Below are 72,089 nucleotides of genomic sequence, written 5' to 3' on the forward strand. Positions count from 1 at the left end.
ATTTGTTTTACTCTCCGAGTCGTGGGGCCGATGTTACCTCTTTAAATGGCGACCCTAGACTGACTTTTTATATCGAGCTGTATTGCCATATTTTTTTTACATACCTACCTACTCCTTAATATTAAATTTCTTTGGCTTTCGTCTCTTTTATTCGGCACAATCACATTCTTCCCTGACATACATATTATAATTAGATACAATTCATACGTGCTAAGTACATGTTGAATATTTTGTCAGTTAATCAAGGAATTTTGGAAGTACGTACTCCTATTGTTGACTAGAGGTCAGGTGACATGGTTACACCTAATAATTACGTAATTTGGACTATCGGGAGAGGCCCAATAATCATGGGTGTAAGGCCATCTTCCCACGGCGCAACTGAAATCTGATGGAACTGGTTTGTGAAGGAACCAAAGAGATTGGACTCCTCCCCCAGAGGTAGCACACAAATGTCAGTGTGTACTCGTTTTGTGATAGAAAGCTCTACCTCTCTGAAATTAGGTACACTTTGCTGCAAATGGGCCATACTCGGACATAAAAACGCTCCACTGAGTATTATTTTTTATCAACACAAGCTTACAACCAATTTATGATAAACGTATTTTCATTATAAAAAGTTCTCGCAATAAAAACTTTATTAGGATTCACGGTAAGAAAAAATAATGCAAATGGATGTAAGTATTTTATTTTTAATAACACAAAAAACACAATAATATTATGAAAAATTATACACAAATCAGTTAATAGCAAATGGTTAAATGTTGGAATAAGAAATATGGTCTTGTTTTTACATATTATTCTATATAAAATAACATAGCATTTTTGGTTAGATAAAACGGTTAAATAAAAAACACAAATAATTACAGTTAATTAAAAACAAAAAAAAAGTTTATTATATTACCTACCTATTTACACATGTGTATTTTGAAAATATTTTATGAAATAAAAGTATAACATGGGTTCGTTTTAGACATATTGTGTATAAAATTACTTGGTTATATAAACCTATTAGACACAAAATACAGGTAGGTATGCTGAAAATTTGATTATATAGTTAATTACAATATTTTATCTATTTAACATAATATTATTATCAGAGAAGCCCTGCATTTAAAATATGAATTCATACAAAAAAATCGATTATTTAAAACGAAAATGGTTTTATTTGAAATATAATGTATGAAAGTCAGCATTGAGAAAATAATATTTTGAAAAACTATTGATTCCTATTCCTAATATTTGGATGGCACCCAGCTCTCCCGCCCGACTGCATCAATCCACGATTTCCGAAGAACTTCATTTTTCGGAAATCTGAAATAATTTAATTTATATAACATTATAAAATTGCTACATATAGGTACTCCATTACATACTTCATATAAATACAATTTTTTGTTTGGTATTCTAAAAAATATATTTAACTCTGAAATGAAATATAAAATCTATGTAAATAATGAATGTCATTAACTAGCACTAACAGTTTTTACTTTGAAAAACACATCGTATATTTTTGGTTCAAAAAAATATTATGCATACGGCCCTGGATTTTCGCAATAAACAACCATTTGACGTTTGGTGTAAAAGTGTGAATTGTTATTGTAAAAGATCTTTTAGGAAAAACTATCAATGTATAAATAATTAATAGTATGCACATTGTTCCGAAATACTGTTACTCATTTGTATTCTTCCATTAATAAACATTTTTTTACCGAATAATAACGTATAGTAATACAACACTTATTTGTCAATAAACATAGAGAAAAATGTAATATTATTATTATAAATACATGTGAAAAGATACGCCGGCATTCCTATTGGCTTTGCATCCTATTGCACGGCAAGAGGCCATGGTTTTTTTTACTTAAAATGTCGACGAAAATGTCTTACTGTTTTCAACATCGAGAGAATAACAATATTATATCCGCCATGTTGTTTTACCACACGAACTTGAAGTACTAGCTCCAGAATGCCAACATTACCAACTGTCTTTCTACGATTCGTATTTTTCAGTACATAAATGATGGCGTGTTCCCTCTCCCCAGTCTTTCAATCTCTTTGGAAGGAACTCATAAACTGGCCAATGTGATGCTTCGCACACGGCGCTACTGAAACCAAGTTGAAATAATAATCACATAACCTCAAACTGTCAAACTGGACTATCAGCTGTGTTGTACAAAAACTGACAACACGCGCGCTGCAGCGTTTACATAACGTCGTTGAAACTAGAAAATTGTGTAACTCCAAAAACACTACTTTACAGGAGAGACAAAAAACATTATGGTTTCCTATACAAATGTATGGTTTTGGAGTGAAATCATCCATGATTTAACAATGATACAATTTTTCTGGAATTACAAAATTTGCAAGACGGATAGATATTATCAACGGCCACTAGATGGCATTCAAAGTCAATTTTCGATTAAAACGGAGTTACACAATTTTCTAGTTTCAACGACGATAAGGATATTTTAATTTTCCGATTAATATTTAACCAATTTTGGTAAGAAAATATGATTTTTCACCGAAATCTAATGATGTTGGTACCACTGTTTTACGGTGACTGGAAACTTCAGAGACCGCGCGACTAGCATGTCGCGTCTCTTCGCGACCGTTTTGAAGCTGAGAGATTCCAGTCTCGCCGTCAGCGAGCCGCCATTGAAATACATTAGCTAGATACTGGCTGGCATTTTAGTTTCAGTACCGTCGGACTTCAGTTGCGCCGTGGGAGGATGGCCTAACAGTAAGTTATTAATCTAAAGATGGCGTTGGGTAGGTACATATTGTATGGCAGCAGCTGTACCTGCGTGAACAAGGATTAAATTCATATACCTACACACCTTCCTACTTTAAAGTAAAATTAGTAAGTTTAGATTTTAAGGATTTTTTTGAAAACTTCATTCGCACCGTGTTCATTATGTTTCTATTTAGGTATTATATTTTACGGGACGGTGGTCGTTGTTTTATGTAAGGTTTCTGATATGGGATTGGTGACGTCTCTTCGCGAGGGATTGTATTTGGTATCAATACCTACTCGCAAACATCATTCCCAGTTGGAATAGCATGTCAACATAATACGAATACATATAAATGTAATTAACTGACAATGATCGATATTAAGTTTAAAATAAAAAATATTTCCATTTTGTTTTTATGTTACATATTAATCTATTTAATATTAACTGTCGAGCTAACTTTTCTGCCTTTAAATAATTAATATTTCGTAATTCAAACACTTACTAAATATAAATTCAGGTTTGTGTATTTACTTGTCAGTCTATCAAGTTTTTGTATTTAAGATACGATTTTAAGATGTAATATTTTCATATTTTCTCGGGTATAATACTATTAAAAAATCGTTTAATTAAGTACCTATACCAAATAATAATAATAAAAATAAAGAATTTAAGCAATGACTTTTATTTTTCGAGTACGCCCCTGACATATAAGCTAATTTTTTAGATTTATCAGCCATAATACGATCAATCAAAAAGAAATTGAAGCAAAGAATAAAATACAAAAATTGTAAAGTATCAAAGTACGCCCAATGAGCCAAGTATATCCTATTTTAAAGAATTTCTAAAACAACGTCCACCTAAGCTCACCTGCCGTTGGTGGAATATAATATCAATATCGAAAGCGATTTGGTTGAACATAGTTATTGCCCACCCAATTTGCATTACTGATTGCAGTTCATTTCTGCAACATGGAACAACTGATGTTCCCGATTTATACGATGGTTATCAGGGGCACACAGATCAACACTACCTACAGTGAAGCATTAGAAATAATGTTCAACTAACTTAATTGGCCAATCACCAGATTTACTGTCTGTTTTATTTCATACGACGAAAAATTATATACATTATAAATTAGAATCATCACATTAAAATGGTTCTACACAGGATGGGCAATGTTGCATAAGTCTATAAACAGACTGTCTTAGTAATGTAAGCATCATATTTAAATGGCTTTTGTACCAGAATGTGTCATTCTGTGCAATTTAAATTGTACAAACCGTTTGCATGAGTAATTTCATTTCACACATTTGCGTTTTTTACGATGAGTCATTTTGTGCATTTCCATTTGATAAGATAGTTTGCAGGAGTAACTGCAGTCCACACATTTAAACGGGTTTTCTTCAGAATGGGTCATTTTGTGCAATTTCAATTGACCAAACCGCTCGCATGAGTAATTGCAATCCATACATTTAAACGGTTTTACTACAGAATGAGTCATTTTGTGACGTTTCAATTGAGCTAACTGTTTACATGAGAAATTGCATTCATCACATTTCAGAAGGTTTTCGCCAGAATGAGTCATTTTGTGCATTTTCATATTATTTGACTTGACGCATGAGAAACTGCACGTATCACATTTAAATGACTTTTCTCCAGTATGAGTCATTTTGTGCAACTTCATGAGGTCAAACTGGTGGCACGAGTAATTACATCCATCACATTTAAAGCGTCTTGCAATGGAATTATCAATTGACACGTTATGTGTGTCCTTATGGTGTTTCAATAATTTGAATGATGCAAAAAAATCAGAACAGACACTGCACACAAACTTTTTTTTCAATTTTACAACAGGTACTATTAATTCTGGGTTTGCCATTTTTAATGGAAAAATATCACGTTGAACAGTGCGACAGATGGCGTTCACATCTGTAAACCTTTCAATATAATCCCCAAGTTCTTTCTTGATATCTTGTTCGTCGATCTGTATGTCCTTATGTGTGTTCTTATGATGTTTCAACAAGTTGAACGATGCAAAAAAATCAAAACAGACACCGCACACAAAATATTTTTTATAAAACGATTTTTTTTCCAATTTTATAACAGGGACTAATAATTCTGGGTTTGCCACTTTTGATGAAAAAATATCACGTTGACCAGTGCGACAGATGGCGTTCACACCTGTAAACCTTTCAATATAATCTCCGAGTTCTTTCTTAATATCTTGCTCATCAATCTGTAGGTCCTTGCAAGGCGCTTCTATTTCAGTCACTTCCCACGAAGAATTAGTCATGTTCGCTGTATTTTTATGTAAAGCTTTGTGAAGTTTCAGTAATTCTAACGTTGCAAAAATGTGAAAACAAATACAACAAACAAAATTAACTTTATAAAAGGTTTTTTGCTCCAATTTTATAACAGGCACTAGCAGTGCAGGGTTTGTCACTTTCGATGGAATATCACATTCATTAATGCGATTGATGTTGTTGGCATCGGTAAATCTATCGTAGTATTCCGCAACTTCTTTCTTGATGTCTTGATCGTCAATTTGTATGTTTTCGCCAATAGCCTGTACGTCACCCATCTTCCACGATGATTTGAGTCTCGTAATGTTGGCTGTTACGGCGCTTCCAGGGATAACCTGAAAAAACAACCGTTTAGAAGTATGAATAATAGTAAAATCACCATTTCATATGATTATAATTAAAATATATGGCGCCTTGAAGAATCAAAGTAGGTACCTAGATATGATAGGGCTCCTCAAATACAGTCGAGGAGACGATATTAGTAAAATATATTATATTTTATTACCTATATGAAAAATTGAACCCGAATATTAGACTAGGAAACTTAGACAATAGTATACGAAAAGGCGACGTAACGTTACATTTGACAATAAAGTTACATTTGGTGAAGAGAGCAACGATCGCAGACGGATTAAGTTTCGATCAATTCGTAATGTCGTTGTTCTTGGAGCTTAAAATGTTATCAGACTGATGCTCCCATCTCGTAGCACAATTTGAACATTAAAACGAACATTGTCAGTTGGCAAAATCGGCCGTTATCACTAAAACAACAATGAGGGCACTTCGCATTGAACTGCACTGCATCGGCACCTGTATGATTCAATGAACGACAATTGAACGTTTTTACCATATTCCACATGCCAACACTTTTCGTCTGTCACGTAAAACTGTCAAACTGACGTTCTTTTTTGTTTTTAGCAGTTCGCATTGTGTATTTTCTATAAGAATTTTGTCTATTATCTATGGTGGGTTCTCTTCAAAATATTATCTATGAATGTCATGTCGCACGTTATTTTAACGTACGCACACGTAGAAACTATTTAAATTAATTGAAATTAGCATGAATAATAATTGAAAATACTAATATATTAGAGTTGGCACTCTCCATTATAAAATAATAACACTCATTACAAATAATCGAGGTGGCGATCGTCCAAAATATTCTGCCAAATGATGAAATCATAGACAAAATTTGTCTTTGACGTCACGTGATAGTCAACCACATGCACATCAATGTGGGTCGCCCTTTAAGTGTACGGCCCCAGTAGGCGTTGCGTGCAGCGCGGCGCGCAGCGCAGCGTGCGGCGTTGTCTGCTATGGCCTTAGTGAACAGAGAGCGTTGGGAGCGCGCGAGGTTCGGTTTGAAAAGATATTATGGAGTCGTACGATATTATTGACATGTGTTTAAAAGAAAGTTTGCTTTTTAAAACTGATCTTATGTATAAAAAGAAAGGTCCTAGCGACATTGTGAAACAAAGAGAAATGTTTGGAATTTTATATGCAAAGTGGCGTATATTAGGTAAAGCTATAGAAACGAACGTGGAACATGCTTGTATAATAATAAAAGCTACAAGCATTTTACACAATATAATAAGAGATCTCGAAGGTCATTTTAATATACATAAATAATATTGCTACAGCATCAACCACGAATCAATTATCAGGTAATAGACGAAACAACAGTACCTCCGTTGCAGCGCGAGATGCAAGACGCCAATTTTCAAACTATTTTTGGGAAAACAGAATAACACAGGAATAAATTTGTAATGAAATAATACAACGAACTTTATACTAAAAAAAAAATATTTACCTTCAATTCCGACTTTTACTGCTTATTCCCTCCACAGTTTAGCCTTTATTACTCTATTTTTATAAAGAGGATGAGAATACAGCCATATTTCAGGGATAGATTGTATTTCAGAAATAATTTCTTCGAACGACATTACGAAAATAATTTGCGCGCCGAACTAAACGCTTAAAATTTCAAACTGGTTTGTCATGAGCGCGCGCTCTCGTCAGCGCGCTGTAACAAACACAAACATTCCTGCTGTTTTTCATAGCCAGTAAGGCCACCTGCATTGCGTAACATGTGTTTGTCCTCCACGCTGCACGCTGCGCTGTGCAGAACGCTTGTCACTGAGGCCACACACTAAGGCCCACCCACATTGAGGTGCATGTCGCGGACTATCACGTGAACTCACGGCGATAAAATTGTCTATGGTTTCGTCATTTTGCAGAATATTTGGAACGTGTACCATCTCGTAAATTCACTGAATAATGACACTGATGAAGAGTGCCAACTATAATGTATTAGTAAGTTGATTTATTATTAATTATTCATGCTAATTTCAATTAATGTTAACAGTTTCTACGTGTGCGTACGTTAAAATTCATGCGGCATGACATTCATAGATAATAGAACACAGCCAGCAGATCATAGATAATAGACAAAATTCACATAGAAAATACATAGTGCCAACTGCTAAAAACAAAAAAGAACGTCAGTTTGACATTTGAAAAGTGCAGGCATGTGGAATATGATAAAACCGTTCAAAACGGCATGCAGGTGCAGATGCAGTGAAGTTCAACGTGAAGTGCGTTCATTATTGTGTTAATGATTACGGCAGATTTTGCCAACTGACAATGTTCGTTTAAAGGTTCAAAATGTGCTACGGGATGGGGGCATCGGTCTAATAAGATTTTAAACACCAAGAACAATGACATTACACAGTTTTTTTCCCGTAGCGGCAGCCCGTGACAGCAGGCGACAAGCACCGTGATATGCACCTCAATGTGGGTGGGCCTTAACTGTTTACACGTAAAAGTGCTGACTGTCTCTCCAATCTCATTCTTCAAGAGTAAGCGAGACGAGAGGTTGTCATTTTATACTACTACCTAACAGGTCGTATTGAAAATCGGTTAAGCTCAAAATGAGTACTTAGAGCGCGATGCTCAATCGTCTGTCATAACTAAAATTTCTTTAGCCGAAAACACTATGTAGAAAGCCTTTCAAAGTTATGATCGAGTTGTCTATGGTCTACCGAATCTGAAATAGCTTCGTTTTGTTTTTTTTATTGAAAATAATACCATATATAAAAATTCTCTTTTTCATAATTTAGGTAAATTATTTTGTAATTTTTGACCGATGACAAAAATATGAAAACTATACAAAATAAATTCAATAACTTTACTATAAATATACAATTAATATTTAATTAAAATGTATTTTAATGTCTCCGCAATTAGAGAATAATGTACGTTATTTTTTGAGCCGTGCTTTTTCCAATACGGTAACACTTGACGTTAAAATGTCAGATGATGTCGTTTACAATATTAACAAATGATTATATAGAATGATAATGATTATGTATATGATTAAAACTAATATTACCATGTTCGATTATAGAAAATGTTGGTGTGTAGGTCTAAATCTGAATAAGAAAGGTTAATTCATAATTTATTGACACTGACGTTTCCATTCGATAATCGGTTTTACTAGGTAAATAAGACATGTACAGAATCAACGAAAGTAAAGGAAAGTGTGACGTATTAAATTTCACGGATATTTAATAGTTGTTCAACAGTTTTAATTCGCAATAGGTAATTAAAATATCGTATACCTACCAAGGCACCTAATCTTTTTCAATGGCTTTTTGTCGACATGTTATGAAATTGTACCTACTCATAACATTATAATAATAAAATATACTACCTACCCAATGAGTGATGAATGAGTTAAGGACTGTTGACAATTATTCACAATATAATATTATCGTGAGTATTATATTATTTCAATCGAAAACAAAAGATGTTTGTTCTCTATTTTCGAGATTGTCCATTATCGGCATTTTGCGCAAATTCTAACATGCGTACATCATTGTTCGCAATAACAGCAAACTGTGTACATGCATATTCTGCATGTAGGTCATGGCCCCCACAAGTGGGGGCTGAAAGTGCTCTGGCCTGGGGGCCCGGGCTTAGGAGGAGCCCGGCGTGATGGATCGACCAGATAAGTAAGATAAACGCACATTAAAAATTAGCTCTAATGGTAAAAAAGTCGCCTGCGGCGCTATTTTACTTCAAAGGTATTAACATTTTAAAATATGTGGATATGCGATACAATTTTTGATTATTGTGTGTCAATACTCGATAAGTCCATAATTCAAGTAGGTGTTTTTAAAATAAGAAAATCACTGAATAATTTTACCTAGAATACAATATGGAAAATGCTTATATAGTGTCACACTGATTTTAATATTAGCGATAGGTAGGAGGGACACCAAAGATTCTAGCCTGGGGGCTCGTTTCAAGATGTGGGGGCCATGATGTAGGTACATGCCAAACGAATTAACACTAACAATATCCACATTGAGATTAATTGTTAAATGAATATGAGTGTATGGACTGTTTTATAGACACGCGAATTTATTTTAACAGCAGCTGTCAGTGGTAAATGGTAATACAGAAGGGGACGTGTTCATAACAAAAGTAGTCTATGGTTAAGGATTCCTTAACTCTATGGTCTATAGTTACCAGATGGTTTTTGGTTACTTACCAATTTTTCCGTTAGTACGAATTGAGCATCGGGCTTCTAGTTCGTTTTTTTACAGGCATGTTTGCCCCTATCGCTCTACTGCGCAGGAGATCGAAAATAATCTTACTTGCGCGTAATAAATCATCACAATTCGGAAGCTTCCAAACTTGCACGCAATCTTGCCAACTGCAGGATAATACATGTTTCTCCATACATTTTCTTACTGCGCACAGTATATCTATGGACGTGTAAAAGAGGTATTAGACCAATGAGCAAAGTAAACATTAGGTTCGTATCATTCAACCTGAATTGAACAAATCAAATCGCACCGTTGGATTTGTTGGATTTGGGACCGTTTGGTGGAATGTCCACGGAAACGTTTTTCTGACGTTTGACAGATCGTCATTAATCTATGAACCGTTCGAATTGGTTTGACGTTTCATGTCAAACCATTTCTGATGGTCAGAGAACGGTCTGATTTTCAATGATACACTGAACCAAACGTCAAATCACAAACCATTTCCGGTGTAGTTTCTACTCATACAGTTTGTATGTATATTGTCTATGGTTTAGTTTGATTTGTTTTATTCAGATCGAAAAATGACATTAATATGGACGAAGCACCTGGAAAAAAAATTAAGCTCACTTTTTTGTCCGGTCTGCCGAATGGCATAATCTGTTCTAACGCCATTACAATAAATTCCCGATGATTTTGTTGAACCTGCCGAATGGCATAATTCATATTTTAATATCAATATCGTTCGCACAAATAAACATTGGCACTAGAAACACTGTTCTAACGCCATTACAATAAAGGTGATACTTATTGCTATAAATTTCCAATGCGTGATATCGCATAATGAAATTGCGAAATTTTGTCAAGTGACGTCTACCTATACATGTGCGAATGTCGATATGCGCGAATTTACTCGCTAGCTACCTACTGTACTGGGTGCGTTGTCCATTAATAATGTTATTGAGGTCGAATGATACGGACCTTGTATTGACTGGTAATCATTACAATATAATATAAATCTTTATTGTTATCATAGCGCTTTAAATAGACGTGCCATTTCGACGTGCCATCAAGACGTATAATTTCACATTTGTCATTTCGTCAAAATAAACTAGAAATCATAATAAAAGCAGTTTAAAAAACTAACCTTAAAATTGCAGCCGCCTTCGAGCACATTATTCTCTTGGTTTGCTGGGCAGTTTGAATGTATTATTTGGCCATCAAACGATTGCTGGTCTTTGGCGTTAAACATATTAAAATCATCTGGTTCTCGCTTCACATTAATTGTTTGTATATTAATTGGCAAATAATTTTAATCAATAAACGCTGCAACGCCTGGGCGTCGGTATTGACCAAAGACAATAAACATTCTCGACGGTATTGCCATTACAAATATTTGATTTTTCCGATCGTACCCAATTAACTAATTCATTAATTATTGAAGAAATTATGTGAAACTAAACACAAATATAATAATGTATAAGCATCTTATAGTAAATAAAAAATATATTTATTTATTAATATAATATAGAGAGAAAAATAACTACCTAGTAAAATTCATAATGTTAGGTTCGTTTCTTTCAACCTGAACGAAACAAATCAAATTAAACCATAGACAATAAACATACAAATTGTATGAGTAGAAAGTTGACCGGAAATGGTTTGAGATATTTTGACGTTTGGTTCAGTGTATCACTAAAAATCAAACCGTTCTCGGACCATCAGAAATGGTTTGACATGAAACGTCGAACCGATTCGGACGATCCATAGACTAATATCAATCTGACAAAGTGTTGATAAGCATAATTCGGCATTTATATATCGTGAGGTATTCATATTAAGATGTTAGACATTTACACCATAGAAGTTTACTTGAATTATGTATATTATAGATTAATAATCAATACCTATTATTCATAAGTAACCATACGCGAACAAGACGCCACTTTTGGCCTTATTATCTCAAAATCCAGCCATATTTTCTATGCAAAGAGCTCGATTCAATATCATTAGGTACTATAATTATTATGTCAGACCAAGAATTTATTTTCATTTTATTTATATTTTGTAACGGAGATTCTAAACTACAAACTGTGTTAAATCAATCCGGAATGATCTTTATATTACCTACCTAACGAATTTTATCAATTTAATAATAATAACATATTATGTTCGATTGTCATCTAAGTCACAAAATCATACTGTCGACATGAACAAGTGGTCAATTATTATAAAAAGTTGTCATCAAAAGTAATTTTTAAAAACTAATCATTCCTATAAATCTTATAAATTAACTAAATGGCTATCTATTCACGAAGCATTCTTTATATTTTGTACATTTAAAATGAATGAATACGAATTTGTATTATTGTAGTCGACGATAGGAGGTTAAAATTTCATAACAAGTTGACGTTTCAATAAATATGTTTCTGTTTTAGAGACTAATATGTTATGAATTAACTTTAATTACTGGCAACACTAATTAGTCGTCAGAAAAGCGTTTCCGTGGACATTTACCAAACGGTCCCAAACGAAAATGTCCCATTTCGTTTGTTTGATTCAGGTTGAATGATACAGACTTATAGTACCTAGTGAGATATCCCGGGTCATGTGGCTAGCTCGGGATGTTGGTAGGACCCGGGATTCACAAAAATGAAACTAAATTGGTATAATTCCTGTTTCATGGTAGGATTAAATGAAACTCGTTTTATTTTGGTCGATTTATATTCTTAGATAACTATGTAATGTTAGTTACACTTCCAAATATTGTATGCTCTTAATTTTAGTTTCTAGGGGACACATTCATAGTAAAAGTATATTTAAACCAAAAATTGTAGCCATCTATGGGTAAGTAGTCAAACTAAATGAATGTTTAAGTGTTGAAGCTTCTAATTAAATCAATAGATAGATGATATAATATACCAACCCTGTATTTTTATTATTGGCATTTCATGTCAGACAGTGATGCCATTCGTACTATAATTATAGTACAATACTATAATTTTGATTTTGCAAAAAATGTAAAATACTATAATTTTATGCCAAATATACCGAAATACTAAAATTTTAAAGGATTCAAGACGAAAAATGTTCCTGTACTATATATTTTTCAGAAATACTATAATTTTTACGCCTTTGTACTATAATCAGCATAGAAAAATATGGCAACACTGATGTCAGACCACTAATATACTATTATTAAGCCAACTTTGGCTTGATCTGTCAGAAAGCTGGATGTGTGAAACTAATAATCGTTTTTTTTGTCTGAGGATTGTGTTTTACTCAAGTAAGTATTTTTTATATGATATTAACATGTTTATTACATAACCTTTTATATAAATTTTGTTGAAAATTGCATCTTTTTCACATAAAATCTTGTTTTTCTATCTGTCCTCATAATATCTGCACCAGCATGAATGGTAATAAATGTTCGTTAATGTGCAGAGTGCACATTTGAGGACAGATAGATTTCATATTGGTAAAAATGCTATGAATTTGTGATACAATTATATATATTTTTTAAGTGGACATATTATATGTGAACAATGTTCGTACCTACCTATTATTTAACTCCTTAATTTTGTTGTTACAGGATGAATAACGGCGAACGATATTACATATATAGACCTATAGATATAGACCAGAAGGAGATTGAAGAAATTGTAACTAAGTTTTGTGAGGACTCAAACAAGCCAACTGCATCAGCATTTGGTGCAACTGGAGATGTGATTTTGCGACTGTATGAAGCATTGTACCATAAGAACCATAAACTTTGTTTTGACAATTTCTTCACGTCCCACAGATGAAGCCGATCGATGGAGTAGCAAGGAGAAAAAAATCATCAAGGTTCCACGACCATGTGTAGTTAAAATGTGCCAAAGTATGTGGATAGATTTCCACCATAGGCCATAGGGCATCATTAGAAAAGGGGAAATGGAGTAAGTCTATTCTACTATCACCACGGGATGTGCCCTGGTTTGTAGAGTCTCCTTTGACGAGGAATGAGCTTAAGTTAATACTGAGGCTAAGAACAGGGCACACCATAGGCAAAAGATTTGATGTCCTCGTGGGAAGAAGCGACTCGCAGCTCTGCGATGAATGTTATGTTTTAGAGGACATTGTACATATAGCACTACAATGCCCTAAATATGAACTTCACAGAGTACAGCTGCGAATTGCAGATATCTATGAGAATGTCGACGAATTGAAAGGCGTCCTGGCGGTAGGTAAGACGGAAGAGCTAGGCAAAATTGTAAAGTTATTTAACAGAAAAGGAATGAGGACCTGATCGACGGATCCCCTTCTAGAAAAGAAGAAGCGATATGACAGCGAGTCGCAGTGAAAGCATCGGTAAAATCAAAATATATATATATATATATGGGGTAGACCTGCTTGATTTTTTCATTGCCTTGTACAGACATTCAATAAAAAATAAAAGATGGTACTTGCGCATTTTTTATCACATGTTAAATGCCACCATTGCTAATGCTTGGCTGTTATAGTGCTTAGCATACCCTAACAGTAACAAAGATCTCTTGGAATTCTGAAGTGAAGTAGCGATGTCACTTATTTACCAAGGACAAACAGCTATTCACAGAAAAAATAGGGGACGCCCGTGTTTAACCACTCCACCCAAAAAACGCCAAATATCCATAGCGAGATTTGATTTGAGGTTTGACAATAAAGGGCATTACCCTGGGAAATCCAAGGCAAATTATGCAACAAGATGCCATGAAAAAAATTGCCATAAAGACTAGATATATTTGCAAAAAATGCAATGTGCCTCTTTGCCCGGAATGTACGGAACCATTTCATACAAACTAGATTTTTATTATACCTTCTTAAAACATGTAAAATTGTAATGGTTAACTTGCATGTTCAAAAATAAATAGTATACTCCATATCTCATGAACGTTTTTTTCTATTTTAATTTCAAATGACAAACTTGCATACAAATAAAAAATACAACCTCACATGCACTGAGTCCCCATATGAGGACACATATTTTTCTAGATTATCGAACCAAGCATAAAGAAAAAGTCATGAGAAAAAATTTTCCTAATAGATTTCATAATTTGCCCCTGAAAGGGTTAATAATTATTATCGTTCACAACTGTTCTATGGCCTTTCACTCCGTATCCCATTTTTCACTTCTATCCTCGATTTGTATTTGTTTTACTCTCTGAGTCGTGGGGCCGATGTTCCCTCTTTAAATGGCGACCCTAGACTGACTTTTTATATCGAGCTGTGTTGCCATCTTTTTTTTACATACTTACTCCTTAATATTAAATTTCTTTGGCTTTCGTCTCTTTTATTCGGCACAATCACATTCTTCCCTGACACACTATTATTATAATTAGTTACAATTCTTACGTGCTAAGTACATGTTGATTATTTTGACAGTTAATCAAGAAATTTTGGAAGTACGTACGCCCATTGTTGACTAGAGGTGAGGTGACATGGTTACACCTGATAATTACGTAATTTAGACTATCGGGAGAGGCCCAATAATCATGGGTGTAACAGTAGGTTATTAATCTAAAGATGGCGTTGGGTAGGTACATATTGTATGGCAGCAGCTGTACCTGCATAAACATGGATTAAATTCATATACCTACACACCTTCCTACTTTAAAATAAAATTAGTAAGTTTAGATTTCAAGGACTTTTTTGAAAATCTTCATTCGCACCGTGTTCATTGTGTTTCTATTTAGGTATTCTATTTTACAGGACGGTAGTCGTTGTTTTATGTAAGGTTTATGATATGGGATTGGTAACGTCTCTTCGCGAGGGGTTGTATTTGGTATCAATACCTACTCGCAAACATCATTCCCAGTTGGAATAGCATGTCAACATAATACGAATACATATAAATGTAATCAACTGACAATGATCGATATTAAGTTTAAAATAAAAAATATTTCCATTTTGTTTTTATGTTACATATTAATCTATTTAATATTAACTGTCGAGCTAACATTTCTGCCTTTAAATAATTAATATTACGTAATTCAAACACTTACTAAATATAAATTCAGGTTTGTGTATTTACTTGTCAGTTTATCAAGTTTTTGTATTTAAGATACGATTTTAAAATAAGATAAATGATTGATGTACGAGGGTGGGTCAATAATTCCTTAGAAAAAAGCATTAAAACAGTTTTTATTTTTGTATTTTTTTTTATTTCTCAACATAATCTCCTTGGAGCTCAATACACTTGGTTAGACATTTCTCAATTTTTTTTAAACCGTCAGAAAAATAAGTTTTCGGAAGGTCCTCAAAATAAGCATTTGTCCGATCGATGACTTCTTCATTTGAAAAAAAAACGTTGTCCACTTAGCCATTTTTTTAAGTTTGGGAAAAGGAAAAAGTCACTGGGGGCTAAATCTGGCGAATACGGTGGGTGGTCGACCAATTCGAACTTCAATTCTTCAATTTTAGCCATTGATCGTAAACATGTGTGAACACGGGCATTGTCCTGATGAAAGAGGATTTTTTTCCTGTTTAAATGAGGCCGTTTTTCTTCAATTTTGTTTTTTAGCTGGTCCAATAAAAATGCATAATAATCCCTTGTTATTGTTTTTCCCTTTTCGAAATAGTCAACGAAAATAATTCCACGTGCATCCCAAAATACAGTAGCCATAATCTTACCAGCTGATTTTACGGTTTTAGCCTTCTTTGGACATGGTTCGCCTTTCGCAATCCACTGCTTTGACTGTTCTTTCATCTCGGGAGTATAGTGGTGTATCCATGTTTCATCTACAGTCACAAAGCGACGAAAAATTTCATCCGGATAACGTTGCATGAGCGACACCAGGGCTTTAGAGGCCACCACCCTATTGCGTTTATTGTCGACTGTAAGCAAACGCGGCACCCATCTTGCAGAAACTTTTTTCATGCCCAATTTGTCATGTAAAATAGAAATGACGCTACCTTTTGAGATCCCTGTAACCTCAATTATCTCACTCAACTTTAATCTTCGGTCACTTAACACCATATCGTGGATTTTATTGATCATTTCTGGTGTAGTCACCTCTACAGGACGTCCTGAGCGTGGTTCATCCTTTGTTGATGTACGACCACGTTTAAATTCATTTAACCAGATAAAAATAGTTGCAAGTGAAGGAGCAGATATGCCGTGAACTAAAGCCAACTCATTTTTTATTTCCTTTGCTGTTAACCCTTTTATATTAAAATGTTTAATAACAGCTCTAAACTCAATTTTCTCCATTTTTGTAAACAAGCAATTTTTTTTTTAAATGTACGAAAATAAAAAACAACAATCCGACCAATCTGATTGAAACTTCGCAGCATACTGAATCGGTAGTGCCGCTGCATGAAAACAAACCGCTTACAGTACTAGTCGCGCCACCTGTCGGCTTTTCTAAGGACTTATTGACCCACCCTCGTACCTATGTAATATTTTCATATTTTCTCGGGTACCTACAATACTATTAAAAAACGTTTAATTAAGTACCTATACCAAATATATGAATAAAAATAAAGAATTTAAGCAATGACTATTATTTTTTGAATATGCCCCTGACATATAAGCTAATTTTTTGCTTGCCTCCCCCACCCCCCCCCCCTGGGTGCGCCGCTGGTTATTGCCCACCCAATTTGTATTACTGATGGCAGGTCTTTTCTGCAACATGGAACAACTGATGTTCCCGATTTATAAGATGGTTATCGGGGGCATGCAGGTCAACACTACCTAGAATGGCATAGTTCGCATTTACCCTCCGTCAGAAACAGTATGTACGTAGCCAGATATAAAATAATAATGTCTTCTGACGTTTAGTCTACAGTCTTATAAGAGAAAGTAAGTCGCATAAAGCCACGGAATACATATATCCATACAGCCTCCACTGAAGTAAAGGATCATGATACTTTTGTCTTAAGAGATGATTTTACTACAGGGCTACTATAAACAGATAATACGATAATACGTTATTTTATAACCTTTATCGATAAATAATATATGGATTTCACTTGGGTTACATGATTCTGTATACAAGACAGTTATTTAAATTGCAAATTAAAACATGATATCCGCTGCGCATATACAAAACTGTTGACATTTTTTTAATATTCCATAGGTGTACGGCGGTACGCATACATATTTACACCCGTATAAGCTGGAAAAAGTACGGACCTAAAATGGATCTCTTCTGACTTTAGATACAGTTAAGACGATACATCAGTGAAACGGGACATAATTTTCAACTATAGGCGCGACGAAATTTTGGACTCGCTGGCATTCGGAGAGAGAACGTAAAGCTGGAAACACGTCAATTTGTTTCGTGATGGCGATGGGGGTATTAATTCTTAAATCGTGTAAAGATGACTAAAACCGTAACCCATTTACTTGATAAAGAAAATATGTTAATGAATATATTATTATTATTACTAATAGAACAATAAACAGAACATTAAATGGACGCATGTTGGATTAACATGACAAATTATATTTCGTTCAGCATGCGTCATATGCACCCGCGACCCGCAATCCGCGCATCGTCTTTACTCTATTATCAATAATTCTCTTGTATAATAGTACCAGTGGCGTCCCTAGACAAAATGCCGCCCCTAGGCAGCGCCAAAATTCCGCCTCATTTTTTATTACCCTTTCATTACTCAAAAATCTAAGAAATGTGTTGTATGGATACATTACTTCAAACTATATACCTACCCCTAAAACATAGAAAATTTAATTTATAAATATTTTCCCACCTAAAGTGGGGATTTTTTGACGTTTGCCGTCACCAAAGACATCGAACGTTGAAGGCCAACGGAAGTAAACTAGACATCGGGAATTCAACAGAAAAAATAACAACCCTGTTAAGCCTTTTATGTAAATTAATACATTATGTTTCCAACCAGTAAGCTGATTTTTTAATGGAAAGATATTTCCGTTATTACTAAGTTTATGTAGCTATTTCTCCTCGATTTGCCGCCCTTCGAGTAACTGCCGCTCCCAGCGACGATCAATCCGCCTACCCCCACGGGACTTCACTGCTGCCGAAACAATTAAGGCGAAGACAAGAACTTATTTCATTTACACTAGAAAATTTGCGAATAAGTGTAGTATATATTTTGTTAGTAATGTATCTATACAACACATTTCTTAGATATTGGAGTCATGGACGGTTGATTAAAAAATACTGTATAAAGAATTACGCAGCATTTTGGCGCTGCCTAGGGGCGGCATTATATCTAGGGACGCCACTGCTCGGCAGCAATTTGCAATGCCACCGCGTAATTAATTCGTTAGTAGGTAGTAAGCTTCTCGAATTCATTATGCAACATGCGAAACCATTCAAGAATCAAAATGTCATACGTAGAATCTCAAAATACATCCTCATAAAAACCACATATTAAACCTAAACAAGCTAGTTAAATACCAGTGGCAAAGGGTGGAGGTAGGCTGTTAAGATTATTTATAGATGGTATTAGTTAGTTTTTAAAAATCAATTAAACCCTGCCTAACCAACCCGTAATAGTTTTGATAATATACTTTGGGCTATCTGACAAAATTGTGCACACCTTTTCATTCGTACCTACTATATTTATTTATTTTAGTATTTGTTTTCGTTGATTCAGCAATACATAATATTACTTAATTTGTTTAAATTCATTAAGCCCTGTCTAAACCAAACTATTTGATAAAAAATGTTATTCTATCCATAAAATATCCAAAGTTATAATATAATGAATTAATTGCATAATTTTAGATACTTTATAGATAGACGAGTATTTTTTGACAATTATTTGTTATGACTTGGTTTTCGCGGGGTTTAATGGAATTTTAAAAACTAACCAACACCGTGTGTGAATTGAAACGCCTAGTTTCAAAAGCCTCTAAAACTATTTTAGGTAGTTTTGAAAAAAATGAGATAAAATCATATCTATTAAATCTGTGAACTTTATTTATTAATTCGTTACATTCTAAGTATTTTGGCATTCCATTTAAGGGGTATTTGAAAAGCACACTAAACCATTTTAGCACGTTTTGAATTTTACCCTAATTTTTGATCAAACGTATTGACGGTTTTTGACGTTTTTTAAAGTTCAATCTTTGGCCATCATAATAGGTAACAAAAATATCCATTTAAATACATAATATCTAACTCAAAAATTTTCAAAAACCGTTTTAGGGGCTTTTGAAACTAGGCGCTTCAATTGTAGTCTAAATTCAATGAAAACAAATCATATTATGACTGGCCAAGTATAGTGTGCAATATTTATGGCGGATAATAACAGGCTACCTCCACCCTTCGCCACTGGTAAAATACAAGTTATTTTTAATATTATTATTGTATTATACAATAGCTGATTACTATTACAACACGTCGGTGAAACAGTCAATTAACAATAAAACATAGGTAACATCAAGGATTGTGATTATACATAGGTGACAATGCTTTTCGACATAATATCGTTGATATAGTTTCGACGTACCTACTTATAGGTAATATAAATATCCTAGAAAAATACAAAATAGTAGAGGAAAGAATGAAACAAAATTATTATTACATATTAAATTTTAAAAAAATGTACTTATTCTAAAGAAATTTACCTATTGTGTAAATGCTATGTTTTTAAAACTCTTTCTTTACGTTCGATTGTTGTACCATTAGTAAATTATTATTGCTGTACAGTAAAAGGTTTTAATACATTAATTTACGAATTTCATAGACTCTAAATTTAATATAGAATTCTGATTAAAAAAATGTTATGTCAAAAGTTTGTAACTATAAGTACTTATAAAGTAAGAACACTTAGTGTGTATTATAACTGTACTACCAACGGCCCACAGCAATAACACATTCATTTTCTTCATGGCACCAATAGGAATGCACCAATGAATACCCGTTTCTTAATCAGGGCCGGCGCGTCCATATTGGAGAAATAGGCAACCGCCTAGGGCGCAAAACATAAGGGGGCGCATAAATGGAGAACTAAAATTAATTTCCATATTTTAATAATTTTAAATACCTACATAATACGTTTTATTTTATTTTGATGTTTTAAACTGTTCGTTGTAATTATGTATCATAAGTAGTGATCTGATTCGGAATCTGGTGACATTCCATAGCCAGTTTCAGATAAGTATACAAACGATACAAATCTCGAGGTTTTGTCACACAGCTGTGTATTGTTAAGCCTAATTACCTAAAAACGTTTACAAGGAGGTTCTGGACCTGCCAGCCTCTCACCACGAGATTCGGAAAACATTCCGATCACATATCAAAATTTTTATTTTCTATCGAACGTTTTTGTTAAAACTACGACATTTCCAGTTTGGTGGTCTAAGCTAATCCAAGATAAAAAGAGACCGTATACGTTTTTATCTTATATCAATACACATGCCATCGATAATATTATATAATATTGTAATATTTTGACTTGGTATAAAAAACCTCACACCTGCACGTGTTAGAACTTTCTGCAACTTCCCAAGAAATGGAATCCCTCATAAACTTCTATATTTATTTTCAAACTGATCTGCCTGGAAGTGAAAAGGAATAGGATTCATTTAAATAAGTAGTCAGTCTCTCTACAGTGTTGTAGCAATAGCAAAATCGCAATTAAATTCAAAGTCTTGTTGAAATTTGGTTCCCAAATTTTAAAACCTACTTTGAAGTAATTGTGTAAATGCATTACTGGCGCCGAGCATATAACATTAATGGGGAAGTTGGTGTTTTAACTGTTAGTGAAACTTGATTTAAAAAGGGAAAATTTCTGTTTATATTTTATCTGCTAGTGCGTGTAATAATTATTGTGAACTGCAAATTGTCATATTAACATTATCAACAAATTTTTCACAGGTTATTATTAGGTATTTACTTTATATTATATTATTATCTTGTAAATAATAAATTTTGTTTGATAAAATGAAAAACGATCATCTGGAGCACAAAACAGAAAAAGAAAGGCCGAGAGAACCAAGTTGCTAGAAGAACAAAAGGATTCTCTGTTTAAATATTTTTGCAACAGAAAAACAGTCGGAGAACAAGAAAGGGCACAAAATGTTGGACTTACAACAGATAATCCATGTTGTACCCTAGGTACAAATGATTTCGAACCTATAACACATAATATTACAATTAGATAAAATGAGAATAATAAAAAATAAATAACCAAAAAAGAAGCTATATGTATATTTGAAACGGAAAAATAAAGGGTTTATAATTATTTTCTTATGATTTTTCACATATGTGTGTGTGTGCGTGTTTTATAATAATTTATTTAAGTAAATAAAGTTTTTGGAAGAGACTTAAATTATTTTATTAATAAGTGTCTATTATAATATGTCTCATGATCCCTAAATGTTTTTTTTTTATAATTTTCGAAAAAAATTAAACAATTTGTTAAAAAGGGGACGCGCAAATAAACATTGCCTAGGGCACCAAATATCCTCGCGCCGGCGCTGAGTACCTACCTATATAATAGCATATCTATTTTTAAAAAACCTGAATTTATTCAAACAAGTGTGCTTGAAGTCTGATTTATAGAAAACGTCAAACTTTAAAATGCCAATAACTCCATAGCATACAGACTCGCAGATTGTTGGTAGTGTAGTAGCCATCTAGCAGTAAGTATAGAATTTTAATTGTCTTACGTAATATTGATAAAATAAACATGATAATAATTGACGAATATGTACGTCATTCTTATGCTTCAAATTTATAAAGTACCTTTAATAAAAATATCAACGTGTTTTCTTAAATTTAGTCTGTGATATTTTTACGTAAGCATACCTAATTAAGTCTATTGGTACTACCTACTCACTTAAAAATATTATGATATGTTTTGATATTATCTATCGTTTATTATAATATAATATAGGGAATATAGCCCGATTCCTCAAATTGCTCGGGCCTTCGGGGTTATCCATATTATATACTATATTATACAGTGGCGAAGTGTGGAGGTAGGCTGTAAAGATCCGCCATAAATAGTGCACCCTAAACTTTGTCAGTCATACTTATTTATTTTCATTGAAATAAGACTGTAATTTACAGATGGTGTTGGTTAGTTTTTGAAATTCAATTAAACCCTGCGAAAACCATGCCATAATAGATAATAGTCAAAAAATACTTGTCTATCTATAAAATATCTAAATTTATGCAATTAAATCATACATAACTTTGAATATTTTATAGATAGAATAATATTTTTTTTCCTATTAAAATTGTACACAAATTTGTCGTATCGCCCAAAATATACCAAAACTATTAAGGTTTGGTATAGGCAGGCCTTCATTTATTTTTAAAAACTAACTAATACCATAGGTATGTAAATTGTGGTTTTAGTTCAATAAAAACAAATACGTATGACTAACAAAGTTTAATGTGCACTTCTTATGGCGGATCTCAAAAGCCTACCTCCACCCTTCGCTACTGAATTATTATATAAAGGTTATGAGATTTTCTCTCGGTACCCGTGCAACTAAAAACATAGTATAATTTGTAAGAAATATAAATAATATGTCAGTTATTATTTATTAGCAGAGCCATATGCCTCGCTAGACTTAGCAGGTCGCTTAGCGTCCTAATCTAATGGAAATATGTCTAAGATTTTAATAAAATCATAAAAAATCTAGCCACCATGAGACCCATTGAATTGATATGCTAGTTACTTTATGTAGTAGGTAGTTTGGATAGAGGCATCGTTTTTTCATATGAATGGATTTTAATTGACAGGATAGTCTTATTTTTCATACATTTTAGATTATTGCAGTAAAAATAATACGTTTTGTTTATCTAATTGAGGAATATCCAATTAGGTTTAAAAAGTGACAAATTGTTTCTTGTAAACGGTCTTTTAAGATAATTACCACTCTGAGGAGGTGGGTTCATATGCTTTGCTTAGGAACAAAAATTGTATTTTATTTAAAATTCCAACATGCTTAATTTATTATTTATTATTAATTTTTTGGCGTTTTGCTGATTTGTAAGTCTTTACTGCCAATGTAAATTTGGGGTCATATTATGCGTAGGTAAGAATCTTTTCGGGATTTCAGCAATTAAAAATAAAAATAGTTACTATCAGATTGAGAAGCACTGTGCGATTTTGGACTATAAAAGAACGTTACCTTGGAATAATTTTTCATTATTCTCTAATTTTCTCTTAAAATACATCAATAGTCGACTTAATTGATTAATATAAAAATGAAATTTGTTATAATTGCCTTAGCCTTTGGCTCCATGATTTCAGTTTGCTCCTCCGCCTCCTCGGATCCCTCGGATGCCGAGGATAGTGATTGTTATACGTGTCCACCGGGAATTACGGGTCCCCCGGGTATTGCGGGTGCCCCGGGTCCTGCGGGTGGCAATGGTGGCACTGGTGGCCCTGGGCCCACTGGTGGCCCGGGGCCCACCGGAGGCCCGGGGCCCACAGGTGCCACTGGCGCCCCGGGTGGCACGGGTGCCGCGGGTGCCGCTGGTGCCACGGGTCCTGCGGGTCCCCCAGGTCCCATAGGTAATTATTACAATTATTATTTATTACAGTTCCGTACCTGTTTGACATAAGCAGATTTGTGTAATTTTTTCGCATTTTACAGGAGGTGGTTTTTAAAGTTTAAAGAAGTGCCACAAATCAGGATATGAATAAAATTAAATAATTTAATGCTATTTTTATAAAAAAAATAATGTATTTTAAAAATATTGTATTAAAAAAAAGAAATCAAGTATTAGTTATTGAGCATTTAATGAAATAATATGTGGTTTTGGCATAAAATAATTTAAATAATTTTGACATGAGTATCATTATTTACATTTACAATTATAAATATTTTACTACAGAAAACTTATGAAATTAAAACAAGTGCATGGATATTAAATGAAAGTGATAGTAATAATAATACTGACTGTTAAATAATAGTGGTTTTGGCTTATAAAAAAATATTAACAAGTATTTAAATTTATATAAAATGGATGATAAACCGGATCTATCAATGGCAAATATTGAGGTCATCTTTCTTAGATTGATTGATTGGCAGAGAACTGTTATAATAGCAAATGCGTAATGTTGCCATTGCTTCTTCTTCCTCTTGTCATAATATGGCGTAAGTCAAGCTTCATGGAGTATTTAAATTTTATCAAACCAATCTTTTGATACCTGAACATATCAAATTTTTTTCCAAACAACATTTTTTGCAACTGTAGCAATTTTTCGCTTCGCCAGTTTATTGGAAGAAAGGCTTGATTATAAATTGTAAATCTCATCTTGATACATTTCTTTCAAACGGATACCAATCATGTGAAATATTAATTTGTATGTTAGAAATTTTCTTGACTTTTTTAATACGCGAATGATCAGTGGCACATTGAAGACGCGTATGACATGGCAGCAAAAAATAATTATCATCCATGACCTGGACAGTTGGTGATGTATTTACAAAGTAAGATAGAGCTGCAGTTAAAATGTTAGGTAGGTATGTTTTTATCCCGGACAAGAACAGATAATGCAAAACACTTTGAACAGTTGTTGGAGTTGAGATATTCAAATGATTTCTCACACAGGGCGCATTTTCGTTGGCTTCCCTTGCAGCTATTCCCTTATACCACATTAATTATATCATGAAGTTTTTTTTCGATGTGAAATTTCTTATTATCAAATTAAATATGTACAATTGCCTTTTTTCGTACACTATAGTTGAGTACCTAAAGAGAAAGTATTGGCAAACATCGCTGTAGGTCGAATGAGAGAAAGGCAATTTTACCTCTTTCAAAAGGAATAATATTTGTCTTATCGTTTTCTTAGTAGGTAATTCGTAGTCTTCATCAGCTGTCGTTTGCTGGCGGGCAATCTTGTCAATTTCCAATTTTTTTTTACGAATCTGTAGCATATTTTAGTTGAATATTACAAGTACCTATTATAAGTTTTGCACGTCTTTGCTAGGTACTTTAAATTGATATCCAGCGTTTTTCAAAATCGACACGTATGTACATGCTATACTATACACGCAGAGGTAGTCAATCTGGTCCCTACCGCCCACTAGTGGGCGTCCCAGCTGTCATGGTGGGCGATAGGGGTTTTAAAAATACATTTTGCATGCATTAATTTTATTGTTTCTTATCGCATTTCGCATCTCATACCGTTTAAAAGCTATAATATTGGAGAAACTATAATAATACCCACTATAAAAGAACTTATCTCAACGGTAATGAATCAGGATATACTGTATATAATCGTTTAAAAAAAATAAAAAAAAATTCGGTTAGGTACATGTTCAAACACGCGCGTTAACATAATTTTATTCCCTACTTTAATTATAGTTTGTCAATTTATGGCTACGGCCGTATGTTGTAGCTTAACCACGGGGGAATGACAAAAGAAATGGCGTATTTCAAAAAAACACTAGCTTATTCTTAGGTCAATAATTATTATAAAGCAATCATTATTCATAAGATGTTTATCACACTTGAATGGTCAAAGACTTATCTTATAATAAATATCTTTAGAATCATCTTCAAATTTGTTAATCTTGCCGATTTTTTGAATAATAAAATGCCTAATTCTTGTCAAATTTGGGATCACAGAGATTATCAATATAATTTTTTATCGTGAATATTTTACAAAAATTATCTCTTAATAAATTATGCTAATGGTTTTATAAATGCGTTTAAAAATTAATAAATGTAAAAAATCTTAACACCACTGCACAGTTATGTACCGAAATATGACTATATTCTAAAACATTAGAGCGAGAGGTTTAAAAGAATACTATTTTATGTAACAAAAATACTTTATGCAGTCATCAAATGTTTAAAATAATTATAAAGGATAATAAGGCTTTAAAATTATATAAATAGATTATCTACAACGTTTAAGGAGTGTCCAGGATCATGGTTTGAAAATACAATAAAAACTCAATTTTGACCTTCGACGAGCATGTCCCCCCTTAACAACACCGCGTCATATCTGTTACGCAGTGGGGGTAGGCAGATTGAGCGTCGCTTGGGGCGGCAGTTACTCGAAGGGCGGCAAATCTAGGAGAATCATTTGGAATATATAGAAATAGCAACCTAAACTTAGTAATAACGAAAATATATTTCCATTAAAAAATCAGCTCACTGGTATTATCGAGTTCCCAATATCTAGTTTACTTCCGTTGCCCTTCGACGTCCTTTATGACCCGAAACGACACGTGCAGATTTGAGAATACTTATTAGTCTATTTTGTTAGTAATGTATCCACACAACGCATTTCTTAGATATTGGACTCGTGAAAGGATGATAAAAAATACTGTATAAAAAGGCGGTATTTTGGTGCTGCCTAGGGGCGGCATTTTATCTTGGGTCGTCACTGCTGTTACATCACGCATCGTTAATGATTACTTGATATTTGTTTACCTGCCAACAACAGAAAGTTGTGAAAGAAAAATACGCGTTTAACAGGTTTTCTTTAATTCCTCACCTTGTAGTATAATCATCTGGTAGACCAGGGTTTCCCAAAATTTTTCTGCAATGGAACACTTTGCAAGCCCGGAAATTTTAACGGAACACTTATTTTATTTTTTAGGTTATTTATTAGCGCGGCTAACCATTCTGTCAATTTTGGCAACTGTCGTTAAGGCTATACCTCAGTTGAGGCACGGTCGCACGAGGCACGAGGCATCGTGGCTAGGCGATGCGCGGATTGGGGGTCGCGGGTGCAAATGACGCATGCCAAACGAAATATAATTTGTCACATAAATCCAACATGCATCCATTTAATGTTCTGTTTATTGTTCTATTAGTAACAATAATAATATATTCGTTGACATGTTTTCTTTTTAAAGTAAATTGGTAACGTTTTTAGTCATCTTTACACGATTTAAGAATTAATACCCCCGTCGCCATCCTCCGCCCTATGCCAGCATTTTTGGCAGACCTAGGCCTACCTTTTCGTAATTTGTAATTCGAGAAATTTGCGATTTTGTAGGTAACAATACCATAGCCGCTAGAGTGCTGAATTTCTTCCATCATCTCAGCGTAGGCAGTGAATATGAGCCACGAATAGAGTTGAGTTTCAGGAATTTCCCGACGGGAATTCTCGAGAATTTTTCGAGATTTTCCATCCCAAATCTCGAGAATTGAAATTTTTAACATTTCGGGAAATCCCGGATCTCGAGAATTTTTTCTCAGGGATCTCGGGATTTGTTTATTGTCAAATATTAATTGAAAAAACGATATTCTATAATATGAAAAAAGTGGACAGAAAACACCGTTCAAAGAATGATCGGGGCATTTAACACAACTAAGCCAACGTCGACTCAAAATGAGCGCAATTTTTGCAACATCGGTGAATTTTGTATCTCAAAAGCGTACGCGATTGTCATACGCAGTGATTGACAGTCTGTGTTTTTTTAAATTCTATTTTAATAACTGATGTTTTTAAGTATTTTTGTTTTCCCAGTTCTATTTTGTTTGGCTTCTTACATAAATAGAAAAAAATCATATTTTTTCGGAAGTTGCCTTTTTTTACCCTGATTTTGAGATTTTTACAGGTTTTTTTTAAATTTCCCGAAATCTCGGGAATTTTCGAGAATTCTTTTCTGGAAATCACGAATCTCGAGATACTAAATAATCCAGTTTATCGGCTATTTTCAAAATGCGTTTTCCGCTGTATCCGCTTTAACCGAACAGTACCATTATTTCGTTTGCAGAGAGAAAATAATGGTATGATTAGGTACATCGTATTTTTAAAAATCTCGTTTTATGGTTGGGTTTTGTCAATAAATCACATTAATAATTTAATTTTTTTTACAGCTCTGTTATGCCCACTCAATATCGCTGCAGCGTGTCAAACCCTATGTGGAACCAATACACCAACCTGTGACTCAAGTTTAGCTTGCAAATGCAGTACTCCAGTTGCATGTGTAAAGGCTCCGTGTGACCGTTATTGTGGACAACTCTCCAAAGGTACGAGAGGAGCTTGCATCCAAGACGTCTGTACGTGCCCATAATTATGCCATTGACTCAAAAGTTAATGAAACACTAATTGTACAAACAATAGTTAATCTTGATTCGAGTCAAAACAAAAACAAAAATTTGATAATATGGCTACCTACTGCTTTATAAAATAACATTAAAATTATATCTTTGAACAATACATTTTTATCAAATAAAATAGGTATATCCTGTCCAATTAAAAAGGCTTTTTAATCCATCATATTATAATATATAATTACTTATATTATAGTATTTTGATCTCACCTTATGGCCTACAACAATACAATGTATAATATGTCATGTGCTCAGAATAATTATTATTGCGGGTCATGAAAACATAATGATATGTTAAAAAAGCACGCCGACTGTCCCCAAATATTGGAAGCACGTTATATTCAGTGGTGCATTCAGGATTTAATATTGGAGGGAGCACAAGGAGGAGAATGTAAATTAGTCCTGAAAGTCCAGTCACATCCTGAAACGGGCCCTCAGGCTAGGATATTTGGCGCCCCCCCTACCTACCGCTACGATTAAAGGCGGTGTGAAACACGTTTTTCTAATTGTGTTTTAGATCAAATTAAGGGTAGGTACTTATACAGTGAATTATTGGCGATTTTAAATACATCTACTTTAGTAATGGAGCTGTCGAGTATTGACACACAATAATCAGATAATAATATATTGCACAATTACATAATTTAAAATGTTCATGGCCATGAAGTATAATAGCGCCGCAAGGGACATTTTTTACTATTAAAGCTAATTTATTATGTGTTTATCTCACTTACCTGGTCAACCCGACACGCCGGGCCTCCAGGCTAGAGCCCTGTCAGCCCTTCCCAGCCATGACCTACACCACTCCGGAATACGGGTGGACACCGAGAATTTTTTGACAGTTCCATTAAGGATTGGGTTTTTAAAAAAACCCGACATTAGTGTTTCGAAATTTTTGTTTTGTTCTAACAATTTTTTCTAAAAAGGGTGCTGGAGAATAACAAATCATTTTTTTGCCATGTTTTTATTTGTCTATGCCCAATGTATAGTTTATTGGCTTTCAATTACAATGCTTAAAACCATTCTGATAATTTTCATGTTTGGAGGGTGCCAGGGCCCCTTGGGTGCGCCATTGGTTATATTAACATGACAAATAATATTGTAATGCATTTTATTAATTTTGTCATACAGACGTACATAACAGCTATTGAAAATAACATATTCTTTAACACAATGGTCACGTTTATAATAAGTTATTATTAATCCCATATTTTTTAAGTCAGGACCCCTAGCCTGCTTCATGTAGAGTAAGCCAGTTCTCATTAATTTTGTATTTCCTGATAATGATAACGTAGGTACTACCTACTTAGTTAACTCTTTTTCTTTTTGTGATAATGATAATCAGGGAATTATTATTGATTTATCTAAATTTAATAAATGAAGGCGTCCCCCGAAAAGGGGTCTATATGCAAAAACAAAATTGTCCAGGAGAGGAAAAAAACATTTTATTCGATCATGCGGACTTTTGGAGTACCTATATCTGTGATAATAATAATTATTTATGTTCACGAAAGCACCTTCATCATTGACATTTTTCTTGGATAATAAAATAAATCATAATATTATACCCCTCTTCTACGGTAAGCATTTTAGTATCGCTATCTCAAAAACTGTGGCAGATAAAAGAATAAAACTTTCCAATAACGTGAGCAATGCTATATAGACCCTTTTTAGTACTTAAATAAAATCACTTTTTGACATGATGTATTATATAGACCCCTTTACGAGGGACGCCTTCAAACTATAATGGCACTCTAGGTTTATATTATATATATTAAATCCAGTATTGTAATGTAAAAATGTAAATGTAACAAAGACGAAAGTCATGTTCAACTGCTTTGCAGGCCAAAAAGAGATCCTCATCAAATGGCACTCAGCTCGTACAATCTATCTGGGACAAGTGCCTATAGTTGAATGTATATTTGATGAAATTGTTCGCAGAGTAAAGCTAGGCTGGAGTGCTTTTGGCCGTCTGAATAATGTCTTCAAAAGTGACCTTCCACTGTGCCTAAAGCGCAAAGTGTTCAACCCGTGTGTGCTTCCCGTGATCACAATATATGCGTGTGAAACATGGACCCTAAGTAAAAGAGAGATCCAGAAACTAAGAGTAGCACAACGTGGTATGGAGAGGTGCATGCTGGGCATAACGCGAAAGAACAAAAAGGGGAATGAGTGGATAAGGAAGCAGGCAAGGGTTTGCGATGTAAAAGAGTTTATTAAAATCCTTAAATAGAGATGGGCTGGACACATAGCTCGCAGAAGAGACAATCGTTGGACCAATCTAGTCATCCAGTGGTATCCAAGAAGTACAAAACGTCCGAAAAGTAGACCTAGAGGCCGCTGGATCGATGAAATGATATATTTCTGCGGAAGTACGCGGCAACCCAATGCACAGGACCAAGAGAAGTGGAAGCAGCTTGAAGAGGCCTTCATCCAGCAGTGGATAGATTCAGGCTGATGATGATGAAATCCAGTACACTTTCAACAGACGACAAGGCGTAGGTACCTACTACAATTTTTGCGGAAATACTAAAATCAATGCTTGTACAGCGTACCTACTTTTGGTGACAAAAATATGACAGCACTGGTACGAAGGCATCGCTCGTTGTCATTGACGTCCTATTGGGGTAGGCAGAATAAGCGCCGCTTGGGGTGGCAGTTACTCGAATGGCGGCAAATCGAGGATAATCATTTGATATATATAGAAATAGCTACCTACTTAAGCTAAGTAATAACGAAAATATCTTTCCATTAAAAATTCAGCTCACTGGTTGGAAACAAAATGTATTTTAACATAAAAGGTTTAACAGGACTGTATTTTTTGTTGGGTTCGCGACGTCTAGTTTACTTGCCCTTTGACGTACTCGGTGACCAGAAACGACACGTTCGTGGACGATGAAAAATACTGTATACAAAAATGTGGCGGTATTTTGGCTCTGTCCACGGGCGGCATTTTGTCTAGGGACGTCACTGCTCGTTGTGGACCAATCGAAATTGCCTCCTGTCTTTGAGGCTTGTGGCAAGGAAGTGATAGGTACTTTCATTCAAATAATTGCAGGTAAGACATCGACAACGAGGCAGGGTAAATATACTTTGAAGCGCCTAGTTTCAAAAGCCCCTAAAACGGTTTTTGAAAATTTTTGAGTCAGATATGTAGTTAGATGGATATTTTTGTGAGCTATATGATGGCCTACGATTGAACTTTAAAATACGCCAAAATTCGTCAATACGTATGATCAAAAATTAGGGTAAATTTCAAAACTCGCTAAAATGGTTGAGTGTGTTTTTCAAATACCGCTAAAATGGAAAGCCAAAATACTCTTTAGAATGTATCAAATTAAAAAATAAATACATAAAGTTCGCAGATTTAATAGATATGATTTTTTCTCATTTTTCTCAAAACTACCTAAAATCGTTTTAGGGGCTTTTGAACCTAGGCGCTTCATTTCATTCTTACTCCCGTATATTCCTCTGCTCCAGGTATAAACTGCTACAGAGAAGTGAGATTTAATAACAGTGGACAGCCAATGGGATTAATGAACAATATCATAGTTTTAATGAAAGCTCACTTTAGCTTAGTCAGTATCCTCTGAACCTACTGATGATTAAAATTATTGTTATTGAAGTTATACTTCTTTTGGCGTGTTCGGGAAATCAGATCAGAGTGTATTTTTGGCGTGTGACCTGTAACACATAATTTATTTTTTCACATGAAAAAAACGTACTCGATTGGATTCGAACCACCGATCGTTCGGTTATCAGCCGAACGCACTACCTTTGCGCCACAGTATGATACTGCAATCGTGACGACGTACAGTATAATTTTACAGTTTGAAATTATTCCGTTGCTTAGGCAGCGAATTTATTATTGTCGGCCATTTGCAATTCCTTACGTAAACAAACGACTATGAGCGTTTGAAATTTGGAATGGTCATATTTTCAATATAAAAAGCCATGTAGATAGAACTCCGGCATACTGCTAATTCCCATATTTGACATTAGATGACTCTGAAATGAACGTATATGATAGAATATGGCTAATGGAACCTTTTCACACCAAAAAGTCATTTTAGGCCAAAATGTCAGTTAGAACCTTTTCAAAGTAAGATTTGGTACTTAAAAAATAAACTAAAAATAAAAACAACGAGATACTATTATGTAATTTAGTAATATAAGTTAAAGTGTATAGAAATAAACCAACGGCGTTCCGATAAGCGATTCTTTTTCTTGAGTGTGTAATTTAACAAGATAATTAAGAGGTAATTAAATAATCTAGTTTATCACAAGTATGGTTTTTGTTTTGTTACGCCAAAGAAGTATACCTTCTAACGCGCGTACATAAGTAAGTACACACGGATTTTTTTTATTTCTCTATTTTTTACATTATCTCTATTGAGTTTTTTATTTCTCTAATTAAACAATTTTTATTTAAAACACTAATTTTAATGCAATGTAGGTACCTAAAATGTATATGAAAAAGGTTAATTTTTCCTATAAAAACTTTGAAGCCGCATCTGCAAGTCTGTTGGAAGCTTATGCGTTCATTTTCAAACTATATGGCCTATACTAACTGCAAAAGTCTATAATATACGTACCTAATTAAAAAAAAAACATTTAACCATTTAGGATTAAATACACAAAACAAAACAATACAAACGGTAGGTACAAATTTTAGCAGTCCACTGCAATTAATTAAATTATTAAAATGGTACTGAAGATCATGTCATTTGCAGTTACTAACTACCCTATAGTTCTCAGTGTTCGATATGGACTTCTTGTATAATTATTGAAATTAGTACGAAACATACCACCGCCTTCTTCCGCCTGAGCATAACTTTTTGCACAAGCAACGAGTGGTTCACTTTTCAGCTGTCAAAATCAGATCCCAGATTGCTTGACATATTGATTCGCCATTTCTCGTTTCAAATATTGAACTATAAAAAATGCTCAAATCAAATATATTAACTATCAGTGTAATTTATAAATATTATACATTCCAGTTATTCATCAGCTGTCAAAGTCAGACTAGTCCTTAACAGAAAAACCGGTGGTAATGTCGATTTCCTAAAAATATGTGACATTGATCTATGCAATACATTTGTAGGTGTATTAATGCTAGTGTATTATTTATCATTTAACTCGTCTATCCAAATCAAACCATTCCCTGTATCAAGACAGCTGGAAATATCGATTTGTAATAGCATAATACTTCCAATTATTAATAACACAAAACCACTAAATCAGATGAACTGCAAGGTCTCCAAGCTACGTTAAAATAATCTGAAACTAAGAATACCTACTCCGACAAGTGAATACGACAGACGCGTCAATATGAGCACTCTATATATATTGACAGGTCATCCATAGACAACAAGAGGGGCGGAAAGGTAGGACCAGTCGTGAATGTATCGGCTTTCTCTTCAGTCGGCAATGAATATACGCATTTTGACTCGCTGCCTCAATACGAGGGTAACACTACCTAATTGACCAAATGTCAGTTTTGACTTATGAATTACAAAATATGGAGAATTAGTTGAAGTTTCTGGGCAAGGCTGCACTATATATTTGTAGAAATATATTTTAATATTTCAAATAAATTTGACAGAGTATAATTATTAAGTAGATAAATAATACATTGTTTTAGTGCAATACTACACGGTATCACATAAATTGATTTAATTTAAATATGGGAGTGAATTTAGGGTGGTTTAGATTTAAATGTTCACTTTTTACGATATTTACATAATAATAATTTATAAATAGGTAGGTAGGTACTTTATTATCTATTACTCTCTTATTGGTATTCAAAAACTTTGACAACCATTATCTCCAAACAGGTTTATGTCAAGAAGGGCATAGTTTCAAATCCCCCTAAAACGGTTTTCGAAAAATTTTGAGTTAGATATTATATGTTTTTAGATGGATATTTTTGATATCTACCTATATAATAGTCAAAGTTGAACGGTAAAAAACGCCAAAAACCATCAATACGTATGTAGGGAGTAAAATGATATTGACGCGCGTGTTTGAACATGTACCGTTTAAAAAAATAAAAAAAAATTCGGTTAGGTACATGTTCAAACACGCGCGTTAACATCATTTTACTCCCTAATTCAATTTTAGTTTGTCAATTTATGGCTACGGCCATATGTTGTAGCTTAGCCACTGGGGAATGCCAAAAGAAATGGCGTATTTCAAAAAAACACTACCTTATTCTTAGGTCAATAATTATTATAAAGCAATCATTATTCGTAAGATGTTTACCACACTTGAATGGTCAAAGACATAGCTTATAATTAGTATCTTTAGAATTATCTTCAAATGTGTTAATCTTGCTCATTTTTTGAATAATAAAATGCCTAATTCTTGTCAAATTTGAGATCACAGAGATTATCAATATAATTTTCTATCGTAAATATTTTACTAAAATTATCTCGTCATAAATTATACTAATGGTTTTATAAATGCGTTTAAAAATTAATAAATGTAAAAAATCATAACACCACTGCACATTCATGTACCGAAGTATGACTTTATTCTAAAACATTAAAGCGAGAGGTTTAAAAGAATACTATTTTATGTTATAAAAATACTTTATGCAGTCATCAAATGTTTAAAGTAAATATAAAGGATAATAAGGCTTCAAAATTATATAAATAGATTATATACAACGTTTAAGGAATGTCCAGGATCATGGTTTGAAAATGCAATAAAAGCTCAATTTTGACCTACACCGAGCACATCTCCCCTTAAGAAGGTTTTCAGACGGTAAAGTTTGAAATAAGGAACATTTTGGTACTAACTCAATGTCATTTTTTCGAATTAGTGTCTTCTGCCAGAACAGTGACGGTATGAATTAAATAATAAATACATTCAGTTCACAGATTTAGTAGATGAGGTTTTCTTATTTTTCTCAAAACTACCTACTTAGCCGTTTAGGGGGTTTTGAAACTAAGCACTTCATTAACAGTGTACCTACCTATGTACTGAGGTATAACGTTTGAGTCTGAACGTTTAACGTTTTGAAAATTGAGCGTAACGCTTATAATGAGTAAATTCAGTCGGTCCTATCTTCCTCGTATTAACCAATGTCGACTGTAATAATAATAATATGTAAGTGGGTAGATGGCGGTATATCGACTACTAATAGATCCCCGTAGGGTAGATGGTATAAAATTGATATATGCGGGTCAAACAAAAAACAAATAACATTATTGACGTGGGTGTGAAATTATTTAGCGGATACGTGCACAATATTATAACTATCGCCTAAGATAGAATGAAAAAAGTTAAAATAAAGAGGCAATAATTTAACTTAAATGAAAAAAACAATTTTTCAACGGGTCTGTTGGTTGTGTTTGGGGGGTAGTCGGCTCTGCAGGGTTGTTTGAAGTCGGGACGGTGTCAGTTTCTGGTATCTCTTCTGCTGGGGGATCTGTGGGAAGCGCCTTAGACATCATATTATTGTGTTTAAACATAGTCGGTCGTCCTTTATAGTCTATCCAAAACGTGCCGGCATCAGCCTGCAATAGTATCTTATATGCATTAGCCTCTCGACCATCCGGCTACACCGACCCTTTGAGCCTATTATGGCACACTACCCGGTTTGCCATAGATTCTCTCATGAACTCGAGTTCTCCTGAGGCCTCGGGGTTGAGTCGAGCATGCAACTCGCTAGGTGGAGAGATCTCGTTTCCCAGTAAGGCCAGGCTGGGTGTCATATCAGTGACAGCGTTCCGTCGTTCACTCAGGGCGTATCTACCAATGGAGTCAAAAAACTTCGCTAACACACAGCAAACCATTGTAAATGTGAGTAATTTTTGAAGTTATACTTCTTTTGGGGCGTTTGGTAGAGAGTGAAATTGAAAGCTACGCGCGCACACCGTTACGAAAGACGTGACAGTATTAATTTAGGCGCGTGATCGAGGTCTACCCAACGTGCATGTGCGAAGTCAGTTGCACATAAACGCAAGTTTGATAGTCAAATTCTTCCGTAATAATAAAAACAACGAGAAATAATTATATAATTTATTTATAAGTTAGAGTGTACAGAAATAAACCAGCGGCGCTCTAATAAGCGGCCCTCCTGCCCTTTTGCGATGCCGAAGACTAACGCGGAAAATTGTCGGCACTATCGTTTGCGAAAAAATCTAAAAATGCAGCTCAGCCTCGACCAGGAGTGTCTGTACCAATTCAAAAAGACTTGGCAGCAGCAGAACGCATATAGACCACAAAAGAAGAATATTGAAATGGCTTTGAATGAATATGAGTCACTAAATCACGGATCTTCTAGTGTTTTAGGAAATCCAGATATGCATGCTAAAACTCCTGAGCCTATTAATATGAGAGTGGACCAGGTTGATGAAAACGTAAGCGATTCATCAGTGTCTCCTATAGCAAATGATAATCGTAATTGAAGTATTGTTCAAGCTCAGGTACATGAACACGATTCTTCTACATTTGATAATTGTTATACAGCATTGAAAACTGCTTCACTAACATCAACGGACAACCATCAACGGTTTCGAGCTCAGAGAAAAAAACAACAACCAATTGACACGTCACATATGTTGCGATTAATCGAGAATTACCTCAACCAAGTATATATATGAATCACATTTAAACACTTCTGGGGCCTTATGTTGTAACTTTCGAGTTGAAGTCACCCGGTTGACATGACATCATATGACATCATTGTGACGTACTACCGGAGTGATAATAGCATTCTATAAATTAACGCTACTCAAATACTGGCGTTATTCATTGTCCCCATACACTAATAGGTGTTTCAGCATAATAATATCTATGGTGAGCCGTGTGCTTGGGCGGCTCGCCTCGATGCGTGTATTGAGGTTACGTCACAATTACGTCATGTCGTCGGGTGACTTCATGTCACAAGTTATAACATAAGGCCCCAGGACTGCCAGTAGTCAATGATTAAGTTGCTATGGACCAAATCTCATATTTGCCATACAGCGGTTATAATCGATTCAGAAGTGCCCATGATGAATTAAAAAAAATCTCAAATAATTCATTTGGACATGGGTGTTCCGTATGTGATAGATTGTGGTTCAAAGATGATTTAAAACCTCCATCTTCTGGACATGAAGAAATTTTAACCAAGATTATACCTAATATTATATTTTTGAAGCAAATATTAAACTATGCACCACATGCGTTCAAGCTAATAATAAAAATAAAATACCTACCATTAATGTCAATGTATAACGGTTTCAAATTTCAAGGAATACCTCATGATCTCCCATCGTTGGATTTCATTTGATAAAGACTTATATCACCACGTATTCCTTTCATGCAGATCGGACATATGAATGGTCAATATGGTATTTTTTACGGTCAAATAATTAATGTGCCTGTTTCAGTTAATACATTCACTGCTGACATGTTAATTACTAATTAATTACCACATTTAATTATCATGCTAATAGTATCTAATGGCAACGCGCCAGTAATGTTGTCAGCTCTAAGGCTAAGGCCAGATAGGCAGGTGCCTTGCTTGGTGGCTACGTGCTAGGTGGCATATCCTAGTAAACGAACGCACACTATTCTATCGCAATGGCCACACTGCACACTTCGCGCCTCGCTACCTGAGTCTCCCGGCGAAACAACGTGTTGTTTATTTTTATGTGTCACCTGGTGATTTTGCCATTGTCTATGGATTTTTCAAGATGGCGGATGTTTCTTCAGTAAAGCGTCAATTACATTTAGCTTCTTTACGAGCTGTTTGTTGGCGAATTTACAATCTGCCTGTAAAGTCGCCTACTGTAATCATCGAAAAAGCTAACAAGCTTGTTGTAAACACTCTAACGAGAAAAGTTGAAAGCCCGTCAACTTTACACGCTACACGCCGGCGTATGGGCCTACTGCATCTGCGCAGTAGAGCGCAGTAGCAACCTCCCGGTAAAAAAACGAACTACGTTCTGTCAAAATAGTCGCTGGCTTGTGGCTTCTCAGCGAATGGAAAGTTTTGTGTAATCATCAAATCGCAATAGCTGAATCGCCCACTTTTAAATTCGCCAACAAACAGCTCGTAAAGAAGCTCAATGTAATTGACGATTAATCAGTATGACAAACGTCAAACAACGTATATTTTGAGGATATGAATAATTGACAGTACGCACGCAACAGGTTCGAATTTGCGAATTTCGAAACTTTAAACTTAAATTCTCTGTGAGAAAAATAGCTTTCTGGTTAGTTTTGAGAGTGATATATCGTTGTTGACTTGAGCGCTCACAAATATCAAATGAATTTGTACCTAAGCACGTAGCCTGCAATGTGGCAGTAGTGTTAGTAGTAAATCATAGCACCTAGCTCAGGACTAGCGAAGTACCTGCCTATCTGGCCGAAGCTTAAATGAATTAATACGATGGTCAAATCTCTTCCTAGAAATATTGATGACGACTATTGTATAAATGTACATAGGTATTAAGCGTAAGATAATTCATCGGTCCAGTTACTTACCTACATGGTATTGTTAACAAGCGTACAATTGAAACTTGGCTACAATTTTTGATACCGTCTCTGTTGTATATGTTACGACGAATGTGCGAAATTTACTATTAAATGAAATGGGCAAAATGTTGGCTAATTCATGTAATAATCAAGCCTGTTACCTTATTCATGAATAAGGTAAATTTTCTGCCGAGTACGTGAATTCGCCAGGGTATGGAATTCTTAAACTGTCAACATGACAGTAAAACAAGTAAATTTAATACGGATGGTTTTATTAGTTATAATTGTACATAATATAATATTATTATTATTAGGTTAGGTTAGGTAAGGTTTTTAATTCTGAATTATTCAACTGAATTTCCATTTTGAGGTTAGCTAACAAGTGTCAACAAACTATCACAAACATATATACGATCATTGCACGATTGATACCCAGGAACAAATCAAACCGCGAAAATACCTTTCAATAAAATTCTCCCGTTATCATATTATTATAGTTCTAGATTTTTTTTGCGCATAGTAAATGGATATGAACGTCATTGTAGTTATTGATTGGTATATTTTTTTATTATAATCAATGACATTTGACACATTTGGTTAGTTTGATTAGTTGCAAAAAATACCACCGAAGCGCGATCATCTATTTTGACCATAGATAATATACGTACATTTTGATCAATGCATGAGCATTTGACACATTTAGTTTAGTTGCAAAAAATACGCTACTATCTAATTTGTCCAATGCATGAACTAGATAGAAAAATTACTGCCGAATTCACGCACTCGCCAGATATTTTATCTAATTCATGAATAAGGCAACGGGCTTGCATTTTTCATGATTTAGGCAATATTTTGCTCATTTCATGTAATAGACAATTTCGCACATTCGGCGTAACATATACAATGTAGGATAGTATAATTGATTATTCATTTTTTTGTTTTGTTACGCCAAAGAAGTATAACTTCTAACGTGCGTACATAAGTACATGCACCAATTTTTTTAAATAAAATCACAGGACTCCGGATCCTTGCAGAATACGTGTTGCGTGTGCTTGAGAAAAGGCGCCCTTTCACTAAGTATATAGATGGCATTTTTATTACGTTTTGAGCAATGATATTAACTACTGTACAACAAGATTTAGGCACAAGCCGTAAGGCGCTGTTGTCAACTGAATGGAAGAGCTTGTTAGTTTATAATGGAAGAGCGGTTAAAAATGGGAGGAGCATGTTAGTTCACAGTTTTAACACGTAGCCAAGAAGATGTTCTTCGACTATACTAACACATATCTACAACACATAGCAACTGGATTACATACACAGCCAATATATTCGATCCACTTTATATCATTTGAAAGGTAAACAAAAATATTATTAAACGAAAGGTTGTTTTAAGCAAATACGGTGGTCTGGTTGGTAGAGCGATATCCGTAAGCCACGGGTCATTTATATGCAATCCCGCGGCTAGTAAAATTACATGTTGTTTTTCAATGTACGTTGGATTCAGTCACAACGGACTAAAGTACTTCAACTGTATCTTAAGATGGCGCTGACTCAGTGCAGGGTAACAATTAATAGGTTGGAAGAATGTTTCCTACCATTTCTCGCAATTAAGATGGTAAATTTTCGGCCAAGAGCGAAACCACACGGGCGCTGCGTTGAGAGACCGCTGTATTCCGTCTGCGAGTGGGAGTGAGTACGCAATAGCGGTGCGTTCTCACTTCCGCTCGCAGTCGGAATACAGTGGTCTCGCGACACAGCGCATACGCAGCGCTCGTGTGGCTTCGCTCTTAGGAGCGAATATGGTAATTTACTTTTCCTACCTGATTTACTGGCCCGTATTCCGAATGCAAGCAATCCGGCTGTGTGTCTTCATAATTGATTTGGAGTGATGTGTCCTCAACAAGTTCATTCATGACATCGACTCGTTTATTGGCAAGGTTATTTTTAATGTACTGAAAATACAATACTACATTATAATATGATTTTACCCCTACTGCATCAACATGTATGTCAATAATATCAGTTTATCCTCTAAGACAGTACTTCCCAAACTGGGTGGCGTGGCCCCCCAGGGGACAATGGAGCTTTACCAGGGAGTTGCGAAACATTTCAGTAAGTATTTGAAAAAACAAAAGTTATAAAGTGATCACTGGACGATAACTGAAACAAATTAGTCAAAATCTCGAGGTCGAATTTTTACACGATCACAAGACTTTATCCGATATGGATAAGAATTGTATAACTTAGTAAAGAACTTTGCCTCTTTTTTCCTACTTAATTGATGTGTTTTGCTACATATTTGGCGGATTAGTAAATGAACTGAATCTTTCTCTTCAGGGAAAAGATATCAACACTTTAATTTTGAATATCAAACTTCAAGCTTTCTAAAAAAACTTTCTTAGTGGCCAAAAGGTATTAATCAAGGATGCACTGATATGTTTTCATTCTTGAATGAGAGTATCTTACCACCAATGAAATATCACTCTCGACTTCAATTAAAAGTGTTATACTTGATCAGATTGTCGAATCACAACGATTTTTCAACATATTATTATATTATTCTCAAATTTAAATGAATACAAAAACTACAATTGCATAAGAACACGGTTAATTGCTAAATCCTTAAAATATGATCATATTACTTGGGCAGCTTAAGGAGAATTGGCTGATATTAGATCAGATAATTCCCTTGAAATAGAATTTAATGAAAGAAGTCTTGCACAATTTTGGATAAGGTGACAGCAAGAATATTTGTCAATCGCAAAAGCAGCATTGTTAAGGGGGGACATGCTCAGCGTAGGTCAAAATGGAGCTTTTGTTCTATTTTCAAAGCATGATCCAGGACATACCTTAAACGTTGTAGATAATCTATTTATAAGATTTTGACCTAAGAATAAGGTAGTGTTTTTTTGATATAAGCCATTTCTTTTGGCATTCCCCAGTGGTTAAGCTACAACATACGGCCGTAGCCATAAATTGACAAACTATAATTGAAGTAGGGAGTAAAATGATGTTAACGCGCGTGTTTGAACATGTACCTAACCGATTTTTTTTTTAAACGGTAATAACGTATCGTAAATATTTCACTATAATAATGTTGATATAAATTATTCTGATGGTTTTATAAATGCGTTTAAAAATTAATAAATCTAAAAAATCTTAACACCACTGCACATTTATGTACTGAAATATGACTATATTCTAAAATATTAGAGCGAGAAGTTTAAAAGAATACTATTTTATTTAATAAAAATACTTTATGCAGTCATCAAATGTTTAAAATAAATTTAAAGGATAATAAGGCTTCAAAATTATATAAATAGATTATCTACAATGTTTAAGGTATGTCCAGGATCATGCTTTGAAAATAGAAAAAAAAATTTGACCCACGCTGAGCATGTCCGCCCTTAATCATAATTCTTTTTGCGACAACGTACCTAGCCATGCGAAACGACATTTTCATCATATCGACCATGTCCGATCCTAATAGGATCATATGGACATCATAGGATCATAATAAAAAATAAACACAGGTCGTTATAATGGCTTTTTTATAATAACGCCAAACACAGTGCAAACAATACCAATCTACTTTAATTAACCCCCACGTCATGTCAATTCGCACCAGATTAATTATTAGAAAAACAAACAACATATTTTGAATATAATATTGTGTGTATTTGGTAATAATGTTTTCTAAGCGGACGAAACCGGTCTTTACGCAATTATAATATCAACCAATTCAATTACCCACTAAGGGTCTTATGCATGAGATTCCCAAAAACCTTATAGGCTATATACTGCACGTTTGTATGCATGAGTACAAACGTAATTAGCTGTTAAGTGACGTCACGAATGTGAAATCTCATGTGTCATGGTGTTCGTATTATAAAATTTCATTCCCCGATAAATAATTCAAAATTTTGAAATTGTAAATGTGTCTGAAAGTGTGCGAACGGTACCATATAAATTTAATAATTATACATGAATAATTATTATGAACTTTAAATAATTTATCAGCTATTTTACCACATGTATTTTATAATTATTCTACTGTACGAAAGGTTGTATTGCCAATAAACTTTTCCATTTGGTGGCAACACTGAATACATTTGGTGGCAATACTGAATATTATTATGACTAATCAATTATTTGAGCTGATGTCAAAACAGAATAAGAATAAATGACAGAAAATGCAAATGATTTAGACAATAATATGTAATGATCTCTGTATAATATTATCATTTATACCAAGCACCGTATGATACTATTGATGTTTCCAATGTATTTGAGAGTTGTGCCTTGTTTATTACAGTTATCTTACAATAATTAACTAGGTAGGTAGGTACCATAATATTTTGAAGAACGCAGAATGCTTCCAATTGTATATTTTAATGCCAGATACAGCAGTAAGTACATATTTTTGCGGTGGTTTAGCGGAGATATTTTATCGTAATCTTACGTAAGTCCATCTTATGTCTCCATGAGAAATATTGCAAGCGAAATAGGTACGAGGCATTTTATCAGTTACCTACTATCTAGATTAAATAGACTAGGGATCAAAATTATACGTATTTTGTAAACAGCACGACTAGGAACTGTTTTTAAAGTTCGCAAATGTTTTACAGAATCTAAAAAACGAACAAGGGCCTCAACCAAACGTTTGTTGCAATGAATGCAAAATTAAAATGACATTTGAAAGTGACAGCTGAGGCAGCCATTTTTAATGGCGCGTGACGTTAGATCGCTTACGTCACAAACAGTGTTATAAGCTATTCGATGGAAAATCGGTTAAATAGCTTATAAAGAATTTGGGAATCTCATACATACGGCCCTAAGTATATAATTTTACATAACATAACTACTTTTTTTTTTCAAATTCAAATTTATTTATTTTACATAATATGAATACGTGTATTAAATAAGGCTCTACCAAAAAGTAGTATTGCCTGTAGTTACAAAATACCAAGTCATTGCAGTAAAATTTCATGAAGCAGACCGTTTGAAAAATATAGTTTTACAGTGTGAAGCAATCACGGCAGCTTATATAATTTTAGGTATTAAGAACTCGCAAGAGTCAACACACCATCGTCAGCTATTTTATATTGAATGCCGTTGATCACTGCAGTGCTACTTACACCATTATAAATAAAACACGCCAACGGACTTACAATGTCGACAGGTTTAATTATTTTGCTGTATTTTTTTGACTTGCTTGAGGTACTTAGACTATAGTTGAAGTTATTGGCGTTGGTATGTAGAACATTTTTCTATAAAAATGTCAGTTTTTATTATTTTGGTATTTACCGCCTTAATTAATACACGTATTCATATTATGAACATAACAAATTATAAATTTAAAGCGTTCACGACATGACATAAAATAAGTGTTAACAATTTTTAAAATAAAAATACATATAAATATGACTTAATAATACAATAAGTAATAAAATAAGAAATAAAATAAGAAAAGAAATAAAATAAAATATCATAAATAAAAGTAGATGGAAGCACACATAGTGAATTTTGATAGACCCTATCTTAAAAACTTATAAAACAACCTCCACTTAAATTCACTCTCACGTAGGTAGAATATATCAATATCCGAAGCGATTTCATTGAACATGGTTATTGCTTTCCCAATTGGCATTACTAATGGCAGGTTAGTTCTGCACCTTCGAAGAACAAACAACGGATGCCCTTGATTCCTAAGGTAATTATCAGAGACACACAAGCCAACACCACCAAGAATGGCAGAGTTCACATTTACGCCGCGTATAAGTTTGAAAAAATATGTAGCTAAATAAAATCCCTTCTAAATTTTAAGCTACAGTATGTAAGCATACCTAAGAGAAAGTCAGACGGATAATATCTATACAGCCGAAAGTAAAGGAGTCTCAAAATTTTATTTTGCACTCTCTCCACCATAAGGCCGTACTTCAACTGATGCGGGGCCCAAACGATAGACCCACTCTCAAGTCTGCTTCTAACTAAGGAATTATAGAGAAATTTTAAAAGCTCTAATAGTAAGACTATGTAAAAATGTCAAAACGAACTTACCTTATCTAAATCAATCGGTATAACCATTGCCGGCGAATTCTTTACAGTTTTTATAATCGGTGAAAATGTTAAATACTTTCCTTTCACGGCGATCGTATAACTCCCAAGTCGATTTTCGTAATGAGCACACATTTCTTTCGGAAACATACTTTTTTCCTGTTTGTCCTGTTCCTGTTGAAACACACTTAAGTATATCGTTAGCGTCATTAAATTTGTCGATTCTCTGTGAGAATGTGTATCCTAGGTAATCACAATATTAGGTATAATATTATATAACACAGATATTATCGATTGACTAAAGACAAACACTAATTTATCAGGTATGTTTATAATATTTAATAAACTATGAAAAACTAACCTCAGCAGCGTGGTTCGGATCATCTGCATACTTTTGTGTGATGAGAGTATTTGACTCTGGATTATTTCCCTGTAAGGACTTATGGAACCGTGGATGCCCGCCTGCATCAGGTTCGAAGTCACCTCCTTGACGTTTTACGTCCATTTTACGCATCGAAGGCGTTCGTTTTCAAAGAATATCTTGTCCTTTGACACAAACGGAGTCATAGATAAGATAGGTAAATTAGATCATAGACAATATTAGCGTAGTGTATTACTAGATAAAATTGTAAGAAATCAATGTTGTATTCAATTCACCACCCACCGATTAAAAGGCCGTCTAATCTCTTTGACTAAAAGTAATTATAATAATGAGGTTTAATAATGTAATATTATTATACATTATTAGGGTCAGGTTTTGCAGGCTGCTTGGCGTCCAATGACATGGTGGTGATATCATTATACTTAATAATATTGTGAAGTTAAACAGATTAAATAAAATAAATACTATTATATTCGTTGATAGACTGCGAAATCTTTAACGTGAGACCTCCTGGCGGCGTCGCTCGTGTTGTATCTTGTCTATGGTTTTCGATTTCGAAGTATTGAAAGTACTGAAACGCGACAGGAGGGGATGTAGTTCTTTAAGTCGCCTTCCTCCCCTATCACCGTAAAGATTTCGCACTGTAGCACCTTGTTTCCACTTGACAGTTGACATTTTTAATTATAACCAAAACGCCAAACCACTTCTGACTGTCATAAACGGCCAAAGAACTTCTGTTGTTTGTCACAATGTTTTTATTAGCCATAAAAAATAGTAACTACCTAGTAGGTAATAAATACGATACAATTTGTCTCATTTTGAAAAAAAAATGACAAAGAAAATAATGGCAACACGTGACGTGTAACAAAACTTATTCATACTTATTGCCATAGATTTTGAACGGTGCTACATTGTTAACCTTTCCCTTACCATGGTATAAAAATTACGCCCGTTCCCATGCCGTCCACTCAGTGGACCGCTAGAAATTTGGCATTTTAAAAGCTAATTGATTGCTTCAAAAGGTAAAGTATGTTTTTAAATACTATTTAGTCATCGTTTAACATGTTATTCTGTGTATATCACATGCAATTATCTTATAATCGTGTATAATAATCGGACATCAATAAATGTACGTCATAACCAAACCACGGTGTGTCTCGATCTGTTTTAAATGGAACAACGAACACACGCTGTCATTTCACGGAGAGTGGGGATGGCTAATTCATCCGAAGCGGACGAGGGTGTTGTAAGGTAGAATAACACGTGTGCAGGCGTTCGTTATTACGTTCGCCACATAAAATAATAGATACCTAGCATATTATGAAATAATATTGGCTTCGATATATTTTAATGAACACATTAAGTTTTATTGCTTACATTTTGTCCAATATATAGTGGACAAAAACATATATCTAAATATATATCAAACTCAAAATTTTATGAAAACCTTTTTAGGGCTTCTGAAACTAGGCGCTTCACTTGAAGAGTTAAAAAATACCAACAACATGACGTGTAATAATAATATGTATTTTATATTTAACGAAAAGAGAAGTATGAATGAAAAAGTGTGCACAAAATTGTAGGATTGCCCAAAGCGTACCGAAACTATTATGGTTTTATTTCGGCCTGGGTTTATCTGATTTTTAAAAACTATATAACACCATATTATGTAAATTATTGTAGTATTAGTTCAATAAAAACAAATAGGTACGTATGACTCACAATGCACTATTTATGTCGGATCTTAACAGTCTACCTCCACACTTCACCACTGAGAAATAATATAATAGTATATTATTATGTATATACCTACATCAGATTGAGTATGATAATATTTATTTATATAATAATATTATTTGGTAAGTACTTATGAAATTAGAATGATTCAGTAATCTTAATATGAATTTCTTGTACCTACATACAATCCACCGATATTATGGACATATTATTATATATAGTTAATAATAATATATAATATTATAACACAATATCATGTAAACACAACAGGTTCACTATGATTATTTATTTACATATTAGGTATGTAAGTAGGTACCTACTTTATAATTTTATTATTGGTACTTGTAAAATTAAAAAATAAAAATGCTGCAAACACTATAAAATATTTTTTGCAACTGTGTGTCTACTTCATAAACAAAAGAAACTCCACGTGTACTACCTAGTTGCACTTAAATTGCATTTGCTGACTCATTATTATTTTCGGATGAAAGCTATTATTAGTGATTTACGACGACAATACAATTTATTACGGTTCAACCATGGACCAACAAAATAATGTCTCATTTATAATCTTTTATAATTAAAAAAAACTAATATAGGTAGGTATTAGTAATATCGTCAAAAAAAGGATATTTTAGAATATCGTATTAACCGCACCGCACCGCAATTTACAAAGCTACAGTTAACTATAGATACAAATATATTATTATTGATGCTAGTCATTAGAACATACCTACATTTTCTGTAGCTGTCTGATTTCAATGCAGGTATTTATTTAAACGGGTTTAATATTTGGGTTTGAATACAACATTTGAATGGGTAGGTACATCAATATTATGAAATTTATCGCATTGTATTATTTTCCTAAAATTCTAAAACAGAATGAAATAATATTACCCTTGCCAATATTTAACATACTGCATTGCCTAATATGATAATAGTATAAACATGTAGAACATGTGAATACGCCACGCCACATGCTGTGCTGTTTTTATTTAGCCCGCTCGAGAAATTTTTTCAATTGCCTATGTCCCACAAACTGATGTAATCTTTACAAACCTTGTAGCAAGGGTCTGTATTCTAAATCCGGGAAAAAAGGTTTTATGACTTGACTAGACAATGGTCAATAGCATTGGATCCTTTTCGTTAATTGTTTATGAATAAACGCCACATGTAGCGAAGTTAACACGGTAAAATGAACACTAATAACATTGCGTTAAGGGTTGCTTTGGCGTTTATCGTCAGATGTATTTGAACAATGTATACTTCAAGGTTCGATATATTATGGGAGGCTATAACTGATTGCATTATTCACAGAATTATGTTGAACAAAGACATACATTTCTATCTCTGACTAACAAATGACATTTTAAAATAGTGTCTCATGTTTACATTACTATTATGCGGGTTTCTCTAACGTATATCTTTCTAGATAGCCCTATCACTGTCTTATCAAAATATTGATTAGACTTTCGAAAAATGATTAATTTTACATATAAAACATTCAATTCAACCACCTATATATTTTTCTTTTTATGCCTAAATATTTTATCTACAAATAGCTAAAAGTAGACGTTTATATACATAATAATAAGTGGGGTATCTATGATTTAAGGTCATTTCTAAACTGCGAGACCATCGTGGCAACGGGAGTGTTAATCCGTAGGTATATACAAATAAATTCCAATTATTTTGGAAAAGGTTTCAACTAAAATCCAATCAGTATTGGCATGACACAATATTTGACTATTTGAGCCATGTAACTATTATTCTCTATGGTAAAAATCTTCTGTCATGGTGCTAATTTTATATCAAAGCGTCTAGTGTCATTGTTTCCACAATACAAAGGCGACATACATTTTGTATTCATTTAAAATGGAAGTAAAACGTGAACCAGATGAATTCGGATCTGGTGCAGAAGGGCAGCAATTGATAGACGTACCAACAGATGTCCATGTCAACAGTCCCAATTCGCACATCAAGGAAGAAATTCCCGACGATGTGAGTCGTGCTTTTGAGGTTAGTTTTTAAAACCTTTTTTCAACAGCCTTGCACCGATAACCATTTGTTTATTATCGTTACCTAATGAAATGTGCCTCCATCATATCAAATACATTACATTGGCTGCTAGAATAATATTATGTTGGCCGATATAAATATATACATACCTATTTACATGGGAATTTATTTTATCGGCGAATAATGTTTTAAAAAGCACCTTATTATTATGAACAATCATTATAGTCGTACATTATATTGTAAGATGTAGCTATGTGTGTTTCATCTGAAGCTAAAATAGGTAAGTAACAATTAAATTTGCCAATTATATACAAAACATTCTAATGCATGGTCTTTTTCTTCTTGCAATTTCTAAGCAGCATATATATAATATTCCATCCACGGGAACATCTAAAGGTCCGATAGTGTCAAAACAGTCTAGATAGATTGCTGCGTGTCGTGTACCTGCGTGTCGTGTACCTACCTACCGTAATGGCTCAATGACATTGAGCTACCTACTTTACAAGTTACACGCCTGCGAATTTACAATCTGCTTGTAAACTCACCCAGTGTCATTATCGAACTAGCTAACAAGCAGTTTTAAACAATCTACCGAGAAAAGTTGAAAGCCGGGCTACTTTACACGCTACACGTTCGCATGTGGGCGATCCTGCGCAGTAGAGCGATAGTAGCGACCTCTCGATAAAAAAAACGAACTACTCAATATGTCATGTCAAAATAGTAGGTAGGTACCAAAATGACGGTTTCAACTCGCTAGTTGTTGGCTTCTGAATTGGTTCACAATCGAACTAGCTGACTCGTCCGCTTTTAAACTCGCTGACAGGCAGCTTATAACGTAGGTAGCTCAATGTCATCGACGCATAAGAATAAATCTATCAAAACGTATCAATATGTACTTTTTGGACTGCTCTATTTAAAGTGTCTGTTCCTAATCACTAATAAATTTACAACTTTAGGTAAGCAAAATGGATGTGAAACTCGAGCCAGATGGAAGCGAATCCTACGAACAAAGGCAGCATTGTTCTGATATAATAAATAAGCGATCTGACAGCCCGGAAACTAGCCCTTACGTCAAGCAAGAGGGTGCTGAAGATTTGAGTTGCAGTTTTGAGGTTAGTTTTTCTGAACGAATGTCGTTTATGTGTTGAATCTTGAATCATTGCATGTATCTACTCACCGCCATCTTTAGATTAATAAAGCCTGAGCATAACTTTTTGTACATGCAACGAGTGATCCACTTTTCAGCTGTCAAAATCAGATCCCAGTTTGCTTGACATATTGATTCGCCCTTTCTCGTTTCAAATTGAATTATAAGAAATTCTCAAATCAAATATATTAACTATCAGTATTATTTATACATAATATACATTCTTGTTATTCATCAGCTGTCAAAGTTAGACTAGTCCTTCACACAAAAACTGGTGGTAATATCGATTTTCTAAAAATATGTAGCATTGATCTATGCATTACATTTGTAGAAGGTATGTTAATTCTAGTGTATTATTTATCATGTAACTCATCTATCTAAATCAAACCATTCCCTGTGTGAACACGACAGACGCGTCAGTACGAGCACTCTATAGAACAATGACATGTCATCCGTAGACAACAACGGGAGGGGCTGAAAAAGTAGGACTAGTCGTTGTGAATGTATCGACTTTCTACTTGAGGCAATGATCTACTTATTATGTGTATTGCAATTTCGAAATGATAAAATTGAATTGCTAGGTACCTAGGTCATTTTTCTACGTGACACTGATATTAGAATACGTTGACCTTTAGTTTGTGGTATCACAGTAGGTACCTAATATTGCATTGACTACAGTCAGGTTATCGTTGTCGAGGAAAGGCCAACTTTACTGTGAAACGAAACTATAGAAACCACCGCCATCTTTAGATTAATCGGCAATGACTGAAATACAATCTAAATCAACGTGTAAATTTGCGATAATTGGGATTCGAACCCGTGACCCACGTATAATGTCGAGGGACGATCGTTACTGCCGACAACTTACTACTAACTTACTTAACTACTTAAAAACCCCAGAAATCAATAAACCAATCCCGAATTCTTGAGAAAACACAAGTTTATATTATGATGACTGATGTTTTAGTATAAAATAATTCAATTTACCTTTAGTCCCAGACGCTGTAATAGAGCCAACCATCAATGTTTTTCAGAACCCTGAATCAGACGTGGCCAATATAAAATCTGAGAGTGATTTTCATCTTGGTGACTTCAATGATGTGTTTGGAAATGAGACTACAAGCTCACTCAAATATGAAGAATCTCAACCCGGTTGCTCGTATTCGGAATGCATGCCGGTAAGACAAACCATCACATATAATTTTATTAAATTTATTTAAAACGATTTATTCAATCGTGTATTTTCTTATTTAAACAAATGATTGTTATAATAGTGTATGTTGTTATGTACATTTGCTTTTATACGATGTGTCAGTTAATTGATCCCGTTTTCCGACAGCCAGCTACCTTGCTAGACCTTGCAGGGTGTTTGGCGTCCTTATGTATGTCGTGAATTTTAATATGAAGTATAATGATGAAATTTGTGTAATAATCATGAAAAACAATAACTTGGTATGCTGATTAGTTACTTTATGTAGTAGGTAGTGGAGTGTATTAGTGTTGTGTAGTGTATTGAGGATTATGTAATGTTTCAAGTTATATATGTTCTATACTTGGAATGTTAAATTCTCAAAATCTTGTGAATTATTCATTTTGAATTAAATAAATAGTTTATTAAAAAATGTTAGCAAGTTCAAGTATACGTTATACATAAAATATTGGCAAGAGCCGGACGTCGGTTAGTAATTAAGGTAATTAATATTCCTTGATTTAATACACAAAAACCGATAGTTAATAATAACGCAATTTAATAGAGAATTTCATGTATAACCTACTAGTTAAAATTATCGTTATTAGAAAAGAGTCTCGTAGCATAATTAAATGGTTAATGCACAGATTGGCACGACACCAATGGTTATACGGGTTCATATCCCGCCGAGGTTCGTATTTTTTTTAATTTGATTTTTTCTAGTGAGTATGTATCTGTAGTGTTTTCAAGTTATGTGTGTTAAATCAATTTAAAATCAAATTCCATCAAGTACCGTCGGTCGATAATATAATTTGATTATAACTATATATGTATTGGATAATATATACAGAAACGAAGTTTAGAAATGACTTATTTTTTCTGTTCATTCATAATGATATAATAACATTATTTTTAATAAGCGTACTTATATATTTTTATTGTTGGCCATGTCCGATACTAATATGATAATATGGGCCTCCACAGAGTAGAGGTTTGTACAGATTTGGTTTTTTTTACGAGAAATGGATGTCAATCACTTGCTCAACCTATTAGGTCCATACCTTGACTCACACACCAATCGAAAACCAATATGTGTACTTGCCAGACCCAGGATTGGAACCTGAGACCCACGGCGTGATAGTCCACAACGCTTAAGCCGCGCGGCCACCGTGGGTGGCTTATATATATATAGCCCTCATATTACGATGCAATATAGAAATATTAATATGATTGTGATGATGGATCTACAATAACCTAGGACCTAGGCTATTATTTAGTAATTTTTTTTTAGTAACTTTATAAAGCATAAATGTTATAAACAGCAAAAAAACGTACTACTCCAGTTAATATATTTATAACAATTAACTCTCAAAACAGAGTACTTAATATTATATAATATGCAACTAATGCGTCGATGACATTGAGCTACTTTACAAGCTGTTTATTGGCGAATTTAAAAGCGGGCGATTCAGCTACTGCGATTGTGATGATGACACACAAAACTTTCCATTCGCTGATAAGCCAACAAGCTAGCGACTATTTTGACAGAACGTAGTTCGTTTTTTACCGGGAGGTCGCTACTACGCTCTACTGCGCAGACGCAGTAGACCCACACGCCGGCGTGTATCGTGTAAAGTTTCCCGTCTTTCAACTTTTCTCGGTAAATTGTTTACAATCTGGTTGTTAACTTGTTCAATGATGACACTGAGCGACTTTACAGGCAGAATGTAAATTCGCCAACAAGCAGCTCGTAAAGTAGCTCAATGTCATTGACGCTTTAGGCAACACAATCATATTTATCGAATATTGAATTGAATATACCAACCCTATTCTTTTTGTAGATGTCTACCCAGTTCGCAGGACGTCGCAGTAAGCCACTGGACATCATTAGAAAAGATAAAGTTGACAATAAGCTGACCAACAAAATAGTACATGCAATCAATAAAAACGAAAATGTGATGATACCGAATTCAGAAATAACTATCGATGGACAGAGCGTCAAACAGCAAGTTCAGAAATCATATATGCCAAAGGTGGTTCGAATTAAGCTGAGAAGAGTTACATATTTTCCACGTAACTTTATTTGTAATAATTGTTATGGGGTGTTTGAATCTTCAAATCATCTAAATAGTCACCACATTTTATGTAAAAAGTCTCAGCATCTTGAGTCATACAAGACACATACTGTTGAAAAACGTCATCAATGCGATGTATGTTTTAAAAAGTTCTTTCAAATCAGTCATCTAAAAGAGCATAAAATGACACATTGTGATGAAAATAGACATCAATGCGATGTGTGCTTAAAAAAATTTGCGTACACTGCTAGTCTCAAAAGACATAAAATGACGCATACTGGTGAAAAACCATATCAATGCGATCAATGTTCAAAAAAATTTCAGCGAATTAGTCATCTAAAAACGCATAAAATGAGACATTCTGGTGAAAAACCACATCAATGCGATGTCTGTTTTAAAAAATTCATCGGAATAAGTGATCTCAAGCGACATAAAATTTCACATACTGGTAAAAAAATACACCAATGCGATGTATGTTTTAAAAAGTTCTTCCAAACCAGTCATCTTAGAGGGCATAAAATGACACATTCTGTTGAGAAAAAATATCAATGCGATCTATGTTTAAAAAAATTTCTTCGTTATGGTCATTTCAAAACACATAAAATGACACATACTGGTGAAAAACCATATCAATGCGATGTATGTTTTAAAAAATTCATCGATAATGGTCATCTGAAAAAACATAAAATGACACACACTGGTGAAAAACCATACCAATGCGACGTGTGTTTAATAAAATTTCTTGATATTGGTAACTTCAACAGGCATAAGATAACACATTCTAGTGAAAAACCATATCAATGCGAAGTTTGTTTTAAGAAATTCGGTCAAATTGGTAACCTCAAAATCCATAAATTGTCACATACTGGTGAAAACCCACAATGTGATGTCTGTTTTAAAAAATTTAGTCAAATTGGTGGTCTTAATTTACATAAATTGACACATACCGGTGAAAAACCACATACATGCGATGTATGTTTCAAAGAATTTCTACAGATCGCTTACCTCAAAAGGCATAAAATGACACATTCTGATGAAAATAAACATCAATGCGATGTGTGCTTAAAAAAATTTGCACACATTAGTAGTCTCAAAAGACATAAAATGTCGCATACTGGTTGTAAAAATTGACAATGCGATCTATGTTCAATTAAGTTTCTGCGTATTACTAATCTCGAAATGCATAAAATGACATGTTGTGGTGATAAACCACATTAAGGCAACACATCTCAAACTGTGTGCTATGTCATCAACGACTGCCCTATACTAGAAAGGGAGCGATGGAGTCTCAGGAATCGATCATCATCATCATCATCAACCTTAATCTATCCACTGCAGGATGAAAGCCTCTTCAAGCTGCTTCCACTTCTCTCGGTTCTGTGCATTGCGTTGCCACGTACTTCTGCAGAACTTTATCATTTCATCGATCCAGCGGCCTCTAGGTCTACCTTGCGGACGTTTTGTACTTCTTGGATACCACTAGATGACTAGATTTGTCCAACGATTGTCTCTTCTTCGAGCTATGTGTCCAGCCCATCATCATTTAAGGCTTTTAATAAACTCTATTACATCGCTGTGGGAATCGATATAGACAGCATAATAATGAAATTTACCTCCAAAAGCCTCACGAGGTACTAAGCAATTGAACAACACAAGAACACTACACAAAATATTTAATCCGGGCCATAAAGAAAAATAAAGATATAAATGGAGGAACCTAATTAGCCCCACATCAATGCAACTAACCCACCCAACCACCTTGTACGAAAAAGCAAAGGCATGGTTATTAATATTTAAAAAAAATATATATATATATATACACTCGACATTAGAATAAGGAATCTTTTTTTGTAATACTTGGAAGGTTTAAATATTAAGAAATTGGACGATTTAAAAATAAAGAAAAAATAAAACCATGCGACTTCGCCAACCGTCGCCAAGGCGGGCAGTGAAGTCAGTCGACAAATCTTGAAAGCCAGCACACACGTCTGTCATCGTTGTTAACATATAAGAATAACTTTTACACTAAACTCGCGTCGACTCTCTCCGCATTTATTATAAGAATGATACTCTAGTAATATAATTGTAAACAAAACAAGAAATATATAATAGAAACGTTACGCTAGTGCACAAAAATTTTGTGACGATTTAATCGTCTCTTTTATTTACTGCTATAATATCTGTGTTATCCTGGGAAGAAGTTAATAATACAGACATTTTTATTCTTTAACCTTTAGCAACCATATAAAACTGAGCTAGCTAAAGTGATGGTGTGTTAGTCAGTTAGCAAAATCTGCCGAAATCACCAGAACAATGACGTCACCTCACGTTGAACGGCACTGCATCGACACAATGCATACAAATACACACTTTCTTTATCTATCAGTTCCTTTTTGCTTATAAATAAATAATATTAAAAAAGTCAAAAACAAGTAAAAATAAAACGATAACATATTATTAGAATAATATTGTACTCACACAGACATAATATTTGAAATGGATTTTTCCAAATAAAAATTAATCTTAAATGATGAAATATAAAAGTAATATCACTTCTATATTCATTTCACTGTTATGGAATTCTAGTAATAAGATAACGATTAAAATTAATAAACGAAAATAGTTAAGTATAAACATTATGCTAACTTATAATATCATTGAGCTTCAAGAAATCTGACCAGTTTATAAATTTAACGAGCAAACAATGGAAGCAGCGGAAAGAAAATAAATGGAAAATTTCATGGATAGTAAAAAAACAAGTAGGTACTTTAGTACAGTACTGCTCAAACTTTGGGTAGGTAAGCCTTGGATTATTATTTTTCTGATTTAGGGGGGCCGTGTTATGAAAAAGTTTGAGAAGCACTGCTTTAGTAGATTTTTTAGTTAGTAAACTAAAGACATTTGAAAAAAAACGTTAAAAAAGTGATTTCATAAAAATGCATACCTAGTGAAGTAAATAAATGGTGAGTAGGTACGCGCATGATGTCTGCACTCGACTCCATGAAAAGGTACATAATAGGTAAGTATGTAGTTTATTGTACATTTGCCATTTAGACCTTTAAATTAAAGGATTACGCGCTATTACAACTAAGAAGGTGTCGCAAGGCCCACGGCCAACTACCTATGCGTTCGCTCCTGTTCACAAGCAACAAAAAATGCACGTGTGAGCGAACAGAGAAACTTGTCGCCATAAGTTCGAGTAAGATGGATAATAGCGGCCTGCACACACACAATCTTGTCTGCGTGAAAGACTCGCATGCGCGATGTCGCACGGGAATGATCGAGTGTCTAAAGTCGCGTAGCGAACAGCGGAAGGAGTGAGGTTAGTCGCGTCCTCTTTCTCAATCTTTCACGCGTGCCGTACGTCAAATCGTTTAACTACGTTCGTCAGAAATGGACGTTCGCAATTTCTCTCGCCAATTTATTACGGACCTTATGGACATGTATAAAATATTCCCATGTTTGTTGATAATCAAATCGGCGGCATATGAAAATAGAAATTTACCCGATGTGGCGTATGCAAAAATAATTAATTTCTTCAAAGAGAGAGGATTTCCCGAGGCTAATAATTATAGATTTTGTACTCAAAAAAATTCAAAGCCTTATGGGTTCTTTTCGGAAAGAGTTTATAAAAGTAGAGGAAAGTCGACGTAGCGGTAGCGGAAGAGATGAAGTACGTATATGAGCCATCATTGTATAATTACGATCTGCTCCTCTTTACGAAGGACCAAGAGCTTCCAACGGCAAACATGTAAAATATGTATTAGGAGATCGGGGATAATGAGGATGAATCTGTAATAAAATGATGAACTACTGTTCATTCTTAAATATTTTTTTAAAGCATCGGGATAGTTTTGACATAATTCACGAATTATTAAGGGTAGGTGACCAAAACACCGTCTATAATAGTCTTGTAGCTGTCAGTATATTAGCGATAAAATATATATTTGTTATTGTATCAAATTATTCGACTGCACTAATATATTCCCAGCGAATCATATTCCAGTAAACAACTTTATCTGTATCAGCGGATTGAATGGCAATATGAAATACGCTATCGCACGGAAAAGTGGTCGAATGTTTATTCCTATAATCTCATATTACATTACGACTGTAATAATATTATTATAACATTCACAGGTACTCGAATTTAATCTGCTGATTCCTGTAAGATAATTATGTACTAGAATATAATGTTATTGTATTACTTTTGATTGTATAAATAACGAATAATGATTTATCTAAATGTCACTCAAATCCAAGTACCTGGCTCGTAACTACCTCAGTAGATTATAATATGTACTGTCATGGTATTTATACTATTGCATCGATCGTTACGCTGCTAATAAAACTCGATCCTGCATATATCGTCTTCGACTTCTTCTTCATCATCATCCTCAACCCACACATCGAACACCACAGTAGTGACCCAACAGTCTTTAACCCAGACTCTTCGTTTTTTGTTTTGACTTAAACTTATACTTGCGCCTGCACAAGCTCAGCTAGTATAATAATTCTTTTTTTTGTATATCCATTTATAATGTACAAATTAAGTGTGTACTGATGCCTTCTTGTATTAAAATAAAGCTAAACTTGTTCACGCGTTATAGTTTGGTTATGTTGTGTGCGGAAGGATTCGTTTGAATAGTTTTATCTCAAGAATGGTTTGTTTACGAAACTGTGTTTGAGCTAAATGTCAAAATGCAGTGTGTCAAAATAGCCCACTCTTACTTAAACCGTTGAATTGTTGTACGCTCCAACGACTTCCACGATCACGCCGTAATGAACGCGCGATATGCCTTTAGTCGCTCAATCCCGGCGCGCGCTCCTCAAAGCATGCGCAAAACGTTGTGCTATCGCGCAGGGTATAGTTGGCATGTAAATTGTAGCAGCAGACATCTGACACGTGTGATATTACGCGCTCAATAACGGGTTCCGGCGCGTACGCTCCTAAGCATGCGGTAAAGAATTTGTGTGTAAAGGCCGCTAATGGATTACCTATTTTTACATCGGTTTTGGGTTGTCCCCACTGAAAATATAATATCATGCTTCCAATACCGGTACCTTTCGATATCCGTGAATAATGCATTATTTTATTCGAGCAAGTCCGCAGCTACGTCTATTTCGGACAGCAGGTGCCCATAGACGGAAGCATGCACGATGAAATTGATCGAAGAACAAAGCTGGGATGGAGTGCTTTCGGACGTCTGAATAGTATCTTAAAGAGTGGCCTACCATTATGTCTTAACAGTGACGTCCCGCGGGGGTAGGCAGATTGAGCGTCACTTGAGGGCGGCAGTTACTCGAAGGGCGGCAAATGGAGGAAAATCATTTGGAATATAATAGATATAGCTACCAAACTTATTATGTAATAATGAAATATCTTGACATTAAAAAATTGAACTCATTAGTTTTGTTGGGTTCGCGATATTTAGTTTACTTTCGTTGCCCTTCGACGTTCTTGGTGACCAGTAACGACACGTGCAGATTTACGAATAATTAGTTTGATATTTTGTTAGTAATGTAACCATACAATACATTTCTTAGATATTGGACTCATGTAAGAATGATAAAAATAATGGATAAAAAAAATGAGGCGGCATTTTGGCGCTGCCTAGGGGCGGCATTTTATCTAGGGACGTCACTGTGTCTTAAGCATAGGGTGTTCAACTAATGTGTGCTACCCGTGCTCACGTATGGCTGCGAGACGTGGACCCTCGACACAAGAGATGTCCAAAGGCTAAGAGTCGCACAGTGAGGCATGGAGAGGTGTATGTTGAGCATCACGCGAAAGGACCGTAAGAGAAACGAATGGGTTAGGAAGCAGACAGAAGTACGCGATGTAATAGACGTTGCCAAACAGCTGAAATGGAGATGGGCGGGGTACATTGCTCGCCGAAAGAACGGCCGCTGGACAAATGCCGTCATCTAGTGGTTACCCAAGGGACACGAAGCGTACACAGGGTCGCCCTAAAAGCCGCTGGATTGACGAACTTGTAAAGTTCGGCGGAAATACGTGGCAGCGAACTATACAGGACCGTGAGAGCTGGAAGAAGCTTGGGAAGGCCTTCATCCAGCAGTGGATTGACCCCGGCTGATGATGATATGTATACACAAGACATGCAATTATTTAGTATTTTTGATGGATTTTTAAAATAAAGCTCGTGGTTGTTTAGAATATTTTACTAAGTCTTTCGTTTTTTGTAATGTTCCTGGTACCTACAATTTTTTTTCGATGCAATACTTTCGAATTATTGATACATTTGTTTCGATAAGAACATCTTTACAATTAAAGAACAAGATACAGGTTGACTAATAATACTTCTAAATAGTACCTATTGTGTGAATAAAAAGCATGATATTTACACTTTGATAAGTTACTCCATCCTTTTTGGAGTGTCTTGTAGTACATATTATTCCACATTTTTTAACAACACATCTAGGCATTTTGTGAGATAATAATAATTACGACAACGCTTAGAACAGCCGCGAGTGCGTACCTACATACGAAAGAATGAAATTTGTAGAGCTTACTCGAACATTACAGGCCTTTTACGAGGGAAATAATGATTATGTGATATTATGTTTAGCCGAATACCTACATTGACATTAAAATGGTAAGATTCGCCACTGGCCATTTTAAGAAGCATTATGTTTCATCTAGTATTATAATAATAGGTATATCAAAGCATTTTAACTATACAAATGACAAAGAAAATAGTGGCAACACATGACGTGTAACATAATAATAATTAACTGTCTTATTCATACTTATTGCCATAGATTTTGGACGGTGCTACATTGTTAATCTGTATATAAAAATAAATTCCAATTATTTCGGAAAAGGTTTCAATTACTAAAATTCAATCATTATTGGCGTGAGACAATTTTTGACTATTGAGCCACGTAACTATTATTCTCTATGGTAAAAATCTTCTGTCACGGTGCTAAATTGTTAATATCAAAGCGACTAGTGTCATTGTTTCCACAAAAGTAAGATAAATTCTTATATTCATTTAAAATGGATGTAAAACGCGAACCTGATGAATTGGGATCCGGTGCAGGAGGGCAGCAATTGTTCGACGTGCCAATAGATATCCATGTCAACAGTGCCAATTCGCACATCAAGGAAGAAATTTCCGACGATGTGAGTTGTGTTTTTGAGGTTAGTTTTTAAAATCTTTTTTCAACAGTCTTGCACCGATAACCATGTGCTTATTATCTTTATATAATGAAATGTGCCTCCATCACATCAAATACATTACATTGGCTGCTAGCATAATATTATGTTGGCGGTTATAAATATATAATATGTAGTTACCTATTTATTTTATCGGCGAAAAATGTTTTAAAAATCACCTTATTATTATGAACGATCTTAGTGTTTGTATCATCTGATGAAGCCAATGACATTAATATAGACGAAGCACCTGGGAAAAAAATGACACTTTTTTGTCGGGTCTGCCGAATGGCATAATCTGTTGTGTGAATATTACCTACTCTATAAACTGAGTGTTGATTTATACTTTTAAACTTAAAATCACGGATTCAGGGATATTAAGTATTACGGCATAATCTGTTTTAACGCCATTACAATAAAGGTGATATTGCTATAAATTCCCGATGCTTTTTGTCACGTCTGCCGAATGGTTCGGTTCGAACGGGTTCGCTCAAATGGACATTGACACTAGAAACACTGTTCTAACGCCATTACAATAGTGGTGATATTGCTATAAATTCCCGATGCGTGATATCGCCTAATGAAAATTGCGTGACGTCTTCCTATACATCTGCGAATGTCGTATGCGCGAATTTACTTGCTAACTACTGTATTGAGTGCGTTGTCCATTAATAATGTCATTGTCTGAAGCCGATCCAAGTATCGGTAATCACATGATGCACAATTATAACCAATGTACTGTAATTGTTACAATAAGTGCTAATACTTTGATACAAACCTACCTACCGTAAGTTTGATAATATTTCTTACCTACCTACTTTATCACTTTAGCGGTCGATAAGTAAAGAATAGACCCAATGAAGCTAATATAACAATTAATTTTGATAATTACAAAACATTCTAATGCGTGGGCTTATTGCTGCGATATCTAATCAGCATGTAAATGATATTCCATCCAGGGGAACATCTAAATATCCGATAGTGACAAAACAGTGTCGATAGATTGATGCTTGTCGTGTACGTATAGTAAGAAAGATTCCGTAAAAACGTATCAATATGTACTTTTTTGACTGCTCTGATCCAAATGTCGATAAACACTGATGCATTTACAACTTTAGCTAATCAAAATGGATGTGAAACTCGAGTCAGATGAAAGCGAATCCTACGAACAATGGCAGCGCTGCTCTGATATAATAAATAAGCGATCTGACAGCCCGGAAACTAGCCCTTACATCAAGCAAGAGGGTGCTGACGATTTGAGTTGCAGTTTTGAGGTTAGTTTTTCCGAACGAATGTCGTTTATTGTATTGAATCATTGCATGTACTGTTACCAGAGACAATTCCCTCGCAAAGGGACGCCGCCGATCCCCTATCAGGAACCTTACATAAAACAAGCACAACTACTTCGGCAAACTTCATTAAATAATTATTACGAACAATTTAAATATAATATGATGGCCAGTAATGGATACGTGACCCAGAATCGACACTACGGGTGGCAGGCCCGAAAAATGGCGATTAGAAAGAGAGGCCGGATATCTGCACGCGGACGAAAGATGCGCCTTCTCTAACCGGACAGGCCTTCTCGTCCCAACCGCCGCGGGCTGCGGGCTGCGCCCGCGCAGCGACAAAACGATCGCCCAGAGCGCTGTGACGCCATCTTGTCGGCCACGCGTGTGTCATCTCTTAGCGACGCCGAGGTGCGGAATTTTTATTCCTGCGCGCCTCTGATATTACGCCCTCGTGGCCGTCCTGCCGACCATCCAGTTCCTCGCCGCCTACCGAGACGTGCCACGTGCTTCGCGCCCCTTTGCCGCCTACCGTGACCCCAGAACCCGCCGCGAGCTTCGCGCCCATTGCCGCCGACCGCCCATGTGGAATCCGCCTACCGGTATCGACCCATGCAGTGCCACCCAGCCCAGGGATAAATCACGTGTGAATGCAAGGTCGAAAAAAAATAAAAGTTCTCCAGTGAATATTGTGAAATGTGACAAGAACGAACCCACTTTTAAAATGCCGGCGCCGAATAAATTAGCGGTGACGCGGTAATAGGCCCGTAAAAATAACGTGCTCAATCTAAAGATCTTTGATGTAACCTCAATTGTAAACTATCATTGTTTTTCTATGTGTTATCCCGAATAAATTGCTGTCCTGTGCAGGATAATAAGTCAAAAATACGTGTATCTGTAATTATGCCCTATGACGTCACACATTCTTCCCAACATGAAACGATGCGGGATGGAGGGTCTACCCGGATACACATGCCTCCATTCCTCTCGGTCTCAGTACCTACTAATACCTTTTAGAACTCACGTGGTGTTGGTGGAGTCCTTCATTCGGGTGTTTTTGATGTTTGGGGAGTGAGAGATTTGTATAACGGGCACAACTAGTATAACACATAGGTTTAATTTATAATTCCGCACAGAATTATTTTTTATTACCTACACTAAAGCATGTACAAGGATTGTTACAAAAAGTTTAAGATTATTACAATAATTACATTTAAAGAGGTCTTAGATTAGGCACAACACTGACGTTATTTTTGTTGGCTGATTTAATTAGGTACCTTGTGGTATTCACTAATAATTAGGTTTCACGGGGCACTTGTTAATTATTTCGATTTAATTAATTTAAGGGTGGTTATAATGAATTATTATTAATACGATGACACAAAAGGGATACATTGATTTTTATGATAGGTATCGAAACAAACGTGGCTTTACATTGTAACGTATGCCACGCGAAATGGTGAGCGGGCTGTTAGAGGTCTCATGCTTTCGCGGGTAATTTTGTTACTGACTTTCTTATCTTTTATTTTTTTTAAATGGATCCCTTCTCGCGGGTGGCGAAACATGTCAGTGCGGGGCAAGGGGAGGATTTGACTAACTAACGGGATTTTTGCTTAGGGTCTGTCTGCGCTTTCAAGGTCAGATTTTTGTCGCTCCTACCAAGCAAGTAGCGTCTTTCGTTTGCGAAGTATTTCTTTTATAATATTTCTCGGGGGTTGCAAGCTTTTGCAGGGCTGGCCATTTATGATTTGATATGGAATTCTGAAGCGTGATTTGAGGCATACTTAGAGGGAGAGGGTATATTTGGTGACACTCCCTACTTAATATGACGTGTATTGCGATTTCGAAATGATAGAATTGAATTGGTAGGTACTGTTACCAAATATCATAATGCCTAAATCCCTCATCAACAATCCTCCAATCGACAGAGTTGAGAATGTAATGATAATATTATTGTAACTGTAAATGAGTCAAGGCTAAACGATGGTTGATGATGCACAGCCTTTGCACAGCGAAACAAACAAAAAGTACATTACCGTTATCTGTTTCTAGGCAAACGAAGGATCGAGGGTAGGTACGGCCAGTCGGCTACCTACCCTTCAGCCCTTACGTCGCCTCCAAATACGATTCGCTACCTTTTTCGCGCCACAGCGCGCCTTTACAAATGTTATTAACAATTAATTGTTTATCGTCAAGCGAAATATACTTACTTAATGTCCCTGAATCGGTGTTTTTAATAAGTGGGAAAGTGTAAATCAACACCCTCCGCAAACCCATACCTATCAAGTGTCGCCCAGTGCGTGAGGCCAACGAAGTCAATGCGACTTCAGAAACCACGGCCCTGAAAAAAACCCACGACGAGATTTTTCAAATTTTAATAAATTTGATGGCGCCCGCAAAGTTAACCGAACTATAATCTGTGTTGATGTGAAAAAATAATACGAATTAACAATGTGTTGTTTCCCGCCCGTCTTCGATATAGAATTCGACGGTAGGGCATTCAGTGACGTCCGAGTATTTATCGAACAGTGCGAACAATATTTTACATCCGCCAAGACCCACGACTACCACAGGTCAAGGTTAGCTGCATCTGGTCTCCGAAACCATGCTCTAACCTGGTGGGAAGCTCTTCCATCCCGACCGTCTTCATGGGAGATTTTCCGATGGGAACTCGTACGAGAATTTCGCTCACAGCAGCGGATCGACCGATTGGAATACGAGCTTAAATCGATCCGGCAGAGACCATCTCAAGAAGCATTCCCATTCCTAATCGAGAAAAGAGACGTAGCTCTCGTGATTATGCAGCAAATTGAGCCGGAAGAATTATCAAAACGCTTCTATAACCTGTTATGTGAACGAGATAGAACGCGGGTCGACCGAAAACCATGGAAGACACTGCAAGAACTCATTGAAGTGGCACGTAATCTAGAACAATGGATTCCAGACGAAGACTCCGACCAGGAAGCTAACAAATATCCTTCACAATTACTACCAACAAAATACGACCGAAATTATAAAAAGGGACACCACTGGCAGTCCAGGTACGAATCCCCAAACGCCAAGTGCTGCAGAACTAATAAAAATACCACTACGGGTAAAGTGAACCAGTGCTGCGGAATTCAACGCTACACAATAACCGATGAACGAAATTATTGTAGAAGATGGAGCCGAAATAATATATCGTGTTGTAATCAGGACCGGTTCATGGAAACAAATCAATACGCTATACCCTCTGGCCGCCATTCTGTAGACGCCGATAACTGGAGACGCCGTCCTTATGAACTTTACGACGAACCGAAATCACCGCTCCCCAAAGAACCCGTCGACATACGACGAACCTCCGACAACGGAAAGATACCCGCTCGCGAGCTGGCACATACCACAGCAAACGTCGAGATGATGAAGGTACCCCCAAGCACCAGAACAAAAATAAATACAACCGACTTGTACCCGACTTCGTACACCAGGCCAATGCAAGCTTCACAAGCAAATCATTACAATCTTCACCACAAATATGAAACCAGAGCCAAGGGGCACAAGATTGCGCAAACCGCCGAAGACGAACCAGCGTCTCCCACAAAAAACCGAAACACCCGATTCTTCTACCGCCAGAACGACTCTATACAGTACCGCCGACCCCACCCCGCAGACGAAAAAGATACCCTAAAAATCCAGGGCGACGAACATCAGCCGTGGAATCCAGTCCAGCAGCAGGCAGAATCTGTCGAGATATCTACACCTTCATTAGCTAACAGCTCCAACCGCAGTGCTACCGGCACCGGCCGAGGGAACTCATCGCACGACGAAACTTGGCAGCCTCGGCACTCCCATGGCTGAAGCAGCCAATCACGCTGAGAACTATCAGTGACCCGAATCAGTTACAACAGTTAGATCCCATGAATAGTCAATAAGTTTGTTTGTGTGTGTTTTTACCCCCAACTCTGTCTGATTCTTGATGGTGGATTAAAGGCAAAAGTAAATGGGGGGGCTTGTTACCAAATATCATAATGCCTAAATCCCCCATCAACAATCCTCCAATCGACAGAGTTGAGAATATAATGATAATATTATTGTAACTGTAAATGAGTCAAGGCTAAACGATGGTCGATGATGCACAGCGGAACAAACAAAAAGAACGTTACCGTTATCTGTTTCTAGGCAAACGAAGGATCGAGGGTAGGTACGGCCAGTCTGCTACCTACCCTTCAGCCCTTACGTCGCCTCCAAATACGATTCGCTACCTTTTTCGCGCCACAGCGCGCCTTTACAAATGTTATTAACAATTAACTGTTTATCGTCAAGCGAAAAATACTTACTTAATGTCCCTGAATCGGTGTTTTTAATAAGTGGGAAAGTGTAAATCAACACCCTCCGCAAACCCATACCTATCCTAGGTCATTTCTACGTGACACTGAGATTAGAATACGACCTTTAGTACCTATGTGGTGTCACAGTAGGGACCTTCCTAATATTGTATTGACTACAGTCAGGTTATCGTTGTCAAGGAAAGATCAACTTTACTGTGAGACGAAACTACTCAAACACGTTCTAAACCAACGTGTAAATTTGCGATATTCGGGATTCAAACCAGTGACCCACGTAAATATCGCGGGACGATTATTACTGCCGACAACTTACTATCGTAGATTTAAATTCTCTTTTGGATTCAGTTAATGGAATTTATTAAATTTCTTAGTTAAATATTTTTTTGCCGACAGCATAAAAACCCCAGATATCAATAAACCTATCTCGAATTCTCGAGAAAACACAAGTTTATTTTATAACTTATGTTTTAGTATAAAATAATTTAATTTACCTTTAGTCCCAAACGCTGTAATAGAGCCAACCATCTATGTTTTACAGAACCCTGAATCAGACTTGTCTACCATTAAATCTGAGAGTGATTTTCATCTTGGTGACTTCAAGGATGAGTTTGTCAAAGAGACGAAAAGCTCACTCAATTATGAAGAATCTCAACCCGGTTGCTCGTATTCGGAATGCATGCCGGTAAGACAAACCTTCATATATAATTTTATTAAATTTATTTAAAACGATTTTATTTAATCGTGTATTTTCTTATTTAAACAAATGATTGTTATAAAAGTTTAGGGTATGTACATTTGCTTTTATACGATGCGTCAGTTAATTGCTACCGTTTTCCGATAGCCAGCTACCTCGCTAGACCTTGCAGGGTGCTTGGCGTCCTTATGCAATAGTCGTGAATTTTAATATGAAATATAATGATGAAATTTGTCTAATAATCATGAAAAACACTAACTTGGTATGCTGATTAGGTACGTTATGTAGTAGGTAGTTTGGTTGAAGTCGTGATTTTTTTCATTTTTACAGATTTTCGCTCAGTTTGACGCGATTAAATTAACAGGAGTATAATAGGGAACATAAATTAACAGCTTTATCGTGCATTTAGATGATTGCATCAATCCATAATTACCGTCATTTTTTCTGAAATTATTTAATTTAAGTAGTTACTTATATAAAATTCAGTGTTAAAACCGTAGGTACTATATCTTATAGTATGTGTACTATAACTTTCTCTCACGTACTATATACGATATCAAAAAGGTATAGTTTCTACCAAAACAATTACTTTGGTGACAAAAAGATACCAACAATATAGCCCATAGTCTACAACTCTAAGATTAGTAATGAATCGACTTCTGAGAGTTGAGGAGCTTTTGACAGATATTAATATCTAATTTCGCATGAAATAAAATGAAGTAAAGACCAGTACGCATGGTGAAATATTGCCTGAAAAAATGGAAGAGGTAATCAGCGACGCTGCAATATATCAATTTGACGTGTCAGTCAAATAGGAAAATATCGAGGCCGACAGCAATACTATTCACTTATTATATATCGTCACTGTTCTGGCAGAAGACACTAATTCGAAAAAATGACATATTGAGTAAGTTATACCAAAATGTTCCTTATTTCAAACTTTACCGTCTGGAAACCTTCTTAATAAATAAACAGTCTTTATTTGAAGTCATCCTTTTTACGATTACTTAATAAACTCACATGATAGACCAATCAAACATTTTAACAACTTCAAAGTCAAATTACTCAAAACTAGTATTCTCCAGTTAGTGTGTTCTACCAGAACAGAGACGAATGTTCAATAATTCAAAATTATGCATTTTCAATTATTAGAATGGTACATTCTTAAATCTTGTGATTTATTCGTTGAATAAAAGAAATAGTTAGTTAAAAATTATTGGCAAGTTCAAGTAAATTACATCACTATAAATATTGGAGAAATCCGTGTCGTCGGTTAGTAATTGAAGTAGTAGGTACCTACTTTGATTTAATAAACAAAAACCGTTTTCCAAAGTAGCTTGATTTAGAAGAGCGCTGATGAGCAGGTATTAAAAGGCCAATAGTTAAATTTGTCTCAATTAGTATGTCTCCTCGTAGCATAGAGGAGAATGCGCGAACGGGGCGTAAACCCAAGAGATGTTGGTTATAATATCTGTATACCAGAGGTAAACTATTGTCACTCCAAAAATCGTGAAATGGAGTTATTGTTATATTGTTACTTCATTACTTATCCTGCATACGTGGTAAACAGCTGTAACTCATATTACTCTTATTATAAACGTTAAAAATTAAAAATCTCATTGTAACTCCATAACATTTAGAGGTAAATAACAGTAAGAAAACATACAATTCTTTTGATGAAACTTATAATCGAACTACAACGGTAAACAAACAAAAAGGTTTTGATAAATAGATAAATTTTATCTTTTTCCATTCACGAATGACACAAGCTGAAAGTTCCAAAAATCACAAATTCGTCTCTCCTGTGAAGTTGTCATTTTGGATTTACCGAAGTTTACCTCTGGTATACAGATATATTTTCTCAGAAGTGTTTTTCAAAATTATTTATGTTCAATCATTGGAATGGTACATTCTTCAATCTTTTGAATTATTCGTTAAATAAAAGAATAGTTAATTAACAATCATATTTATCGAATATTGAATTCAATATACCAACCCTATTCTTTTTGTAGATTTCTACCCAGTTCGCAGTACGTCGCAGTAAGCCACTGGACATCATTAGAAAAGATAAAATTGACAATAACCTGCCCAACAAAATAGTACATGCAATCAATAAAAACGAAAATGTGATGATACAGAATGCAGAAATAACTATCGATGGACAGAACTTCAAACAGGAAGTTCAAAAATTGTACTTGCCAAAGGTGGTTCGAATTAAGCTGAGAAGAGTTACATATTTTCCACGTAACTTTATTTGTAATGATTGTTATGGAGTATTTGAATCTTTAAATCATCTAAATAGTCACTACATTTTATGTAAAAAGTCTCAGCATCTTGAGTCATACAAGACACATACTGGTGAAAAACCTCATCAATGCGATGTATGTTTTAAAAAGTTCTTTCAAATCAGTCATCTAAAAGAGCATAAAATGACACATTTTGATGAAAATAAACTTCAATGCGATGTGTGTTTAAAAATATTTGCGCACACTGCTAGTCTCAGAAGACATAAAATGGCCCATACTGGTGAAAAACCATATCATTGCGATCAATGTTCAAAAAAATTTCAGAGAATTAGTCATCTAAAAACGCATAAACAGAGACATTCTGGTGAAAAACCACATCAATGCGATGTCTGTTTTAAAAAATTCATCGGAATAAGTGATCTCAAGCGACATAAAATTTCACATTCCGGTAAAAAAATACATCAATGCGATGTATGTTTTAAAAAGTTCTTCCAAACCAGTCATCTCAGAGGACATAAAATGACACATTCTGCTGAAAAAAAACATCAATGCGATGTATGTTTAAAAAAATTTCTTCAGTATAGTCATTTCAAAAGACACAAAATGACACATATTGGTGAAAAATCACATCAATGCGATGTATGTTTTAAAAAATTCGCCGAAATTGGTTATCTGAAAAAACATAAAAAGACACACACTGGTGAAAAACCACACCAATGCAATGTGTGTTTACTAAAATTTGCGCTTATTGGTAACTTCAAAAGGCATAAACTAACACATTCTGGAGATAAACCATATCAATGCGATGTTTGTTTTAAAAAATTCACTGAAAGTGGAACTCTCAAAATCCATAAATTGTTACATGCTGGTGAAAACCCACAATGTGATGTGTGTTTTAAAAAATTTAGTCAAATTCGTTGTCTTAATATACATAAATTGATACATACCGGTGAAAAACCACATACATGCGATGTATGTTTTAAAAAATTTCCGCTGATCGCTTACCTCAAAAGGCATAAAATGACACATTCTGATGATAATAAACATCAATGCGATGTGTGCTTAAAAAAATTTGCACACATTAGTAGTCTTAAAAGACATAAAATGACGCATACTGATGAAAACCATTGACAATGCGATCTACGTTCAATTAATACTTTGGACGCGGAAGACGCACACGGTGCGTAATGACCAGGCGGCCGATCGATGTAATTAACGTGCATTTTAAAGGGGGCAATTAAAATCTCATTATCTATTCAGCAGCGAAAGCGTTAATATACTCAAAATGCATAAAATTACATATTCTGATGATAAACTACATAAATGTGATTTGTGTTTTAAAAAATTCACATGAGTTGGTCATCTCAAAACGTATAAAATGACACATTCTGGTGAATAACCTCACCAATGCCATGCGTGTCTTAAAAAAATCATCTAAATTGGTCATATCAAAACGCATTTTGAAGATTTGATAAATGAATTATGATTTTTTTTAAGGAAACAAACAGTTACATATTGATTACAAAAATTTAAAATATAATAATGAAAAGTTATTGCAACCAGCAAAGTTTCCATGTATACATTATAGTAAAGTTATGCCTAACAAGATAGAGAGTAAGAATAACATAAATATAAAGAAATTACATAAGAAAATTACATGAGAAAAATGAGGAATAATAATGAATAATTAATTTATATACAAAAAAAGTAACATAAAAAAAATATAAATATATATATATCTATTTAAATAAAATTTTGGAGATAGCGCGTTTAAATGAAACAGGTGAATTTTTAAAAGGATCAACGGTGGAGAAATACATATTATAATTTAAATACGAGCGCCGAATAAAAGAGTTTGGTTTCGCGTAAATCTTGATGGACAATGGAAACCCACCCTTTTGAGTAAGTTTGGCGAGTCAACAAAACCATTGATAATTTTAAAAAGAAAATATAGATCAGATATAGAACGTCGAATTTCCAAAGATGGTACCATAAAAGTTGCAGTGGTCGAAAAAAATTAGATAAATCATAACAGTAAGCTTTAAAAATGAAGTGCTTACGAAATCGCTTTTGCACCGCTTTTAAAATATACAAGGAAGAATCAAGGTTTAAAAAAACACAAAAGATGTGAAATATGGTAAAAATTTAACTGACGAAAAGATATTCACTAACAACGATTCAAATTCTCTCTGCACAAAGAGTAAATGTGTTGGAAAAAAAGTGGATTAAACAGACAAAGAAAACGAAGAGGAAAGACACAATGAAAGATATGACAAAGACGACGTTAATGTTTTTATAAAAGGATAAATATGACAACTAGAGAAGACTCAAAAGAAAAAAACAAAGATGAAAACTGGAAAATAAAGACATAGTATACGAAACACAATAAGAGGACTCTGCCATGAATAAAAATTACATATTAAATAATTCAGTGATTGTCAGATATTTAATCAGATAAAAATGGAGGTAGGTACTATATTGGGTTAATAGAAGAAATAATAAAACATGAGCAAACATACATACATCTCTATCAATTTCTTAAAAACTATGAGACCACTGCATATTAATAGGTATGTATAAACCTACTAATGAAACCTGCATTGAAATTATTGTGAATTGTATTTTTTTCCAACCTAAAATAATATGTGAGCACGTGACGGGGGGTGGCAAACATAATTTTCGCTGCTAAT

At 34.8% G+C, this 72,089-nt stretch overlaps 2 protein-coding genes and 1 long non-coding RNA gene across 3 annotated transcripts; 2 read left to right on the forward strand and 1 right to left on the reverse strand.

The window, feature by feature from the left end:
- Positions 1 to 3,802: 3,802 nt before the first annotated feature.
- Positions 3,803 to 10,961, reverse strand: LOC147076593 (uncharacterized). Its single transcript, XR_015069658.1, has 3 exons — positions 10,736 to 10,961; positions 9,594 to 9,810; positions 3,803 to 5,373 (listed from the first exon to the last, which is right to left on the reverse strand). It is a non-coding gene; the product is annotated as an uncharacterized LOC147076593 (long non-coding RNA).
- A 12,744-nt stretch (positions 10,962 to 23,705) lies between these two features.
- On the forward strand, positions 23,706 to 28,731 carry LOC147076594 (uncharacterized). Its single transcript, XM_085941291.1, has 2 exons — positions 23,706 to 24,075; positions 28,350 to 28,731. Exons 1-2 carry the CDS (start codon positions 23,766 to 23,768, stop codon positions 28,544 to 28,546), a joined length of 507 nt encoding a protein of 168 aa, XP_085797417.1. The 5' UTR covers positions 23,706 to 23,765; the 3' UTR covers positions 28,547 to 28,731.
- A 31,950-nt stretch (positions 28,732 to 60,681) lies between these two features.
- Positions 60,682 to 71,794, forward strand: LOC147076595 (uncharacterized). Its single transcript, XM_085941294.1, has 3 exons — positions 60,682 to 60,830; positions 66,998 to 67,141; positions 69,166 to 71,794. The coding sequence occupies exons 1-3, from the start codon at positions 60,687 to 60,689 to the stop codon at positions 70,528 to 70,530; spliced, it is 1,653 nt and encodes a 550-aa protein (XP_085797420.1). The 5' UTR covers positions 60,682 to 60,686; the 3' UTR covers positions 70,531 to 71,794.
- The last annotated feature ends 295 nt before the right edge of the window (positions 71,795 to 72,089 follow it).

This window comes from Rhyacophila brunnea, unplaced genomic scaffold, assembly GCF_057557595.1.
Source record: "Rhyacophila brunnea isolate RB1 unplaced genomic scaffold, BYU_Rbru_1.0 scaffold_13, whole genome shotgun sequence".
Classification (NCBI taxonomy): Eukaryota; Metazoa; Arthropoda; class Insecta; order Trichoptera; family Rhyacophilidae; genus Rhyacophila; species Rhyacophila brunnea.

What these genes read in the sequence shown, in the direction of transcription:
- LOC147076594 (XM_085941291.1), top strand. Translation starts at nt 23,766, where the DNA reads ATGAAATTTGTTATAATTGCCTTAGCCTTTGGCTCCATGATTTCAGTT. An exon ending in GGGTCCCCCAGGTCCCATAG is followed by an intron (nt 24,076 to 28,349) that starts GTAATTATTACA and finishes TTTTTTTTACAG; the next exon opens with CTCTGTTATGCCCACTCAAT.
- LOC147076595 (XM_085941294.1), top strand. Translation starts at nt 60,687, where the DNA reads ATGGATGTAAAACGCGAACCTGATGAATTGGGATCCGGTGCAGGAGGG. An exon ending in ATGTGAGTTGTGTTTTTGAG is followed by an intron (nt 60,831 to 66,997) that starts GTTAGTTTTTAA and finishes TATGTTTTACAG; the next exon opens with AACCCTGAATCAGACTTGTC. An exon ending in CGTATTCGGAATGCATGCCG is followed by an intron (nt 67,142 to 69,165) that starts GTAAGACAAACC and finishes TTCTTTTTGTAG; the next exon opens with ATTTCTACCCAGTTCGCAGT.